At 39.4% G+C, this 72,089-nt stretch overlaps 1 protein-coding gene across 1 annotated transcript; it reads left to right on the top strand.

The window, feature by feature from the left end:
- The first annotated feature begins 17,317 nt into the window (after window positions 1-17,317).
- Window positions 17,318-50,458, top strand: ACTR2 (actin related protein 2). The gene is made up of 9 exons (XM_010979919.3): window positions 17,318-17,494; window positions 24,145-24,255; window positions 29,610-29,825; window positions 33,068-33,140; window positions 36,570-36,706; window positions 38,130-38,279; window positions 40,758-40,903; window positions 44,326-44,458; window positions 47,773-50,458. Exons 1-9 carry the CDS (start codon window positions 17,447-17,449, stop codon window positions 47,941-47,943), a joined length of 1,185 nt encoding a protein of 394 aa, XP_010978221.1. The 5' UTR covers window positions 17,318-17,446; the 3' UTR covers window positions 47,944-50,458.
- The last annotated feature ends 21,631 nt before the right edge of the window (window positions 50,459-72,089 follow it).

Raw genomic sequence — 72,089 nt, 5'->3', positions numbered from 1 at the left:
ATACATAAATTTAAATTATTATAAATTAATATAATATGAAAATGATTCTAGTTAAAAGAAATGTAATAGGTCTCCATCATTTACATCTACAGCATATCATATACAAAAGTCTAATTTTTCTCACTTCTTTTATCTCTAAGTTGGTTTCTTGATGGGATTAAGAACCCCAGACAGTCAAATGAAGTTAAGGAAATTATTTTTAAAAACCCCTTTGTGCTGTCTGAGAATTATGTATTTGTCTCCTTTGGTTAGACCTAAATTCTCTAACCAAATTATATCTTTCAAAAATTTTTCTAAACTCTCTCTTTATCATTAGCAATTGTCACAATTTCAGAGTTGTTAACAATTTGGCTATTCTTTATGTAAACCTTTTCATTTTAAGTGTATTTATATCCACTCCCCCTGGGTCTAACAACACTGGAGCATTTATGTATACTTTCTTTTATAACGTACTCTGGAAGCCAAAACTGAGACTGAGAAAAACTTATGAAGCAAATAATGTTTTCTCCCTTCAAACCTTTTGAAGTTATTATATGTCATTTCTCAGTCCCTCCCACCACTGAGGTTTAGTTCCCTGTGAGTTTGGCTGGGACATTCAAGCATCAGAAACAGCTGTGGAGTGTACAAGGAAGGAATGGAATGGAAGGAAGGCAGTGATGAAAAGAGCCTGGAAGGATGGAAAAGCATGTTCTGCTTGCTGGGCTCTGAGAGACGATTACTGAAAATGACAGAAAGGCATGCTCCCAGCACTGTAGAGTCCTGTCTCCTCACACAGGATATAAGAGGCATCCACCTGAGAGACAGGAGACATAATAAAAGAAGAAAAGCAGACCAAAAAAGAGGGGAGCCACAGAAACAGAGAAGATTAAAAACAGCAAGCAAAATGTCGAACTCGGAGGGCTACAGATGGAGGACAGAGGAGCAATGAATTGGGTGGAGATGAATGTGAACAGGATAGGGCAGCTTGGAGGAGGAGGCTGAGCCCAGACACAGACGGTGGAGGACCCCCCAGGTAGCAGGTGGAAGAGGTGGGGAGGGTGCAGAGATGAACAGGAGGGAAGGCAGGATCCATGCATCCATTTTGATATTTTCAGCAGTGAAGGCAGGTTAACTCAGCAGTTTGGGTGAAGTGGGGAAAAGCAGGTGGGAGAAAGGTTTATAGAAGGTTGTGACAAACTGAATTACTCTTTCCTAATTCTGACATTTCCTTTATTATACGATTCCCACCTCCTTTATTGCAGGAACTGGGCACAGCATAAACAAATGTGCAAGGCATCATGGGGGATAGGGCAGATGACTTTAGTTATAATGGGAGATTCATACAAGGGAATAGCTGCAGAAAAGTCTAGAAATCTGGGGCAGAGTCAGATTGTGAAAGTCCTCAGGTGTCAGGGTAAAGAACTGGGCCCCAGCCAGGGGAAAGGAAGGGTTTTCGGCAGGGAAGTAAAATAATGAGCACCGTATTTTAGAAAGATACATTTTCCAATGAAAGGCAGAATGAAGGCAGAAATCAGAGGCAAGAAAATGAACTAGAAAGCTAAGGTCCTTGTAGATCAGAGCAAGGCCCTTAAAGGTATGTGTAGAAAGCAATTCTGCTTCTGGGCATTTCCATCCTAAGGAAAGAATTATGTATACAAAGATTTAACTACTAAAGATGCTTATTGCAACATTCTTATGAAACATTTATAAAATGTTTCTAAAAACACTTTAAGGAGTGTCTTTTTGCAGCCAAACATGTGCGCACATTCTTCATTATTTTGTAAATTTCTATCTATAGATTAAAAATCTCCAACTCTGCTAATGGAAATAAATCATTATGATCTTTCTTAGATCCACAATCCCAAAATGAGTAACAAAAATATAGTTGTATAGACACACACACACACACACACACAGAGCTGTATGAGCTCCTAAAGACAGAAGTATCAGTGCATTGCTCAAATATACTGGTATTGGAATTAAGGAGGAGCTACAGTGTTCTATAGATACTGGAAGCTTCCTCCATGACCACCATCTAAATTGACATGAGAGCGGTGTGGGCAGCTCAATATCTTAAAAATGAAACTGAAGCCTAGGATAGCAGAATTCAAATGTCAGGAGAAATTGCATTTTATTGCACTAAAAGACTTTGCAGACATGACCACAGAACTGCCAACAGCAATTTGAAAAATCTTAAAGAACAAAAGAAATACCAAAAGACTAGACATATGTAGACAGTATTATAAGATGGTGGGGAATGGTGAGGGGTAGGTGGGGGAATCAACTCTTGTCAACTCATGTATCAACTTAAACTATAGACAGTGGTTCTCAACTCCTGAGTGTCAATGAGACATTTTAATTTTTTTTATTTTTAGTTTTTATATGTCCTTATTGATTTTTTTAACCCTTTAAAAATTGAATTATAGTCAATTTATAATGTGTCAATTTCTGGTGTACAGGATCATATTTCAGTCATACATACATATACATATATATATATATACACACATATATTTGTTTTCATATTCTTTTTCATTATAGGTTACTACAAGATATTGAATATAGTTCCCTGTGCTATACAGTATAAACTTGTTTATCTTTTATATATAATAGTTAATATTTGCAAATCTCAAACTCCCAATTTATCCCTTCCCACCCCCATTGCCCCTGGTAATCATGTTTGTTTACTACATTTGTGAGTCTGTTTCTGTTTTGTAGATAAGTTCATTAATGTCTTTTTTCTTTTTTTAGATTCCACATATAAGTGATATAGTATTTTTCTTTCTCTTTCTGACTTACTTCACTTAGTATGATGATCTCCAGGTCCATCCATGTTGCTGCAAATGGCAAAATTTCATTCTTTTTTTTATGGCTGAGTAGTATTCCATTGTATAAATACACCACAGCTTCTTTATCCAGTGATCTATTGATGGACATTTAGGTTGTTTCTGTGTCTTGGGTATTGTATATAGTGCTTCTATGAACATTGAGGTGCACGTATCTTTTCAAATTAGAGTTCCCTCCAGATATATGCCCAGGAGTGAGATTACTGGATCATGGTAAGTCTATTTTTTTGTTTTTTGAGGAATCTCCATACTGTTTTCCATAATGGCTGCACCAAACTACAAAATGATCCATTTTAAAACACCACAATCCTTGATGGCATAGGTGGCTGGATTGAAAGACTCAAGAGTTCCACTAACCAAGTCAGCAGTAATTACAAGGTACTAGCTTCCCAGGAGAAACATGCCTGACGTGACTTGTGCAGTGGGCAGCTGTTGCTTTGGTTTCCCAGCATCCATTCCCCATTCTTCTGAGAAAGCAGCACACAAGATCACCCCTGGAGAGCCACCTCTCCTCTGTTCTCCATGTGGTTGGAGAACTGGGGGTGCTCCCTAAGTCAATAAGCAATTCCCACCCACTTGACTGCAGTGATTGATCCAAATCTGGCCAGTAAGAATGAGGACCAGGATTTTCTTTTGGCTCTTGGAGGAAAGAAGCTCTTTGTTTTCTTCCGGACTTGAAGCAGAAATAATGTAGAAAAGAGCTGCTGCTGTTTTTAGGCATCACAGAGATGGTGAGGGGTGAGGGTGGTGGGTAGGAAGCAGTGGAGTCTGGAATTGCCTGGAGCCACCAGGTGGAGCCCAAGCACGTTGCAGAGGTAACATTGTCTGAATCATATCTAGCTATGCCGGAAAATTTATTTCTCTGGGCTTTTCAGTGATGGGAGCTCTGTTGACAATACCTTCTTATTTTCTGTATTCTTGATGCTCTCGCCTTTGGGGCCTTGATCCTGGAGAGACCGCCTCTCCCACGGCTAGCTAATTCTCAGAGATAGCAAATGACAGCACCCCCACCTCCACCCCCAGAATGTACCTTTGACATACAAACTAACAAGTCCACAGCCAACCTCTGCAATTATCTCCTTCATCAAACTCTTACACACCAAGCCAATATTTCCCCTGCCCTAAATCAACCCAGGACCAGATACCAGACAACTAGAGACCACCCCATAGCCCAGAGCCTCCTGGAAATGATCAAACTATCCAATCCTAAACTTAGTCAGTTACCTACCCTGCTTCACCCAGTCCTTCCCACGAAGACCCTTATAATGGCTCTGGGCCACGTCCAGCCCTCTCACTCCTTCCCCTCTCCCTGACCAACCCTGGTCCTTCCCCATATGGCCCTGTGTGGCATGCTGGACCTCCTGTTTCTAGGGATCTGTGAATATAAACTTCTTCCTTCATGACAATCATTTCCACGTGGGCATGTCTTACCTGATGAAAGCAAATCCTGAATACATTTTTTAACAGAAGCCTATAAATTTCTTTCTTAATTTTTACCAGGGAATTCAAGTTAGACTTTTTGTTGTTGTTACTAGTATTGACAGAAAATCAAAAAACAATCAAGCTAAGAAGAAAGAAAGGACAATTTTATTCTAGCCACATTGAGGATTATAACTCTGGAAACAGATTCTCAGAAGCTCTGAGAACCATTCCACTGGTTAGCAGTTAGATATCTAGTTTTACACATTTCTGGAGGCAAAGAGTTTATGTATCATTGACAGGTTAGCATTGTACACAAAGTTCATCAAAGATGTTTTTGGTCACTTAAGCAAATATAAAGCAAGCCTTTGGTCAATGTGACCCCTTGTATGGGAAGAAAAAGAAATATTAACCTTAAAATTACAATGCTGGTGTCTGAGGAAAGAGACCATTTTTCTCAAAGGTTGATTACATCCTCCTGCTTCGAGGTGGTCTGGTTAATGCACAATGCGGATGCACATTTCACATTGGGAAAGGCCAGACACAAAGAGAGCATGTTATTTATTTTTTCTTTCTGTCTTAGTTTGATTGTTCTGCCATAGAAAAATGTATGATTTTTCTTCATCACTGTGTCAGAAGAAATCCTAATGAATGCATGTAATTATTGCAGCGTGGTGGCCTCCTGAGGCTTTTTGGTTGTCAAGCACGCAGCCATTTCCCCTTCTTTTGGACACCTTACTCTGGTTTCCTGTTAGGGATTCTTCTGGTTCTTAGTCCATGTGCAGCAAGTGGGTACCTTCCCTCCATCAAGAGTTGAGCATATAACCCGGATCAGCCAAGTGTTGGAATTCCTTTCCCCTGGTTTTAGTGGACTGGTTAAGGGGAGGTCATTTGACCCAATTTGCCTAATCACAGTGAGTCATAGGAAGACTCTTTTCAACTGACTCTTTTCAACTTTTTAAGCCCAGAATGATTAGGATGGAGAACTGCTGATATCATCCCACCACCTCAAGATAAAAGCCTGCCTGAGATAAAGCCAGCACAGTAGAAATGTAACCAAGAGCTGGGGAAAGAGAAATTGAGTCCTGATGTGACTGAGTTCCTGATCACACCATACCTGAAGTCCACCCCTACACTTTTCAGTGACGTGAGTCAACTAATTCTGTATTATGATTAAGCCAGCTTAATTTAATTTAATTAAGCCAATCATTTGTTAGAGAAAATCCTCTTTTGAAATTTTAACTTGGTCATTCTTCAGTACTATGCCCTATTTGAGTAGAACTGTTTATTCTTCTGGCTTGTAAACCCTGGAGAAGTTTTGATGTGCAGACCTGGGCTGAGATGAACAAAATGTGCTAACAAAGGACACAGGTAGACATCACACTGATGGTGTTACTGAGTTCAAACTCGTACTGCTGGCACCATAGGCCAATTAATCAAGAGATGAGTTGTTGGGGCAAAGAATAGCAACTTTATTCAGAAAGCCAGCAGACTGAGAAGATGGTGGACTAGTATCCCAAAGAACAATCTTACCTGAGTTAGAATTCAGGCTTCTTTTATACTAAAAGGGGAAGGGATGTGGCTGGTTGTTGCAGATTTCTTGGTGCTGGAATCCTTTGTTCTTGCAGCTATCCATGTAGATCTGGTGATGATGTCCCTGCAGACCTCCAGCAAGACAAATGTTATTCTCTCTTCTGCAACATACTATCTCTATATGAATGGGAAAGTGTTAAACATTTTAAGGTCAGAGCCCTGAGAATGGGCTCTCCTGCATATTTCAGGCTACAGGCAACATTCTTTTATAAAAGGTACAGAGCCAGCATGACTAAGCACAGGAAACAGAGCACAAAGGTTAGAGCTAAAGGAACAGATCTAATATGGAGTCAGATTTGTTCTTCTCTGTAACAGTCCATCATGAATATTACATAGCTAACCTCTGAAGCTTTTCTAGAGAATCCATAAACAACTCAAATTCTTGGTAGCTGCCTCTAATTGGCACTTAGCTAAGAAGGGGAAAACAAATCTCACTATTCCCAAACTGTGTTTTATTTTCCCCCTCTTTCTCATTTTCCTAATATGAATCCTGTCCTTGTTTTCTTAGATATGATCAATTTGTCAGTTTATGTTTCTTGTATACAAATTGAAAAGCATGCTAATAATTAATTCTCTGAATTGTTCTTTGTTTTTCTGATAACCATATTCTTCCCAAAGCTAATTTATTAATATTCTAGGATACAAGCAAACTTTCTTTGGTGCTTTTCATCACATTATAAGGGAATTACTTCAAAACAAATGAGATACTGATTTGTGCTGTATCGCATCACCTTCTCAGCTCCACGTCATGGCAGACAGGTATCACCGTGACCATGTGTATACTCAGCTATGGAAAATAATAATTTTTCACATTGGTTAAAATTTTGTGTCACTCCTGTGAAGGATTCATGGAAGACCAGTTTGCTGCCAGACAGACAGGTTTGGTGTTGATCCCCAGCACAATTGTAGAATAGACTGCTATGTGGATACTTGGTAAGTTCTCCTAAGGTCAGGTGGTAGGTAATAAGAACCAGTAAAAGTTTATAAGAAAAGTTATTTTAATTTTTGATTGGCGTAATATTCTGAAATGCAGTAAAATGCCAATTCAAGTAAAGAATCCAACATGGTCTTTCATAATATTTTGATTGGTGAAATAAAGTAACAGGAGCCATTATGTGCAGCTAATTGAATAAACCCCCCAAAGTATCTGTTTTCTCATTTAATTTACATAAACATTTATTAAGTATCTAATATGTGTCAAGCATTGAGTTAGGTTTGATATACAGAAGAAGACTGCTCCTCCCTCTACAAAAAAAATGATACAGGACAAGTGCCTAATCTGATTAGAAATTTTAAGTTCAGAAGGATTTGTGAGCCCAGAGGTGAGGTAGCAAATGCAGCCCAGGGATAACCACTTAATGGACTATTTTGTCATCATTAAATATGATGCTTAAGAAAATCCATGAAAATATGAAAAATGTTTATATATATAAAGGAAAAGTGGGACACAGATTTGAATACAGATTTTCACCCTTATTTTGAAAACCTAATCAAAATTCACCCAGAAAATTATGGAAGAAAATGCACCTACATGTTAACAGTGGTTGTCTCTGATTAGTAGGTTATAAACTCTATTTTTTTCTCTTACTTTTCTAAGCTTTATCCTCCTCCTGCGATGTTTTCTATTACTTCTATAATAAAAACACTCTAAAATTTATTACAAAATTTGTTAAAATAGTAAAATGTAGATAGAAGAGTATAATGAACTGTGTATTTCCAGATTCAGTGATTACCAAGATTTTGCCCATTTGCTGAATCTGTCCTTTATTTTTCCCCCAGAGTGTTTTATAGCAAATCCCAAACATCATATCATTTCACCTTCAGATACGTTGGTAAGAGTCTCTTTTTTAAGAGGGACATTTTTTTTACATAACCACAATGCCTTCATAGCACTGATCAAAATTAACAATAATCCCTTAGTATCCTATTATACCATCTAGTAACAGAAAATCCCATTTCCTCAATTGTCTCAAAAATGTCTTTTTAAAAAGTTGGTTTATTTAAATTTGAATACAGATAAGAACTACACATTACAATTGGTTGTTGTGTCTGTTAAGTTTCTTTTAACTTAGAGAAGTCTCCATACTTAGGCACACATGTTGATTTTCTGAAGTATAGCTGATTTACAACGTTTTAGGTGTACAGCAAAGTGATTCGGTTATACATGTATGTATATAAATCTATTCTTTTTCAGATTCTTTTCCATTATAGATTATTACAAGATGTTGAATATAGTTCCTTGCGCTATACAGTAGGCCCTTGTTGGTTATCTATTTCATATATGTTAATCCCAAACTCCTAATTTATCCCTCCCCCCTTTCCTCTTTGGTAACCATAAGTTTGTTTTCTGTGTCTGTGAGACTATTTCTGTTTTGTAAATAAGTTCCTTTGTATCATTTTCTTTAGATTCCACATATAAGTGATACCATGAGATATTTGTCTATCTTTGTCTGACTTACTTCACTTAGTGTGGTACTCTCTGGGTCCATCCACATTGCTACAAATGGCATTATTTCATTCTGTTTGTGGCTGAGTAGTATTCCATTGTGTATAGGTACCACATCTTCATTATCCATTAATCTGTAGATGAGCATATAGGTTGTTTCCATGTCTTGACTACTGTAAATAGTGCTGTTACGAACACTGGGGTGAATGTATCTTTTCAAATTAGAGTTCCCTCAGAATATATGCCAGGAGTGGAATTGCTGGATCACAGGGTAAGTCTATTTTTAGTTTTTTAAGGAACCTCCATACTGTTCTCCATAGAGGCTGCACCAATTTACATTCCCATCAACAGTGTATGAGGGTTCCCTTTTCTCCACACCCTCTCCAGCATTGATTATTTGTAAACTTTTTGATGATAGCCATTCTGACTGGTGCACACACATTGATTTGTTGCAAAAACTGTGTTAATCGTCCTGCAGAATATTCTACATTATAGATGTGTCAGTTCGCTTCCCTGTATCATCTAACTATTCCTCCACTCCTATTATTTCCTCTAAATGGAAGTTAAGTCTAGAAGCCCGATTAGATTCAAGTTCAAGATTTTGGGGCAGGAATACTTCATAGGTAATGCTCTAAAAACCCTTGTGTTTGAAATAGAAATTTATCTCAACATGATGGAATTATAGTCTCAAATCAAGATAATGTAATTAACCAATCTGGATGAGAGAATTTGACACATTTTAAAAGATAATGTAATCAACCGGAATCAATTAAAAGACTCCATTTTAGGTTGAAAGATTAAATTACAAGTTATAGGTTGAGGACACCAGATAAACATTCAGGGAAGATGACCAAAATGTTTATACTGAGCACCACTGGAGGCAGAAGCACACTGCAGTGGTTAAGAACTTGGGTGTCAGAGTTGGACAGGAAGGTCTGTATTCCAGCTCTGACACTTACTGGCTGTATGATTTTTGGTAAGTTAGTTAACTTCTCAGTTTCCTCACCAATTGTAATAATATTATGGCCAGTGTTCAATATTGATAGGTAGTATATTTATTACCTATGAGTATGGTAAATACTATACTAGAAAAACTCTCACACATGTGCACAAGTCACATACAGGAATATGCATCACATCAAGCTTTGCAGTATGAAAAAACTGGAAAAAATCTAAACATTCATAAATTGGGGAACAATAAGTAAAATGTGACATATTCATATAACAGAATCCTACACAGGAGTTACAAGATCTAGATCTCTATAAATTAATCTGAGTGGATCTCAAAAATAGAATATTGAGTGAGCAATCAAGTTTGCAGAATGACACCTTCAGGATAATAGTATTTATGGAGGAAAAAATGCATACACACTAAAATCAACACTAGAAATTTTAGACAGGAATATATATGTAATGAATATGTTTTGTACTTGACTTTTTAAATTGTAAATAGCTATGGATTAACAGGAAGTTGTAAAAAATAGTATAGCCAGGCCCCTTGATCCAGTTTCCACCAATGATAACATATTACATAAGCATAGTTCCATATCAAAACCAGGAAAGTAACATTGATAACAATCCATAACCTTAATTGGGTATCACCAGTTTTATATGCACTCATTTGTGTGTATGTGTGTACTTCTATGCAATTTTATCACATATAAAGATTTGTGTTACCACCACCACAATCCAGATACAGAACTGCTCCATCATTACAAAGATCTCTCGGGCCATGCCTTTAGAGTCATGCCCATCCTGCTCCACCCACCCCATCCCCCAAACCCGGCAACTACTGATCTATTCTCTACCACTAAGATTTTGTCATTTCTAGGATGTTATTATATAAATGGAGTGAAGCAGTATATAACTCTTTTAAGATTGCTTTTTTTTTCAACGTGGCATAATTCCCTTGAGATCCATTTAAGTTGTTGTGTGTACGAATAGTTTCTTTTTATTGCAGTGTAATATTCCATAACGTGGACGTATCACACTTTGTTTAATCATTCACTCATTAAAGGATACTTGGGTTCTTTCCAGTTTTTGGCTATTACAAATAAAACTGCTATGACCATTCCTGTGTAGGTTTCTTTGTAGGTGAATGTTTTCATTTCTCTGGGGTAAATACTTAAGTGAGCCATTGCTGGGTTGTATGGTAAGTCATAGTTTTATAAAAAATTGACAGACTGATTGTATCATTTTACATTCTGACCAGCAATGTATGAGAGATCCAGTTTCTGCATCCTTACTAGCACTTAATGTTACCCCTACCTTTTATTTTAGTCATTTGATATTCTAATAGGTATCTAGCAATATCTAATTGTGGTTTTAATTTGCATTTCTGTAATGGCTAATGATTTTGAATATCTTTTCCTGTGAATCTAATGGATATATTAAAAATAATCTCTAAGGGTCCACTAAAACTTAAAGCAGTATTACCCCTGGGAAGGTGAGAGGGAACTGGGATTAATGATGGGTGTTAAAAGAAATTTACAGTGTATCTATAACGCAATATATTTTAAAAGAAGAATGAATTAATGTATTATTTGTGTAATTAACTATTAACTAAAACCAAAAAGTACAGAATAAAAAGCAGCAGTATTTTACCATGGAAAGAAATCAAACTTCAAATCAGAAGACTTGGGTTTGAATTCTTACATTCCTAGCAGATGTAAAACTTTAGGTAGTTAATTTTCGAACAATAAATAGCAGTAAGCTGCTGTTCCTACTAAGAATGTTACTGTTTGATTTATTTCAGCCTTCAATTCCTCTTAACCTCTAGTAAGTGGACTGGTGTTCATTTTCAGGCATAGTATCATGCTGTAACATGCTTAGTGACCTCATTCCATACTTACCAAATGAACAATAGGTTATGCTTTAAAGTTGTACAAACTTAACACTGGCAAATCCCTGACAAACTCTTTTCCTTGAGGTCTTTGAGATTTACAAAAATATCTATAATGCTTAACAAAGCTTTTTTCCACATCAATGTAATTGTCAGACCAAATCAACAATGCAAAGTATCCCTGTCCCATAACCTCAACCAAAGAGTAAAGAGCGATCATTTATCCTTAAGAATGCCCCAGCAGGTTTGAACGGTCTGTTTCCCTGGGGCAACCTTATGTTCCAAGATGAAATCTCATCCAGATATTCAAAAGGAAACTCAAGCTCTCTGCACTGTGTGATAAATGGAGGTGCACCAAAGTTAAGTGACAGGTTCCAATAGGAGCTAGTCCACTTTAGCACACTTAAGTTTCTCTGCCATTGGAGATGACTGGTCTCTCATCGATGACAATGTTCTTCTAGGCGCCAATATACTGCTTTTCTCATTTACAGTGGGAATTCGAGTCAAGTGTAATGTGTCAATTATCTAGATTTACCCGGACACGCATAAAGAAGTGATCACATTTCTAGAAATGGTAATACAGGTCATGGGGGGGGGGAACGTGGTGAATGAATAAGGAACAAATGTGTGAGGTGAGCCTCTCTGACCATCTTAATGCTCACCTAATGGAAAAATAAAAGGGAACATGAATTTCAATGTTGTAACTGTGATTTGTAACATAATAATACCTAATAGTAATACCTTTTATAAATTAAAAGAGTAATGCATCTATTTGGTTGAAAAACCAAACTGAATTGTGTAAAGTGAGAAAAGTTTAAAAAGTCTGGTTAGGATCAGAAAGCTAAATCTTTCTTAAAGTGAAGACTAGAACCCAGGTCTTCTGATTCACAGTCCCAGATACCTTCTACTAGATTCGTTGTTCCGTGGTATAACTATATTCATTATTCTATCATGTAACTTCTCTGTGCCTCAGTCTACTCATTTCTGAAAGAAGGGGGTGGTAACAAATCTGAAGGTCATCACGGGCATCTGAGGGCTATTTTCAATATTCTGCAAGAAAACAGCAATACTGCTATTTCATAGTAGTGATACTGATTATTTCAGGGTGTGCCATAACAATTATGGGAGCACATGTCTGACAGTCACCTGCGCATGCCCAGCATATAAAGGATGGGGTCTCCCTGGCAACGGCTCAGAGCAACAGCCAAAATGAAGCAGCAAAGTGTACTCCATGGGCTCCTTGTGCTGGAAAGGTTGGGAACCGCTGGGCTAGAATGCTAGGTGGCTTTAGCAGTGGCAGAAAGAGAGTAACTCCCTGCTCCCTCCTCCCACTGTCTACACCTTCTCGGAAAGCCAGCACCAGGAGATGAGTCAGAATTTGAAGAGCATTCACAACTTCCTCTGGCATCTGTAGGTGAAGATCTCAGCTGGACTCAGAGAGACCATAACACAGATAAAAACTGATCCCAAGAAGGTAGACGAAGCCGACCTTAGGCCTCCAGGCCAATAGAAGAGACAGAGCCTGTGCTTCATCTTATTAAGTTCTATTTTTATTTCCATAAACTCACATATTTTTATTTTAGACCTGTTTGTTAAGCTTCAAGGCCCAAACAGCTTGTGACAAAAGCTCATGCTGTTCCACACGCTGCCATTGGGAGTTTTGGCCGTGGAACATATTCCTTTCTAATCTTTTGTTAGAAATTTAAATTGAGGACCGCCCCCACAAGCCTTGTGTTTCTTCTCTTTTCAATAGCAAGTTACTAACATCGGATTTTAATCACAATATTGAGGTAACGGAATGTATTATTTAGGTTAAAGATATATAAATTCTGAATTTAATCAAATGTTATACATCTTAAATAATTCAAATGATTCTTAAATGGAAACTGCTGTGCTGAGAGTTTTCTTTTGGTGATGACAGGTCAGTTGGAGGCTCGGAGCTTATAGTTTGATCTTGGACACTGTTGTCAGGCACATTTCCCCCTCTAAATCACGTGAAAAGAGAAACTCAAACCTACTTGGTTATTTAAAAAACTATTTAGGGGTGTTGGATCCTTATTAAGAAGTCATCTATTAATAGTTAAATTCTGAGAGCAATGGCAGCCTCAGGCAACAACGTGCATGAATGAATCTCACAAACATGATATTGAGTGAAAGAAATGAAAGAATATATAGTGTAATGATTCCATTTATATTAAGTCAAAAATCGGCAAAATTAATCTATGTTGCTAGAAGTTGGTTAATGTTTTCCTTTGGGGTGGAGAAGTGGGGCAGTGATGGAGAGGAGGTGTGGGGGCATCTTCTGGGGTGCTTGTAATGTTACAAGTTTTGACCTGGATGTGGTTATATAGCTGTGTTCACTTAGTGATAATGTCTTGAGCCATAAAAGAATAATTTGTGCACTTTTCTATTTGAGGTGTAATACACATTTAAATTCTATCCATTTATTTAAATATTAATTAATTATGACACAGATTAACTTTGAAAACATTACACTAAGTAAAGCCAGTCACAGAAAGTCACATATTGTGTGATTCCACTTAAATGAAATGTCCAAAATAGGCAAATCTTTAGAGACAGAAGGTAGATTAGTGACTGTTTATGACTGGGTTCAGAGGTTGTGGGTGAGGAGCAGAGAAATGGGGAGTCACTGTTAATGGGTATGGCATTTCTTTTGGGGATAATGAAATGTTCTAATATTCCTTGTGGTGATGGTTGCAGAACTTTACAATTATAGTGGGTTTTTTTCTAGTTTTATTGAAATTGACATACGATGTTGTATATACTTTAAATAAGTGAATTATATGGCATGTGTTTATCTCAGTAAAGGGTTTTTTTTGTTGTGTTTTTTTGTTTGTTTGTTTGTTTTTTACTTTCAGGATAAAAATGAAAGCAGTTTACTCAGGGGCAAACTGCTTCACTGTTAATAGTGGACTAGAACATGATTTCTCTGATTCTATCTTACTCCTTCTAACCCAAAAGCTATTCTTCCTATCAAATATTCTTAATTCTGTGACTGCACAAAGCCCAGGTCCTAACTGCTGAGTCTTGCTTCACCAAATAAAGCTGAGATGTCTGGTACAAATAAATAAATTGAATGGATGGATGAATGAAAGGATGTTAATATTCTTTCTAAATTAGTCAAGGGGATGTTCTAACATATTAGGACTATAAGACTGAGAAGGATACACCTGGTGGCCTTTTTAGTGGTGGTATATCATAGAAGTTAAGGGCTAAGAATCCAGCATCCTAAAGACTTAGATTTAAAACCTGGTCCCCCTGCTCCTAGGCTCTCTCCTTGAGCAAACTGCTCAATCTCTTGAATGCATTTTTCTGGTCCTCACATCAGGCTGGAAATGCAGGTGTTGGTAGTTTCATTTTTTACAAATGAGGAAACTAAAGCTCAGTAAATTAACTAGTCAGGTTCACATTTCTGTAAATGGTAAAACTGCTGTTCAGACATTTGTCTGCCTACCTAGAAAGCTATTTAATCTTTTAAAGTTTCCATTTTTTCATGTGTAAAACGGGGCTATCTCTCTAGCAAGATTTTTGTGTGGAATAATACACATAGAATTTCAGCAGAGGACTAGAAATGAACCCCTCTCCCACATACAAAAAAAATCAATCACCTAAAATGTGAGATCACATTATTTGAAGGCAAATGAAATGACCATGATGAGTCTGGTGTAGAAGGCAAGAGCCAGTCACCATTAGCATTATATCTGAATTTGCATAATCAAGGCCCATAATCAAGGAGTGTTGCTACATTTTCATTAGTGTACTGAATAGATGTTTGCTGATATTCTGTATCATCTGCTTGTACTGATTTTATCATCAGAAGAAAACAACAAATGCTACCACTTGAAAAGTAAAAATTAGTAATCCATTTAACTTCTTTTGTGGGGAGGGGACGGTAATTAGGTTTTATTTATTTATTTATTTATTTATTTATTTATTTATTTATTTATTTATTTATTTATTTATTTATTTTTAATGGAGGTACCGGGGATTGAATCTGGGACCTCGTGCATGCTAAGCACACATTCTACTACTGGGCTATACCCTCCCCTGCATTTAATTTCATAAAGAGGAAAAGTAAAAGGACACAGAAATGTTTGAGTTCAATTTGCTGAGACCATTTAAATAAACTTACAGAAAAATTGCAGAATGCTAGGCACTGGGGCCACAAATGTAAGACATGTAATTTATGAACTAATGTACTGTTCAGCAGGTTGAGGTCCCTCAATGACTACTGAAGCTGATTCAGGAAAGACATATTCCCCTGAGGCCTCCTACCCATCCTAACTTCTCAAACTTCCAACAACTATGGCAGCTTTATTTTGAGCTATTTTATATGTTGGGTTTCCATATAAGATTAAATTTGAATAAAGCATTCTATATCTTTATAAAGGTTTGTAAACCACTGTCTAATAAAAGAACAAAGTGAAAACTGAGAGGCAGCCTCGTATTATAATGCTGTACTGGGGGGGTCATGATCCAAGTTTATTCTTGTCATTATATATATACAGCCATGTGAAAGGCACAATTCTAGTTCTCACCTCTCAAAAATGACGGCATTTTTTCTGGATGAATTTTAATATCATTCCTCTAATAAATATTTGTTGAGTGTAATATGCACAACAATTTGTATATCCACAGTAAACTAATAGCAAAAAAGAGAGTGAAGAGCACCTTGAAGGTTATCAGCAGTCTTCGTAGATGTAACAGCTGGGTCTTGGAGCATGAGAAGTTTCCCAATTGATTAAAAAGAAAAAAGGTAGAGGCATTATAGAGAGAACTGCATGTTTAAGAGTATGGAATTAATAAGTAGCTACCACTACTGAATGGACGCTTACTCTGTGCACAGAATTTTATCCTCACAACAACACATAGAAGTAAAAATTATCATCCCCATGCATATATAGACAAGGGTATGCCCAGGTCACAGAATTCCTGAGTAGTAGGGCCATATTTGGAACTAGGGTTGTCTGATTTGAAAGCAGAGACTTTGGGTTCAAATAGGTACTTATACTTTATGTCGTGGGCACGCAACATGATGATGGTGACACAGGTTGGTAGAAGAGTTACCAGAGACCAAGAACAGTTTAGGAAAGTTTGATAGTTACACTTCTATAGGCAACAGCAGGCCACACAGGCAAGGGGAGCCTGCGTGAGAACCGGGGGTGGCTGTTCAGGGTCTTTTATTGGGGGTAGGGACTGCAATGATCAAATCGTGCACAGGCACCCGATTGTAAGATCTGTCGGGGACCTCTCTGAACACTAGATTTTACAATTTTGGTAAAGGCAGGATGTGAGGCCTGTCTGCCCAGGGTATTGTGAGCAGAGCTATCTCTTCGGGCGGGCCCTGAGTTTTTTCAGGGTAAACACACATCAAGAGATGGGTTTTTTAATCCTACAGAAATGCAGTGGCCCTGCAATGGGGAGTGGGGGTTAAGGTGATCAATGTCTCCAGGCACAGAGACCCCAGAAGTGAGGGGCTTATGACTCAGAGAGTGCCAGCCAGCTTCACAGTTCAGAGGTGTGATGCAACATGGTGCTGCTAGAAGGGAAGTGGTGAGAAATGTCGCTCACTTGACTAAGGGCAAACTGGGCAAAGATGGGTTGGGCTGGATTTGGAGGTACCACTATAAATTCATGAGTTCATGTCTGTGTACCCATCCCATCTCTGTCCACTGAACAGGCCTATTAGCAATAACACACCAAGCCATGTTCAATGGTGGGGTTAGCACGGGTGTCTCGGTTTGCTCCCGCCCTCCCAGCAGGCTTCTCTGAACACTAGTCACATTCTACAGTCACATTCTACTGTCATCTCGTGACAGACCCGGTTCCTTCACCTGCCTGCGCCTTCTGCAGCCAAGAAAACAGCTCCCTCAACTCCTGCCACGCCTTAGGGAAGGAGAAAGCCGCGCCCACCAGCTAGGCTACCATCAACGCCCGGGAAAGAGCCGGTAACCAGAAGCCGACAGGAAGAACTTGGGTGGGCGGCGACCGCGAAGGCGGAACTGGAGAGTGAGCCTGCGCCGGCTCCGCCGGCGGGGCCTCGAGCTCCTTTGTTTCTTATTGGAGCTCACCGCTGCCAGTCTCCGCCTGCTCCCTCATGTCTCCACCTCTTCCGCTCAGCGCTCAATTAGATGGTGGGCGGGGCCGGGCGGCCACTTCCGGTTGGGGGAAGAAAGTTGGGCCGAGGGAGGGGCCGGGAAGAGGGAGGAGGAGGAAGAGGAACGGGCCGGACGGCGGCAGCTCTAGGTTGTTCGGCGGCGGCGGCAGCTCCGGCGTCTCCGGCTCTCTTCCTGGCGGACGATGGACAGCCAGGGCAGGAAGGTGGTGGTGTGCGACAACGGGACCGGGGTAAGCGCTCGGCGGGGAGGCTGCGGCGGCTACAGTTCCGGGCGGGGATGTGGGGGGGGGGGCACGCGGGCCCTAGGCGCCCAGGGCTGCACCCGTGGGCCCTCGGTCGCGGGGGCCAAGGGGCGCGGGTCAGCGCTTCCCACCTCCGCGGGTGTAGGGAACGAGCAGGCCTGGCCTGGCCTTGGTTTCCCCGAACCCGCCACCCTACAGCTCGGGGTCAGGCCGGCGGGCAAGGCCGGAGCTGGATGGGGTTCCCACCTGCTGCGGGCCGGGGCTGGCTCCCCGCTGGAGCCGCGGCAATTCGACTTAAGGACCAGAGGGCTAAAAGGCTGGATTTGTGTGTTCCAGAAGGGATCCTTTCCCCAGGGTCGCCGGTATGCAAAAAGGAGAAAGACCCAGAGGCCTTCCTCTTCCTGTATAGTGAAGATTCGGAACGGCAGGCAGGAAACGGGTTTAAAGAAAAAAGGGAAGTGCTGTCATGCAATGAACCTCAGTCCTTTCGCAGTGTCCTAGGTTTTTTTTCCCCCTTGGTTTTTGTTTTTTTGAGGGAAGGGGAGGCCACATCGGCAACGCATCATTTACTTTTAGTTCTGGATGCTGGAAGTTTGGCCCAGGCGCAACCCTGCAGAGACCAGCATGTTCCAGTGGATGATCTTGGGAGATACAGCACCCCTCAAGGCCCAAGTGTTTATTCCATTAGCCTTAGGGGAAGTTAATCAGTTGGGTACCCCTCCTTTTTCCCCCTACTTGCATAGTACAGACAATGTGAGTATTTAAGATTCTAAAATGCAAATTGTAAAAATCTGAGTAAAACACTGATTTAGAAGTTATTTGCAAGTTGTTTCTTTCAATCGCCCTCTCCCCATTTAAAAAAGAGTATTTTTCACCAGCAAAGTCAGCAGGTTAGGAGACAGAAATGTTATTTATTTTGGATGAGTTCTGTGGTGATGACTCCCCGCTACGTTACAACAATGTAATCATTTTGGAGTTGCAATATTTTGTGAATTTTATCCTCTTCCTTCCATAAATGTAACATATGAATTAGAACAGATTTAATTTGAACTTTAAAGCACTTTGGAAACTGGATTGTTGAGGGGGAAAGAGCTGATATTCACTGTCTTGGTTGAATTTGTTACAGACTTTTACAAGCAATAGTTACACTAGCTTTATCTGAACTAAGTTAAAAAACGGATGAGAGTAAGAAGGGGTTTATCATATAATGGGACATCCATGCAAAATGGAATAGTCCTTACAGAAAAGGAGGCAGATCTACCACTATGGAAACATGTTTAAGATTTACTAAGTTTTAAAAAGGTTTTACAGACATTCCATTTACGTGACTGTTCTTTATTCAAGATATTTTAAAATATCTTTATTAAAGGTAAATTTGTGTGTCCACAAGTTTGTGTATGTATGTGAAGGTTTTGGAGGGATTCATAAGAAATGTATGTTCATCATGGTTGCTATGAGACTAGGGATAAGTGACCTAAGGTGGGAAGGACTTCATGACTCTTCTGACTTATTGGGAGAATGTTCTTAGTTTAACAATACATGTTTTGTTAAAAAACAATCTTGAAGTTAGCTATAAACGTGTATTTTACAGTTAAAACTCAGTTAAATGTGCTTTTTGAAATTATTAGCCTGTTTCCACTGTACTCTCAGAATGACCTCTAGATGGATGTAAAGCTTTAAAATTTGAGTTGAAAATAGTTTGTTCTGTGAATGTCAGCTTTTCTCTGTAGAAATTAGAGTCAGTTATATTTTAATGGGTTCCTCCACTCTGAAGGATAGTGAACTCTGTTTTTGTAGTGTATTTGAGTTTTTTCATAGTGTTCAGTTAGAACAGGAATATTAACCCGAAGCTCATTTTTATGTTACTGTTTTATTAGTTTATTAGAAAACTGATTGTGTATTATTGCTTAGTCTTCCATCTAATCCATAATTTAAGGATCTTGTTCCTTAAGACAAGAGATCAGTTATTATGACAAATGGGAAAAGCATAGTTAATTCAAATAAAAGCATATTTGGTGTTTGTTTCTAGTTAGTTTAAAATCTTATCCAGGTTTTCTATAGACATAGTTGACTTCAAGGAAATAGCTCTTGTATAGTATGTAGTCAGGAATGCTATGATAGTTCTGAAAATTTAGAGGATTAGTAATCACTTAGATTTTGTATTTTTTGCCACGTATACTTCATAGTCATCTTGATTTTATTTAGGTACCCAAAGGTCTTATAATTCCTCTGTGATTAAATAAAAGAAGATATTAAAATTTGATTTCTAAAAACTTGTTGGAATAGTTACTGCTCTAAAGCAACTTGCTTCTTACATATTTCAGGTTTTAAAATTATAGGCTACTTGAGAACTTGGTAATTTTTTTAAACCCCTCTGGCAGGCCCTAAACTGAATGCTCTGAGTAGGAGAGTTCTTGTGATCACATGCTGGTCCTGCTCCTCTTCCTCACCAGCTCCCAACCAGACCAGTGTCTCATTAGGGCCTCCTAGAGGACAAAAATTCAGTGGATTCCAATGCCCTATGTGCTTCATCCTCACAACCTTTCAAACCCAAAATGTAGCCGCTGAAAGTAGCGGGATAGGTGAGAATGTGGAGATCTGCTTAGGTTCAGGTGCCTTTCAGGAGTTGGGCCCAGGCCCCTGGTGGTGTGTATTCTTTTACCAAACTTGGGTGGTTTCATCAGCATTGAGTTAGTTCACCAACAATAAAGACATCTGGAGTGCTGAATGCAACTGGTATAATTTTTAGGGTCTAGTGATACAAAGTAGCTTATAATGTTAGGATAATTATTCTTGTACATTCACATTTGTAGTTGATTATGGGGTGCTTTATCAGGCTTATACAAACTTAAATGTAGAATTTAGGAGTGTTTGAAGTAGAAACAAGTCAGAATCAAATTTGGTTTCACTTTGCAAAATGCTTTGGAATATATAGAATAAATACTTTGGTAGTCTAAGATCAGAATAATCACTGTGCAGTTAAATTAATATCTTACATTAATAAAGGAGAAATACAAATTGAATTAGCCCAAATGAGGCTTTATTAATCCCAGTTTAGTTTTTGAGGGAAGAAAGTTACTTTTAGAGCAAATGTAGATTGACTTTGTCTTCATTTTTTGCTTAAAAGAATATTATACTGTTCATGTTCTTACCATTTGATGACTCAGTGGGAAGTAAGGCAGCCTGCTTAAACCACAGTGCTGTGAAGAGGAAACTATATATGGTAAAATCTGTTTCTTAAACACAGCTGTATCACACACAACGAGAGAACTAAGTGACCAAGTCTTAAAATGATTCGAGTGGGGGAGGGATTTCAAGAATTAAAATGATGCCAAAAGAGTAGTTTAGAATATTTTCTTTGTATTTTATTACATCATGGTTTAGATCTTTTAAAAAATTAGTGACTTTTTGCAAGAAAGGAAATGCCAGATTGTCTGTTAGTTGTGTATTATTGAGAAATAGATACTTGTAATTAAATTCTTGTCATTGCAGCTATTAATGCTTTTACATTTAAAATAATGTGAAATAGTGTAGCTACTGCCATTTGACCAAACATCTAGTACCCTGTAGGAATGCCAGCACTGAATTACTGTGGCAGCATCTACTTCCAATGAACTACTGCATAAGCAGAATAAATAATTTCATTAATAAGTGATTGATATATTTAATTTGAACTAAAGGCCAAATTTCCATTTTTTGTAAAGCACAGGAATAGTAATTTCCAATTATTTTTATAGTTTCAGGAGTTATCAATTTTTGTCTTCTTACCTTAGGCCCTTGGCAAGTATCTTGTCCCTTAAAATATACTCAAACAAGAATTTTAAGATACAAACTACCCATCTGAACAGTTATAGTCAGTAAATATTGAGTGTTGTGATAATGGCTTTGCCGTGTTGCTTGTCTCCCAATATGTGGCTCAGAATGAGGGAGGAGGAATGTCAGCCTTCCCTGCCTCCTCCCTGCACCAGGACTTGACTTGTGCCCCATGCCATGTTCCTCCTCCCACCTACAACTTCTGTTATGACTTCTCACTTAAATCATTTGTTTATGTTTAGTATGCTGAAAATGCCCTTACAAAATGATAGATTCTTTTTTCATTCATTCATTGTATCATTTTCTTTAAGAACATTTATACCCACATGAGCATTTTCAGCCTGGTAAATGGACACTTTTGACCCACCCAGTGTCCTTATCTGTTTGTTACTTTAAAATAAACTTGAGAATTTAATGTCTATATAGTATTTGCTTTCTATTTTTGGAATATATGTGTATATTGTGACTAATGTGATATGAGGCTGGTGATTGTGACAAATTTTAAGTTTTATAGAAATTTGGGTATGGTTGGGATAATGAGGTTCTTTGCCCTTGTATATGATTTCAGTTCCTATCAAGTGAGCTAGCTTTTGACTTAAGGACAAAAGAGTTTGATTTTTGAAAAGAAGGATATGAGAGGTTTGTTTTTTTGTTTTGTTTTGTTTAATTTGAATGGACTAGAAAATAGTAGGTATTCTTTTCCTCCATGGCAGTTGTCTCTCCAGCTCTGTCTGGGTTACACTGGTAAATTATTTGGAAAGACTTTGTGGAAAAATGGACTAGCACTTCTGATTTCTGTTAAACACTTTTTTAGGATGGAAAGTATGTGATACTTCTTTACTGTCAACCACTGTTCAAGTGGAGAGCTAGCTAGGTAAGAGCAAGCAGGTTGTCTGTTGCACGTGCCATCATATCACACTAACTTCTGTCTTGAAAGATAATACAGTAAGAATTGCATCATAGTTTCAGAAACAGGTAGGTATACCTGAAAAACACCCTGGCCTTGGTGGCTCAGTGATAAACTGACCAGGACTAGGTTTTGTGGATTTGGAAGGCAACATCTGAAGAGTATGTTCATTATAGGTTCATTATACAGGTTCTAAGATGTAAACATGAGCTGAGAGGATAGGTGGTATTGGAAATATGAAATTTTAAAATTTTAGACAGATGTTTTTCACACTGGTAGCTTTATTCTGCTGAAGACATGACTTCAACATATTTTTAAAAGCTCTATTTATAAAAGACTTGAAATTATGCATGGCAAAATGTTCTAGGCTATTTATAATTTAAATGTGGTTGGTTCTTCAACATTTCCAACAAGGTTGTCTTTGAAATATAAAAATTTTGCATATTGAAGGGTTAGTCAGAAGTCAGTTTAAGGTTGTTGCTAACTTTTACCGCTATCAAAATAGTTCCTTGTACATAATAGCTTTCTGTCAAGGGGTGGGTTTCTGTCCATTTTTGTGTTATTACTGTCATCCGTCACATTCAGATACTGTTTTTTCTCCTCAGTTCTTCTAGGAGATCAGTATGATGGGTATCTCTTCCAGGTCAGCATGAGTAAGTGAGGAAATCTCTAAAGTAGGCAGAGTAAGAGATGACAAAGTTAATGGAGAAGATAAAAATAATCAGATTTTACAATCCCAGAATGAGGTAAAAGGTCACTTTATTTCCTCCTCTCTCAACATGTGATATTTAAAATGATTTGGTTTTCAAATTTTTAAAAGATTATTCAGTGAAATCTCAGGCAGTCTATGGTGCCTGAAGCCATGGAACAATAGACTTTGTCAATATTACACATAGTCTCTATATTCAAATAATCATTGTATCGTACTCTCAGATCAACAGCAAAACTTTTTATATTTATTGATCAGTTATTTAATATGCACTTACTATGCATCAGACGCTATTCTAGGTGCTTGAGATTCATCAATAGATACAAAAATCCTTGCAAGACGTAGCTTACGTTGAAAAAAGGCCTATTAAGGGAGAGGGTAGAGACTCCAGATTGCATTTCCTTATATAGCTTCTTCCTCCCACCCTGAAGTTTTTAATTGCCTTATCCTTGTAATGGTTGCTCTTAAAAATAAGACTAAACAGACTGTATTATTGGTATAAGAATGAAAAACCCTTGGTTCTATTTTTATTTTTACTGTTATACCTCCTAGAATATCAGTTTCGTACCCATAAAATGGAAGTAGTATCAGAATCACTGGTTTGTCCTTATTGGAGAAGTACACTACTGAATATGAAATTATGTTACCTGGTATTACTAAATACATGCGTCTAAATGTAAAAATGTAAATAGCCCAAAAAGCTTAATAAATGTTTATTTTAACATGATGCTAGTCCCACTGCCATTTGATCTTCCCATTTTGGAAAATGAGGTTGTTTAAGTGAATTGCTAGAAATGAATGAAAGCCTGCTTTGGAGTTAAAGCTTTAGTTCTGTTCATTTTCTAACATTTCTCTTTTAAAAATAGTAGAATTTGTTGAGTGAATTTGTTCCTTCCCCACCGTGTGTCAAGGCAGCAGGCTCGGCATGAACTCAGCTTGGCTCGCTACTCTCTTGAGGCTTTCCCTGTGATGGGGAGACCTAAGATACTAAAGAAGCAGCTAACCGATAGAGTGACAGGAGCTCTGGTCATAGTGCTATAAAGGAAGTAAATGAAGGATATGATAGATGGGGTGACTACTTTGGGTAATTTGAAAGCACCAAAAGTTTAAAATATTGTATAAATGCACAGCGGTGTTTTTTGGATACTGTTTTTAAATGAATATAGTACACACCTTGACACTAACCCACTTTTACTTTTCTTTTTCCAGTTTGTGAAGTGTGGCTATGCAGGCTCTAACTTTCCAGAACACATCTTCCCAGCTTTGGTTGGAAGACCTATTATCAGATCAACCACCAAAGTGGGAAACATTGAAATCAAGGTAATAATTTATTTATTGATAAATGAGGATCAAAACCTGTGAGATGTTCTTTGAATTAAGTAGTTTTAAAATGTGATGCCTTGAAAAGCAAAGGAGGAGGGCAGAACTTCTTATGCTTTTAATTTTTATCAACACTGAAGAAAGGCACAAAAACTGAAGTTAATTTCATCTGACTTTAAGTATGGCTTGATGCCATTTCTCTCTGAATGGAGTAAAATATGTAGTAAGATTTTTATGTTGATGTGAATACTATGTTAGTGACTTAAAGTCCTATTATGTAGTATAATTTTTAAAAGAAATCAGCCTGGTATTTTTATGTCTTTCAGTTCCACTATTTGTCATTCTATGTTAGTGTCTCTTTGGGACCTAAGACTTTCCCTTTCCACATTCTCATGGCCAGATCCCCCTACATTTTTATAAAGCTAGTCAGGAAAACACAGGATGTAAATCTTACTGGTTCCTTTTTTCACCAATATAACTGATTTCCATAGTGTGCAGAGGAAGCTGTGCAAGTCTTTATTTGGCCTTGTATTACTTCTCTTCCCACAAGGAGTTGGGGGAACGTTGTTATTGCCTATGCACTGTACTCAGTGTGAGAGATCGGACAGTAAGGATAATAGATTTTTCTCTTCTATTAGATCAATTGGAAATCAAGTGGGAGTTACAATATTTTTTACAAAAAAAAAAAAAAAAGCCAATCGAAAGAGCAGTCGTCACCAGTTGACTTAAATTCCTCAGGTGGCCTAGGGATCAGGTATACAAAAGGCAGTGGAATTTAGGGGCCCTTTAACAGAATTATTTGTGAACAAGTTAGCATTGTCGGTCCTATCTGGACAGTCTTTGGCAAGACTTGATTGAATTGTTAGATTATGAGTTAGGGTGTACCTCTTTGGGACATTTGTTTCAGGTGTCTAGAAAGGTAATAGGGGGTAGAGATTTGCTACTTGGTAGCTCTCTGCTCTTAGGACTAGAGACTTGGGTTACACAATGAATAAAAACACAAACTGAAAGGTTCTGTGTTAATTTTTTAAAGACCTAAAGAGTGAATGATTCTGGGCTCTGTTGTATTATAATCAGAAAGGACTTTCAGTATGAGAGTTTTTGTGTTTTGTTTTTATTTATTTATTTTTTTTAGGGTTTTTTATTCAGGATCAGGCTTTTAAAGAAGAATGGCTTTTTAATACATTTTATGGATAATAACATTTTGAGGTATTAAGATGCATCACATATAGCCATTTTTATTGTCCAGCATAGTCGCAAATAATTACATATCTTTTTCACTCCAACTTTCTTACTTTTTAAGACCAAGTGATAGAAATGAAACCAGGTGATACTCTCAAAGACATTTTTGCTAAGGAATTCCCCAGTAACATTTGCTTGTACAGTTTGTCATTCTGTGTTCAGTTGGCTTACTTCTGTTCAACCTGCTTAATCTTTTAAGTCTTTCAAGTTAATTTGTTCTTTGAGTAGAAAATGGTGAAAGAAAAGAGACCTGTGTCAAATTTAACTTGATTGCTAGAGCTTGGAAGATCAACTCTAAATACCCTTTACCTATTCAGCTAGTCCTTTTCTGCTATTTATTTTCCTTAATTAAGGTTTTTAAATTCAGTAATGAATTAAATTTGATTTTTGGAATTACTATGCCTAGTGGATTGACTTATACTTTTTGTGTTTTGTTAGCTAAAATGTGGTAGACTAAAACCTGGAAATTTAAATTGTTTAATAAGTTAATTTTCATTCAGGCATAATAACTGTCCATGTTAAGCTGGCCCTAATTATTAACTCCGTAAACTGTAGTAGTACTGCATCTGACCTCGACCTAATTTGTCTCTATTGCTTGTATGTTTAAAAATTTCAGTGAGGATTTTATTAGGCCTTTTCTGACTCTTACTTCTACCTTCTCTCTCTTCACCTTTCTTGACCTGTTGAAGTAGAATAACAAAAAGATGGTAAGTGAGGTTACACACATGCTCTCTGTTTGTTTTCCACTTTTGCTTGGTGGGACAGTAGTTGTTGTTTTGTGTCCCTGTAGTATTGGGGAGGGGGGTAATTCCATATTTTAATTTTAATTATTTTGATTTTTTAACCTTTTTCACCGCTTCAATTTGGTAGCAACTAATTAAGTCTTATACTTTCCTGATTGCATACAATGGACCAAACCAGAACTAATTACTAACATAGTTTTGAATTGTTTTTCTTGTGTTTTTTGTAGATGAATGTTGCAATTAAAATGGAATGTGGTGTGAATTATATTAGAAAACAAGTGGCTTTATTTAGGATTTGTGTGATCCAAAAAATTGGGGCGAAGGTGTTATATTTGGATAAATCGTATTGACCAACATGAAATTAGAACATTGCCTGTCATAGCCTGTATATATACTTGCATTCAGTACAGTATCATATGTGTACTTAATAAGCTGAGTAAAATTTTAATGTGCAAATGAACTGTAGATAGTAAAGGGTTAGAAAAAGAGATTGACTCATTTCCTGTATAATCCTTATCAATGAGCAGATTTTACATTATCTGAGGATAAGTAAGAAAAAGGTGAAAGTCTTCTAAGACTTTTCCATAAACAACAAATTTTCCCTCTAAATAAATACCATTTTGTGGCGCCTTTTTCTTTCAAACTAGAAGCTTACTTCATCCCAGTTGACTCTTACTGTATTTTTCTGACAGTCTAAGTACTTCTATAGTAGATATTTCCAAGTTTCTTTTTAATATTATTTGTAAAGATGAATATCAGGCATTTCTAGTGATATGTATTTTAACTAGTAACAGTAACTTTGTGAAGTTTTCTTTTGGATAAACAAAACACTTAAAAGTGGAAATTCCTATATTTATTCTAAATAAAAGATCCTGCATTTGGCTTAAAGTCCTAAGGAGATTAAGAAAAAAGTGTACTTGTAGAGAACAGTGTGGGCTTAATTTGATTTTTTTTATGAAATTTTGTTTCAGGAATTTAATTGTGGTTTTAAAGTATGTTTGCTCTATTTTCCAATTTGAGTTGACATTATTCAGAATGATTCTTGGCAAATCTCATCTACACTGCCTGCTTTTCATAAAGTGTAAATACCTTTAAAACAGCATCTCAGACAGTTACTGTAATTTTTCACTCTTCCAGGTAATAGGTGATGGTTTAGGCTTGAGGTCTGGTGATAAGGTGGGTGGTAAAAAACTAAGGCCTGATCTGGGCACTTATAATTTTCTTAGAGACGGTTACAAGTTACATAAAGCTCTTAGCATTTTGGGGTTTTGGAAGTTGAAATGTTCTAGGGAAAATTGTATGTTTTAGGAGTTTTTAAATTAAAATTTTAGATAGGGATAAATTTTTGAATTAGGTAGCTTGAGCTACTCAAGAATATTTGCACTAATCTGATAAGTTAATACTTGTTTTCTTCCACTTTAAATATCCTCTCTGTTCAGAAGGATGGCAAGAACTCAATGCCAGATGTTTCTTTAAGTTAATTCTTTATAGTATGTATGTCTTACAAGTAGAGGCTTTTATTTTGAATTGGCATTGGATCAGACATATGTAAGCCCCTATTGCCTGGAATAAAAACTGAATATTCTGATGAAATCAGACCAGTGTAAATCAACAAATTATACTGAATTTGTTGAAATATAGTTGTGAATGTATATCGATGATATAAACCATCTAATTGTCCAATCTGTTATTATCTTGTACAGCACAAAGATATAATTCTGGAAGAAATGAACAAAATTGTGTATTTAATTATATTAATGGCTAAAAGGAATATATGTACTTGGAGGTATAGTATCCTCCCCCTAACATTTTATTAGGAAGTATTTAGAATGTACAGCAAAGCTGAAGGAATTTTACAGTGAAGCCTATACATCCATCACCTAGATTCTGACATTAATATTTGCTGTACTGATATGTCACTTATCTATTCATCTATCCATCAGTCCATCAGTGTATCTTGTTTTTTGATGTATTTGAAATTATCAGTATACTTCTCCCTAAGTAATTCAACATATGCATGTCATTGACTAGAGTTCGCAAATACAAATTTTTAGTTTTGCATTTTCCTATCAGATGATTCTAAATAGTTGATAATTAAGAAATTTGAGTATTAAGTTATGGTGAATTATAAAACTTTGTAAGAAATTAGTTCCAACAGAAAAATTTTAGTGAACATTTCTAGCATCTGCTTTAACTTTGTTTTTCCTTTTTGTTGTTGCTTTCAGTGGATTTTCCAGAAATCTGTGTTTTTTTTTGTTTTTTTTTTTTAAAGTAGGGTCTTCACCCTGGTTTACTTCTTAGGTTTTTTTTTTTTTAATTGTTATTTTTAAAAGTTTTAAACTCATATATATATATTTAAACCTCTGTTTTAAAACATCTTAAGGTGTTGTAGCAAATTGTAGCTATTTCTGATACTAGGGGGTTTTTTTAATTGAATTTATCAGTATATGTAGAAGTCAGGATTATTTAATATTTTGACTAGTTGATTTCTAAAATAAGTTTAAATTCTGGGACATCATTAGCCTTATGTATATAAATTTGACTTTTCAAATATGGGCCATCTTAAGTATGCTCTCATTGAAGACAAGACTTGTGAGTATTCTGCTTCATGTGTGACAGCATAGTTTTCCAGTATTATATTTTAAGATTGAAAATGTTGCTCATGAGATAATTTTAAAGAAGAATGACTTCTCTATGTCTTAATTTTTTATATCTCTACAACTTCTCATTCATCTTGGTGAGGCATATATAGAAACTTCATTTCAGTTCTGATTAAGGCATATGTAGATAGAAGTTTGTGAAATTTACAATTTATGTGGTGCCAATATCCATTATTATAGTGTAATAAAAATCATTTTATTTTTTGCTTCTCATTATGCTTTATAGTACTTACATTTATCATTTTGATAAATAATAGTACAAAGAAATGTGCTGCATGCATTGAGCATCTTTCTACAAGTTTTTTTTTCCCTGATGTGCTATTTCACATATCACAGGCCTTATTTTTTGAACATTTGAGCAAAAGAAACAGATGAAACCTCATACAAAACCCTTCAAAATATGAAAATATGGGGTTTATTTGTGCTAATGCCCCTTCTTTTGGAAACATATGTATTAAAGGTAAGGTCAATTTATTGATTTAAACCACATTGTACATAAAAATTTATTATTCACGATTAAGCTTTACAAGGCATTGTTCATGAAAAAAATTATCTTTTTAACTTGTGGAATGAAGAGCTTTTATCTGAAAGTGCCAGAAAGATTAAAATTAATTATTCCCAAGTTTTCCGAAGTATCATGGGAGGATAATTTTCTGAAGGTATTTTATGCAAAATTTTGGTCTACAGCTTTAATATTATAATTTTCTAGGATCTTATGGTTGGTGATGAAGCAAGTGAATTACGCTCAATGTTAGAAGTTAACTACCCTATGGAAAATGGCATAGTACGAAATTGGGATGACATGAAACACCTGTGGGACTATACATTTGGACCAGAGAAGCTTAACATAGATACCAGGAATTGTAAAATCTTACTCACAGAACCTCCTATGAATCCAACCAAAAACAGAGAGAAGATAGTAGAGGTAAGTGTTTAGATGGGATGTGCATATGTGTGTCTCTGTGATGTGATGTTAAAGCTGATGTTCTTTCTTTTATCTTACCATTGTTAAGAATAAAGGGAATAAATGTTGTTTTCTTCTCCCAGATCCTATTTATTGAACACCTAGCTATGTGCTAGTCTTTATTTATAAATAGAATATGTCAGTAAACAAAACAAAATCCTGCTGCCATGGAGCTTACCCTCTAGCAGGGGAAAACTGACCCCCCCACTCCAAGAAGTGAGTTAATTGGTTTGTTAGAAGATAACAGATGCTAAAGGGGGGAAAAGAACGTAGGTTAAGGGGGACAGAATTGCAGTTTTCATAGGGTGTGGTAGTACATGTCCATGAGAAGGTGATGTTTAAACAAAGACAGAGTGGGGGAGTTAGCCAGAATATATGGGGACAGAACATTCCAGGCAAAGGGAGTAGCCAGTGCGAAGGTCTTAAAATGGGAAAAAGCCTGGCGTATTAGAGTCAGCACTGAAGCCAGTATGGGAGAGCAACAGGAGATGAGGTGGGAAAAGTAATGGGACCAGATCATCTAGGTCCTTGTACGCCCTCGTAAGGAATTAGACTTAAACTCCAAGTGACACAGGAAAGGGATGCTGATACAGGTTTCTGTGACTGCTGTGTTGAGTGTAGAACATACGGAGGCAAGGGTGGAAGGGAGACCAGTTTGGAAACTTTTTTAGTTATCTAGGCAGATAATGTTGGATTAGGGGTAATAACAGAGAAGGCAGTGAGAAGTGGCTGCGTTGTGGCTCTGTTTTGAAAGTAAGGCCAGAAAATATTGATTCCTTAGATGTGGATAATAGAGAGATAGCTACAAAGGTTTTATCTTGAGCAACTGGAGATGATGGAACGGGATTTGGGAGGAAAATGGATCAGGAGTTCAGTTTTGGACATGGTAGACCTTTTTTGACATCCAAGCAAAGATGCCAAGTAGAAGTGTGTGTGTGTGTGTGTGTGTGTGTATAAGATCAAGTGCAGGAGAAAATTCTGAGGCTGGAGATATAAACTTGGGACTCATGAGGATGTGGATAATACAGGTTGAGAAGGCTAACCCAGGGATAGGACGGCTAGGGAAAGAGGTAATGAGGTAGGCAGTTACAGAGAGGAAGAAGTCTATGTTCTTAATAGTTGAGATAGATAACTTTTCAAGGTTGTCTTTGATTTTGTGATATATGAGGTGGAAACTTTCAATTGCTTTGTATTGTAGTAGCTTTCCAGGTACTACTTAATGTAAATGTTTTCTATTACTCTGTGACTGTGTTTAGATGTTGATGGAAATTTTGGAAGAGATTTTGAAGAGATTATTGTTAGAGAATATTTTGAAAGTCTAGATTGAAGCTCAGTTTTTGTATTAAGTTTTAAAAATTTGAGATCATGGTTTTAGTTACAGAATGCATATCATTTCTTATGATCCATATTCTATTACTTCTTTCCTCCTAACCACCCCTTAAACTAGGAAAGATGGGCTTTATTGTATTAGTTCATATTGTAATTACATTTTACATTTTCTAAGTGATTTATAATCACTAATACTTTGTGATGGATAAGTAGTCATTTGTAATCGCTGTTTATTTTTAGCAGTACATTACAAAATCAGAGTGCAGAGATATTTTTGCATTAAACCAAAAGGTTGCTACACAAGGAAACCACTTTAGGAGAGTAATGCAATACCAGAGTGAAAATCAAGTTTTTTTTTCCAAATGAAAAGTTAGGGAGATGATATACCTGGGTGCCTCTTCCACTAACTAGCTATTTGGCTAGGACACATTCTTTTTAATCTGCCAAAATGACAAGAATTGGTCTTACTACACGCTAAGGTCTCATCGTTGTTTAATACTCTGTTTTAGAACTCCAGGTACTTTTTAACATTCTTATAAATAAAAACAAATTTTAGCAGACTTTCAAGTTGATAAATGCAAATACAGTTGACCTTCAGACAGTGGAGGGGTTAGGGGCACCAGTGCTCCACCCTCAGGTGAAAATTTGCCCAGGTGAAAACTACAACTTTATAGTCAGCCCTCCATCTTCGAGGTTCTGCATCCCTGGATTCAGCCAACCTTGGATGGCACAGTGGTGTAGTATGTATTTGTTGAAAAAAATCTGATTAAGAGGACCTGCTCAGTTCAAACCTCTGTTATTCAGGGGTCAGCTGTATAGCATCACTCTTCCATTTTCATCCCTGTGGGGGAGAATAAAGGATGATGGACTAGAATACTAAGTAGAATATCTAGTTGCTTAATTGATGAGTATGTGTTTCATTTAAAATTTAAATTCTATATAGGGGGGAGGGTACAGCTCAGCAGTAGAGCATGTGCTTAGCATGCACAAGGTCCTGGGTTCAATTCCCAGAATCTCCATTTTAAAATAAATGTATAAATAAGATGAATTCTATATAACTCTCATTGTGATCAGTTGTAAAATTTCTAAATATCTAGATATTCATAGTGGTAGTCAGCACTGCCAGTTAAGGAGTACTCAGTGTAGATGACAGAATCTGTATTCTGCAGGATCTAAATCCTACAGGATGTTCCCAGTCAGCCTGCACTACAGAGAATGAGCATGATTGAGCATGATTGACCGGTGAGGGCGTGAGGGAACCCCTCCCTCCAGTGTACTTCAGCTGAGGGTGGAGCCGCAGCCTTGGCTTCAGTAGGGGGGGCAGGCCCAGCAGCTGAGCAGTTTCTATGTGTGCCAGCATTCAGGAATTACTGCCTTGTTTTCTGTTTGTTTTTCTGCAGTACCCTTTTACTACTTTTTTTTTTTTTTTTTCAACTGCTGGAAGTAGAGCCACAATCTTGGCCCAGGTTGAGGGAGAGGGATGGGAGGGTCAGCAGTTAAACAATTTCTGTAGTTTGTCTTTGAATTAAAAGGTATTTGCCTTAAGGGACATCAGTTGAGAAAGGCTTGTTCAAAAGCAGGAACTTTCTTTTACTCTAATCAGCTATTAACTAAAATACTCAGAAATCTTTGCTTTTGTAGCACTTTTGAAATGCCTGGGGACTCAGTGTGTGTTCAGAAATCTGTCCCCAAAATTGGAGCTCTGTGGCAGCAAGACTTTAATAAAAGCACGAAGAACTGAAGAGAGTGGAGGACTCTTTGGGGTCCTTTTATTTTGGCAGCTAATCCACTCTGACCATCAAGAAAGCATATAAATATTTATTATGTAACTTCTAAATGCCAATTTTTTTTTCCCTTTCCTTTTGCATTTTCAGGTAATGTTTGAAACTTACCAGTTTTCTGGCGTGTATGTAGCCATCCAGGCAGTTCTGACTTTGTATGCTCAAGGTAGGTAAAGCTTAACTTTTAGAATCATCCATTCAACATTTATTAAATGTGTTTTATGTGAGAGGAATTTGATTTTTCAATAAGTTGTAAATCCCAGAAGAACATAGTATTTATATATTTTATTCAAATATTTCTATAATTTCTAAAATGTGTCAAATGAAAGATACACGTTTTTATTTTCTTTACTAAACAGTGAAGGACTTAAAAGGTAAAAATTCTCAATTTTTTTTTTTTAAAGTAGGAGATTCTCTCTTTTAGGCTATTTAAAGTGAAAAGTTTTATAAAGTGGAGAATAAACATGGAATCTGCCCTCAGAATTGGCAGAGTTAAAAAAAAAATAGCCAGTAAGCTTACTGTAAAATCATGCTTGCCAAATACATAGATTAAATACAAAAGAAAAGGCAGACATTTGGGTGTGCCTTCCTAACTTTTGAGGTGGACTTAATGGAGGAGACCTACCATGTTTTCTTGGTACTGCTTGCCATTAGTGACTGCCTCCCTGTCTACTTGGAATAAAATATTAGCCACTTGGGGAGAACTCTCTATATCCTGATAGTCTTCTTGAGAACTTAAGGGACCGTCAAATATGTGCCACAGACTCTGTTAGGCACTTAAAATGTAAAGATGCCCTCAAGGGTTGAGGGAGGGTATAGCTCAGTGGTAGAGCACATGCTAAGCATGCATGGGATGCTGGGCTCAATCCCCAGTGTCTCCATTAAAAAAGAAAAAAATGCCCTCAAGAACTTAGAGTCTGGTTGGAAAAAGATACAGATATTGATGCAGCACATCAGAAAGTTTCTGAAGGAGGTGACAGCTGAGTTAAGTCTCAGGCCCGAGTACTTAAGCAGTGCATATGACTGTGTGCCATTGACCCCTGAACAGGTTTGAACTGCATGGGTCCACTTATACACGGATATTTTTCATCAGTGAATAATACTACGGTACTACATGGTCCGTGGTTGGTTGAATCTGGGGAGGGGGAGGGCCAACTATAAGTTAAATGCAGATTAATCCCTGAGTTGTTCAAGGGTCAGCTGTCCTTAGAAAGCAAACTTTAATATTATGGTGATCCATCTGATTCTACAAATGGATGAGTAAAAATCATCTTGTCAGAATACATACTGGGTTTTTAAACTGTCTTTAGTACTACAGATAGATACTAGGAAAGTACTTGGAGGAATTAAATTTTTAAAGACGCTTCTATTCATCCACTAAGTGTGGCATGTACCTCGCGTTCTGTTCAGTGAAAGGGTGCGGCAGTGAACAGTGAACCACATGCGGTAAGCTGCATGTGGTCTCCTTGCCCTTAAGGCAATTATAGTCCACCTGTGAGTAATTAGTGCGTGTCTGCATCTAGAGGATTTTGTTTCATCTTTTTAAAATAAAATTTAGAAGTTATTTGAGAAAATACTTTGGAAAAATAGCTATTAAAATTTTTGAATCTAAGCTTTGAAATGGGTGATAATAGTTCCATTTAGGGGGTGAGGATGGGACCCTTCTGCTGAAATGAATTTTTGTTTTAATTATGTCTGAGTAAAATTGACCTTAAAAGATTTTTTAAGCAATATTCATAAATTCATTTCTGTCCAAGGAGAAGATATCTTCTCTTAATTGCTGATATTTAGCTATTTTTGTTTAACCGTTGAATTCTTAATTTTAAGAAATGATAGTCCAGTAGCATTAATCAAAAGAACTCTAAGCTGTGGAAAAATTCTCCTTCTGAACAAGGTGGCTAGTGCTACCAGTTGAATCAGAAAAAGTAAGAAGCAACATTTGGAGCCAGGGGAGTTTGTGAATAAGAGAAGTGACAGTGAGTCAGGAAGGTATGTTTGGCTACATTTTGCAAACAGAATTGAGGGGAATAACTGAAGTTACGGCATTTGGACTGGAGGTGAGAGTAGTCAGGAAGGGTATAAATGGAAAGGTAAGAACTAGATGAGCTTTAAAGAATCCTTAGGAATTGAAGTGGAAAAAATAGATAATCCAGTGACAAAAGAGGGTGGCACTGGAAATGATCAGATGTGTACAGGGAAGGGCCAGGATGTAACCTGGTGGGAATGGAAGGAAATGAGGTGAGATTGGATGGGAAGGTCTGTTTGAAAAATAAAATACGTAAATCTCTGCTTTAGTTAATATTGCTGGGAGTACTTTTGAATTAATATTGTGGATTCCTCCTTTTTGCAATGCAAAGTCTCTTGTTTAAAAGAATGCAACCTCAAAAGGCAGCGTTTGATTTTTATGAAACTTACAGCATCAGTCAAGGAAAGACGAATTATATTAGCTTCAACTTCAAGTGGTTTGAATAAATGTATTCAAAGTAAATCAGTTAGATATTTAGTATATTCAAGTTTGTATTAGAAAGAGGGAGACAGCCTATTCAGGAATGGGACAATGGTAAAATAATGCTTAAGCAAGTTATAGATAATGCATGTTCTGACTAAAAAATTTTTTGTTGAAAATATTATTAGACTATTAAAACCTATTAATGAGACTTGCAGATACTATTATATATAAAATAGATAAATAAGTTTATACTGTATAGCCCAGAGAACTATATCAAGCTGTATTCAGTATCTTGTAGTAACCTATAATGAAAAAGAATATGAAAAGGAATATATGTACGTATATGTATGACTGAAACATTATGCTGTACATCAGAAATTGATACAACAATGTAAACTGACTATACTTCAATTAAAAAAAAATTTCGTTTTGCTTTCCCTGAATTAACCCTGGCACAAAAGGTAAAACATTAATTTGTAACCATTTATACTTTTAAGTAGTACATATGGGAAACAAGACAGCTTCTTTGCTGTTCTTTTATTACAAAATTTAACTGTTGTCTTTTTGGTTTCTGGTGAATAATTGATCCTTTGGCTAGTCAAGATGAGTTATTCACAGATTTCTTGCTATCTAGTATCAACAGGAATTTTCAAAACAACAGTTTTGACTATACTCATGTATGATAAAAAGAATAATGAAGAACTAGATTATTTCTTTCACTATCAGGTTCACTATCAACTTATATAATATTTACCTTTTACAATGGTTTTCATAAATTTATGTTATCCACGATGCTTTAGAAAATTTTACTTTGAGGGAATTCAGGTATCAAGATTAAGTTGGAAAGAAAAATAAAGAACATGTTGTGTTTTATAGTCCTAGGTCTGAGGGTCTGTTTCTTGCCATGTCCTAGGGTAGCGCATGATTAGATCAAAAGTCTCACAAGGGACATATGAGAGAACACTGGCTTTAGTGTCTGGGTATTAGAAATAAGCTGCAAAATAAGCAAATAATAAAGAAATGCTGGCTTTTAGGCCACTCTGGTTGGTGAAGTTTCTAGTTCGCTTCTGTACAAATATTTGAAATTTGTTAGCTTTGATTTTTCTGAGTAGGCTTTTTATTTACAACCTCATGGTTCTTATACAGGTTTATTAACTGGAGTAGTGGTGGACTCTGGAGATGGCGTGACTCACATTTGCCCAGTGTATGAAGGCTTTTCTCTCCCTCACCTTACCAGGAGACTGGATATCGCTGGGAGAGATATTACCAGATACCTTATCAAGGTAAGCAAAAGCAAATATCATAGAATTAGATTTTGTAGTTTGTGTTTACTGACTTAACACAAAATTGAATGTATCATCTCAGGATTCTAGTGAATCTATCACTAGAGAAATGGCCCAGTTCCCTCAATATTCATATAAAAATCCATGTAAGAGTTACACACACCATCTCTGGTTTACTAATGAGAATACATCATTATATAATTGTATTTGCTGTTCCCAGGGAATGGATAGAGAGGTATTTCAAAGATGGAAGGAGACTCTAAAACTTCCTTGAACAACTTAAGCGGCCCTTCTGCCGTAAACCTTCCTTTGAACAGGTGTATGTTAAAGTTTACTTCTGAATATACTTAGTTACAATTTTCTTTAAAACATGCTGGAAAATGTATAAAAGTCCACTATTTGGAGGCATGTGCATTTTTTTAAGATATAAAAAAATAATAATAATTTAGATTACTCTGTACCAGAATTCTGTAGTGTATTCTCTCCAGGTCAGTGACTCTCAAACAGGAATGATGCTGCCCCCAGGGACATTTTGCAGTGTCTGGAGACACTTTTTGGTTGTTGCAGCTTTGCAGGAAGGCTGCTAAACTTCCTACAATGAACAGGGCAGCCTCCACAGCAAAGAATTGTAAGATCCAAAATGTCATTGGTGCTGCGGTGGAGAGACTGTTCTAGGGTGAAGTCTGTGCAATAAATTGGACTGCATTAGGTCTTCACCTTCCTTTAGTCTCATTTAGAGTAATAAGATTAAGTTAATGAGAATTATAATACTCTCATTCTGAACCAAAATTCTCTCTGAGAGTGACCACTCAAGGAATACTGAAAGGGCTTCTTTTGAACATAAATACAAAGATTAGGGGATTTATTTTTAAGTTTTTATATGAAAAGTCCTGTTTCTTTGTGATGCATATTATGGTTTTTTTTCTGTCAGCAGGTTGAATTCTCTTATCATTTATTTAACAAATGCAATTGCCTATCTTATATGTGTCAGACGTAACACTAGAAACTAGAAATCCAACATCCTAAGACCTAAGGGTATCTCATGAATGTGGCATTGATTGAGCAAATTAAGATTATGGGAATTCAGTGCTAAAATAATATTTATTAATAGACTTAATGATTATCAAAAGTATCTAAATATTAGTACTCAGTACTCATTTTTAAAAACTAGGTTGGTTTTCTTGCTCGTTTTACCTATTTATTATTCATGAAATGTTAATTCTGTTACTCTGTGTGAAACTTTTCTGTGAAACTGAAATATAAATCCTTTATGGCAAGTACTATTCCCATTTTTGAAATGTTCAGTAAGAGCTAAGGCTCTGTTGTCCATCGCGTTTGTTACTGACGTGACATATTTAGAGAGCGTTAATAGCTTTTGCGGAGTGGAACTCGTTCAGATTAATCATGCTATTTTTTGTACCAGCTGCTGCTGTTGCGAGGATATGCCTTCAACCATTCTGCTGATTTTGAAACAGTTCGCATGATTAAAGAAAAATTGTGTTATGTGGGGTATAATATTGAGCAGGAGCAGAAACTGGCCTTAGAAACCACAGTATTAGTTGAATCTTACACAGTAAGTATTTGTCGTGTGTAATATATTTGTGATTTTAAAATGGACAACCATAATTATTGGTGTGTGCTTAAGGATATTTTCTTGAATCCAGTATTTTTGTTTTGGGTTGTTAAAATATGTATGTGTATACCTTTAATATCTTTCTACATTATGGTTTATGATTTAATTATTTTAGGATACTGTGTAATGTAAAATAAGGCAGGAATCATATATTGCTTTTCTACCTTAGGGTACAATTTAGACATGAGAGGTTATTTTGCGATCTAGTATCTGGAATAGCATTTTTCAGCCTGGGTTTTACAGAGTATTATTTCTCTGAGATGTTAGTAGGTATTTCACAAAAATTAAAATGGGGGTTACATTGTCAGGTAAGTTTGGGAGAGTCGATTTTACTTCATTGAAGGACTTCTCAGAGCCTTCGATATGCTGTTATATAAATGACTACAGGATTCTTATGGGACTGAAGTATCTTAGTGGGAAGTGGTCATCTTATAGTATTGCTTTAATAATTCAGTAGATGGCCATCTTCCTGACTTAGTATTTTCTTAATGAGATATTCAGAACAAATGTTAACTTGAAATTGTAACTAGTGAGACTTAGAACCTTGTTACAGTTTACACCAGGGGAGTTGATCTTACCTGAATTTTTAATGGATTGCTATCTTTAGTCTGTCATTTTCATCTGGGTATAAAAGTACTTAATATTATGTCTTTGAAATACTAGTTACTAAAATGAAATGGAGCAATAGGCAATAAAGGCAAGTATTTTTGAACCACTTGATTCATGTAAGCTCAACACATCACAGATATGTACAAAATAGTTATTTTGAAAATAATTATAAATTCTTAGAAGTTTTAGAAGATACTGATCCAAATAGTCAATAAGCCAATACACTGAAACTTAATGACCTGCCCTGGGGATTCTTTCCTGAAGCCTTCTTGACAGTTCCCCTAAATTTATAATTTGTCATCTACCTGACTTTGGAAGAAAGTGGCACAAGGCAAAAGATGAGGCAACTAGAAATGTGAGACATATTTATTTATTTCTTCCATCCTTTCTCAAAGAATTTGAGGTAGGTTACAAAAATATGATCAACAAATAAACAGTGAATGGATGAGTAAATGAAGAGGGATGAGAGTGGATAAATAAAGGGTAGGATAAGATTTGATGCAGAGAAATAGAAAGCATACTGTTTTAACAGTTGCCAGAGGTAAGTAGTTCTGAGGGTAGGTGGCCCCCGGCTGGCCCACAGCCAGAGCTTTGAGAGGATCCATACTATCAGAGGCTGGAAGGGTGAGGTACAGAGGATTTGCAAACAGTTGTCTGCCATGTGAAGTTTTTTCGTACATCTTAGGTGATTTCATTTGGTTTTTAAAGTCAGTGGACAGCTGTGGGCTTTTTTTTAAGGGTAAATTCTTTCTAAGAAATTTGATATAATTTATAAAAATATAATTCTAGAGTTTTTGAAAGATGTTATTGGCTTTGCACATAATTGTAAACAAAGCAAACATGGAGTAAATATCTTAACTTGATTTGTGATACTTTGTCATAATGGAAACTCAGTTTTTGAGTCTAAATATAATTATTGTAATTACATTATCTTAAATATACTGTTAGAAATGTTAATGTAAAATTTATTCTAGTATGTCATACAGAAATGCATCATATGCCAGCATACACAAGCATGCTTGTTACTTAGGTCAATCCAGAGAGCTATGAGGGAGCTCTTATTTAACATTTCTCATTTAATTAAAAATAAACATGATGTAACTTAAGAGTTTTCTATGAAAGGTCATGTTGTAATGGTACCTGACCTGTTGCTTAAATCTTTTCTTAAAATTGTATTTACCGTTATCATTTAAAATTTAATAGGACCTAGGATACAACAGAATTGCTAATAAAAAGTGGTCTAGGTCAATATTGGTTAAGCTTTTTTAATCATAAAAATTTTTTGGATTAAATGATTTGACATGAGTTTCACACTAATATAAAGTGTTTTGATGGCAAAATAATAAAGTTTCCCAGAGTAATTATTTGGTGAAAGAAATGTATTAAGATTTTTCATTGAATGTGTCTATGCTACATGGTAAAAAATATCCAGAAACTCACAAATGGGCAGTGACCCCGGTAAGAATCCAGACGCAGTGGTGGGTCAGCACTGCCTGAGCACTTAGCTGCTCACACTAGCAGGACATCGTGCGCTCATGCATCGGCGGTTTCTCCAAGGAATTCCTGATACTTAAGAATATGATGTACCATTTTAAAAGCAGAACAGAGCATGATAATAATAATAACAGTTATTTTAATGTATTTTATTTTACCTTTTTTTGGTCTTTTCTTAGAAATGTATTTTAGGAGAAATATATTGTTGGCAATGATTGTGGTTATAGAGCAGGTGTGTTTATAAGTACTAGTGTCTAGAGAACATTGGGAACTTCTGAAATCTTTTGCTAATACCTGTTTCTTCTTGATTTCTAGCTCCCAGATGGCCGCATTATCAAAGTCGGGGGAGAGAGATTTGAAGCACCAGAAGCTTTATTTCAGCCCCACTTGATCAATGTGGAGGGAGTAGGTGTTGCTGAATTGCTTTTTAACACAATCCAGGCAGCTGACATCGATACCAGGTACCTTAGAAGTGGTTGTCTCAAAGTTGTTTAATAAAATTGGATGGAATATATAAATAGTTTACAGTGACCAGGTTGTCTGTTGTCTCACTCATGTTTTTGATAGGATGGCACTGGACATTGGACAGCATGTATCACTGTGTCTCAGATGCCTCTTTGAAATAAACTCATTTTGAAATAATTTAAAATTTAAAAGTTTTAAGAGTAGAACAGAGAACACCTGAACACTCTTCATCCAATTTCCCATTTTACTGATATTAATGTTCTGTGTGTTTGCTCTGTCACTCTTTTCTCTTGAGCCATGTGAGAGTAGGTTGAATGCATAAGTCCTCCTTACTCCTCAGTGCTCACCTTGTATTTCTTAAGAATGAGGATGTTCTCTTACAGCCACAGTGCAGTTACCGAGTTCCAGGGATTGATTACTGCCATACTTTTACCTACCGTCCACATTTCAGTTTCATCCACTGTCCCAATAATGTCCTTTATACAACTTTTCTTTTCTCCAGTAAAGGATCAAATCTAAGATCACACCTTCTATTTAACTGTCATGTTTCTTAGTCACCTTTTATCTGTTACGGTTCCTTAGTTTTCATGACATCGACATCTTTGCAGAGTACAGTTTGGATGTGAGTGTTTCTCGTGATTAGATTCAGGTTACACATTTTGTCTAGGACACTGCTTCAGTGATGTGTTCTCACGTTATCACATCCAGGGGGGATGTCTGGTGACTCCTAATTGGTGATACTAGTAGTAGGCTCTTCATGAGGTTTCCTGTTTGCTCCACTGTGTAGGTTTCCTTTCTTTTCCGCTTTCCTAATGTATAAGTAATTTGTGGGAAAATACTTGGAGGCTGTGTAAATCTTGTTCCTCTTCAAATTGTGCCCCTCACCCCTTTTAGCATCTATTGATGATTCTTGCCTAAGTCCATTTTCTATTGTGCTAGTGGCGAAAAGGTGATTGTTCTAATTCCATCATAACTTCTGTATTTGTTAGTTGGCATTCTAGTGTAACAGTCCTTTTCCTTCTCCCTTGTTAATGTTTGTTTATGATCGGTATGGACTCATAATTTTATTCAGTGGATTATAATTTATTACTGCCTTGTTGGTACTAAGTTGTTCCTGATTAGGTCTATGAGAGCCCCTTCAAGCGGCTCCTGTGTCTTTTGATGTGCCCTCATCTTTTTTTTTTTTTTGAGCACATTCTGTTTCATTTTGTGGCACAGGATATTCCTGGCTCACCTTTAATTTTGGTTTTTGGTTTTTGAATAGGTAGAACATTAACAGTGTAGTCAAAACTATACAAAAAGTGTACTCTGAAGTACTTCTCTCCCTGCCCCGTGTCTTCCACCCTAGTCCTCCTCCCTGTGTTCCTTATTTTCTTACACAAAACGTAGCATACCTTAAACACTCCTTTGTACTTTGGTTTTTTGACTTAATGTATCCTAAACAATCTTATACCACTTCCTGGGGGTTGTGCTTATTCTTTTTCTACAGCTGCATTCTTTTTTCCATTGTTCACATATCATGGATTATTCAGTGGATCTTGTTTACTTAGGTAGATTCCAGTATTTGTGCTGACAGATCATGCCATGGCTAATTATGTTGTGCGTGCTGTGTCTGTGTAATGTTGGGCATGTATATTCTGAAACAATATCTGGGGTGGGGGGAGTAGTTGGGTGGAAGGGTGAATGCGTGTAGTTTTGTTATTGCTCAGTTCCTGCCCCTTCTTCTTTCCCACCAGTAGTGCATGAGGTCACCTGTGTCCCCGTAGCTCGTTCAGAGTTTGTCAGCTTTGCTACTGTCGTGCCAGTCTAATGAGTGAGAAATGATATCTCAGTGTAGCTTTAATTTGCATTTCTCTTAAGAGTGAAGTTGAATGTATTTTTCTATTTCTAGGGCCATTTTTCTATCTTTTCCTGATGAATTATCTGTTCATGGCTTTTGCCTATTCTTCTATAGGATTTTTTAATTTTTTTCCCCCTCAATTTTGAAAAAAGTTCTTTTTATATGAGCTCTGTGATATCTATTGTAGATATTTTATAATTTTTCATTTATCTCTTGCTTGTGGTGTTTTTGGCCATACAAAATTTTGTTTTTATTTAGTCATATTAAAAGATTTATAAACTTTATTGCATCTAGAGTTTGAGTCATAGTTTAAGAACTCTTCTCTACACCCAAGTTACTGAGAAATTCACTCAGAAGCATTTTGTTAAGCAAGTGTTTGCTTACTTGTTTGTTTAACCCCGAATTAAATAACAGTCTAATTTTTGTGGGATGGCTGGGGAACAGGACAATAATGGAAATTAATAAAAATAGCAATTGACTTACAACAAGCTATAAATCTAATGGAAGATGGTCAAAAGTCTAATAATTACAGTAAAATCTCATAGTAGAAGTTAGGTAGATGCTTTTGTCGCTTGATTTAACGACCATTAATAGTAAAATTACATTTAAAAGTGCATGCCTGTTGGTGGTGATTAAAGTTTTGGCATTCCTGAAGTGCTGGGGTCAGGTTCAGTAACCTCTCCGCAGAGCTGGCATTGTAAAGTAGCCCAGCTCAAATGTGTTTGGTGTGTTCTGTGTGTTGAAAGCATTCTTGTAAATGCTCACGGGCACGTATCACATGTGGCTACACCTCAGTTGCTTAGCTTATGCCGCACTCATGTGCATACTTCTGCAATTAAATACAATACAAAACCTCTTCTGGAAGCTAGAATTACAATAGCCTCAGCCCTTGAGAAGCTGAAGGTAAGTAAAAGCCTGGAAGCAAGTTTGGATGAGGGCAAGATGGATGTGACTCAGCTCCTGACCTTTACTATGAGAAGGGTTCCTCAGACCCTCACTCAGATTATATTATTTTACCACACATGTGGTTATTTTAGATTTGATTATCCAGTGTCATGACTGGCAGCCTATTTAGGGAAGAAAAGAGGACTGCTCTAAGAAGCAAACCCATCAATCTGAAGAAAAATAACAGCTGACAGCCTCAAGGCAAAGGAACAAAAGGGAAAGCTACAAAAGGCAAATGGAAAAATTCAAAAGCCAGAACTAGAATCATGGTAGAATATGGTTAATTGTAGTAGACAGCCATGTCTTGGTGGCCCCCGGGAAGCACTGTGGTAGCGCAGTCCAAGTACTGCAAGTTTGTAATGGAAACTGGACGTTATTAAGAGGCTCAGTTACATTCTCAAGAACACATGTTACATTCTTTGAAAGTATTGTCATCAAAATTACAATAACTCTTCTATACATAAAGAGGGTTTGTTATCTATTAACAGTGGTAATAGCAAACATTCAGCCCTGTGGTTTACATGTTGAATTTTATTTAATTCTCCCAGCAACCACCTGAGATTGGCATTAAAGGAACTCAGATACTGTTTTCCTAATCTGAAACCCTAATGAATACCTATTATATCTTTCTAGATCTGAATTTTATAAGCACATTGTGCTTTCTGGAGGGTCTACTATGTACCCTGGGCTGCCATCACGGTTGGAACGAGAGCTTAAACAGCTTTACTTAGAACGAGTGTTGAAGGGAGATGTGGAAAAACTTTCTGTAAGTATCCATCCACCAACAATCCAACTGTTAACATAGATTTAAAAGCCTGTAAAAAGCTGTGAATCTCGACTACCACCAGAGGGAGCAAGAAGTCTTCCTAAACAAATTGCTCATGCAGTCTAGTGCAGCCTTGAAGAGGTGGGAAGTAAATGGTTCAAGATGAGCTCTGTCTCAGAATGGTCCTGGTGCCCGGTCAGCTCTACATTGAGTGGATGAAGTGACTAGGTCCAAGACCAAATGTTCTGGTTCTTCTGTAACTAACAGCCTGGAACCGAGGTGCCTGTAAGTGCGTGGGAAGAACCTGCTCTGCTGTGGAGAGAGATGTGCCACCCTCCTTGGGTTTTTGTTGTCCGACTTGTTTTTTGAATATGTGATGAGTCTTCAGTGCTCCTCTTGAACTGTCTCATGTTTCTTTCTTGTTTTTCTAAGGAGGGAAGTTGATTAGGTTTATTTATTTATTTACTTATAATGGAAGTACTGGGGATTGAACCCAGGACTGCATGCATGCTAACCACACACTCTACCACTTGAGCTGTACCCTCTCCCGTCTCATATTTCTGATTCTAAGTTATTTTCTGGATGTTTCTTGCATATGTCTCATCTTCCCAGTCAGATTGTACAGCCCCATGTGTCCAGTTATTTTTGCATCCCTGTCAACTATCATAGCTCTTGAAACAGGGTTTAACTGGTGGTTGTTGATACACGGAGTAGGAAGAAATTTTTAAACTAGTATGTAATAGTTGATGGTTACTTGGCATTGATTTTTTTTTCCTACAAACTCTGGACTCTGTGAAGTACACTATACATACTATGCACTCAACTAAGAATCACTTAATTCTGCATTAATCTATAGGGTCATCTCACCAACTTTGATCAGTTGCTATAGATAATTACATCCTACAGAGGGCTGGACGTTTTGGAGACACTGTTACATCTTTCATTTGTGACTGAAATTGCGTATGGGCTCATACATTAAACAAATTAAAAGACCAAAAAGGAGCCATGTTGTCTGAGTACTTCACTCATTTGTCTTATTTTATTGAGTTATACATATAATTTAAAATCAGCCTCAGGTGATTATTCAGCAAATATTTCTTGAATTCCTGGATGCCAAACACTTGTCTCAGTGCGGGGACAGATAAAACAGAAGTCCCCACTTTCAGTCTGTGAATAATGTATCAGCAGTGTTAAGCACTGTGAAGAAGAGTTGGACTGGGGGCTGGCAAGTGGTAGTGACTGGGGGAGGTGGTGTGCTCCTCCGTGTAGTGTGATCAGGGAAGGGCTCCCGTGAGGTAGCTTTGGAGCAAAGACCTGAAGGGAGTGACGGAGTGAGCAGCCTGACTCTCTTGGGGGGAGAATCTTCCAGACAGGAACAGCCCCGAGTTGGTGGGAGTGTGCAGATGTGGCTGGAGCAGAGTGAGCAGGGGAGAGGGCTGGGGGTCAGCTCAGAAAGGTAATCAGGATGTAGGTCTTATTCAGCCATGGTAAAGAGTTCCACTTTCCTCCTAGTGAGCTAGGAAGTCTTGGGAGGAGGATCTTGAGCAGAGAAGTAGGATCTGACTTGTTAAAAGGCTCATTAAGTCTGGCATGGTGAATAGATTGTTGAAGGAGGAAGGAAGAAAGGTGGATGTAGAAAGCTGGGTTAGGAGGCTCTGAGGAGGGAAGAGGTATATAGAACAGAGGAGGAGGTGTGCAATGGTTGGAGAGTGGAAGAGAGGAGAGCGAGGTAACGGGATTGCTGAGCAGCACTGAGGGGCTCAGTCGAGGTTAAAGCTAGATGTTGAGTTTCTCTCACACCGTATTTAGTTGCCTGAGGGCAGGGGCAGAGCAGAGAGTTGATCACTTGAGTTAGTGTTCTGCTGAATGAGAGGGAGAGGACAGGGTCACTAAGGATGACGTCAGGACACGGTGGAGAGAGCTTGCACACATGCGCAGCAGAGCGGGAATGAGAAGGAATAACGTGGGGATCTGTAGATGCCCTGGGCAAAGAGGAGTGGTGGACGGAGTAGTCTGATCGAACAGGTTTCCGAGGGGCTGTGGAGTTGCAGGGAGGAGGGAGAGAGAAGCAGCAGTGAAGAACCAGAATCTCTGTTAGCCAGGCTCCGGGGTTAGGAAGGGTGTGAGAGACAAACTGCAGCCAGCTGAGAAAGCTGCAGGAGCAGCAGTGTCCTGGGGGCCGACCAGGTTTCCCTGTGAGTGCGGGTGGCCAGACCACAGCCCTGGCCCACACCTGGCAGTTTTATGAATAAAGTTTTATTGGAACACAGTCAGGCCCATTCTTTTACACAGTGTTACCTATTGTCACATATGGCCTGTGGCTGCCTTTAGGTAGTGCCAGAGAGACCCTCAGAGCCTCGAGTGTTTACTTTCTGGTCCCTTGCAGAAGTTTGCTGACCCCTGCCTAAGAGTAAAAAAGTGACGAGAACAGTTAAAACCGTTAGGTTAGCCTCAGAATTGGTTAATAAATAAACATGTTTTTCTGTGTCATGTATTATGACAGATCCTATGGTTCTTTTATGTGATGTAAAGGCAATTTAGAGGACATAGTTATTTTGAGTCTTTTTTAAAGGATTTATGACTCTGTAAATAAAATTACTACTTGATTTTAAGGTTTCTCTCTTGGGTGTTGACTGACCATATAGATGGAGGCCTGTCCTTGTTAGACAGTTAACAGTGGCTACAGAGTATAAAACGTTTCCCACTTGTCTTTAGTTTTGGTTACTGTGTTCATTTTTTCCAACATCCCTTGGTTTATTTTGGCCATATTTGGCCTTGTTTATTTTGAGAACATTTTGTTTGAATTTGAGACAATAGAAAGTGAGCTTTGCTTATAAGAGGACTTCAGTCTTAGTCTGCTGCACAGGATTCCAGTCATAGGGCTGTTGGGCCTTGAAGAAACTGTGGAAGCCCCTTAATGAACTCTTCATCTGACAGCTGGCCAGGTGGTTTGCCCACTGGTGGGAACCCTGCCACAGTCAGGGCTCTGGTGCTTAGGCTCTCCGGAGGGTGACCATGGAATTCATTGTTCAAATCAGGACACTTCTGAGAGTGACAAGGGGTGCTGTTAATGATGGGGCCACAAGTGTAAACGGGGACCATTCTGAGCACCCTGGGATGGATGTGAGATCTGGCTGTGAGCTTTGGGCAAATGACAAGATGTCTCTGTGTACCACAGGTACCAAATCCTGCCGTCCTGCTTACATCACAGGACCTTTGTGAGAATTCAACAAGAGAATGTATGAAAAAGTTGTTTTCATAAAGCGGAGCACTACGCACGTATGATGTTTTATTATCTGCTCTTTCTCCCTTAGAAATTCAAGATCCGCATTGAGGACCCCCCCCGCAGAAAGCACATGGTATTCCTGGGGGGTGCGGTTCTAGCAGATATCATGAAAGACAAGGACAACTTCTGGATGACTCGACAGGAATACCAAGAAAAGGGTGTCCGCGTGCTGGAGAAACTCGGGGTGACTGTTCGATAAACTGCAGAGCTTGTTCCCGTCACACCCCTAATGCTTTCTTTTTTTCCTTTATTGCCAATCTTTGAACTCATTCAGCTCCAGGACATGGAAGAGGCCTCTCTCTGCCTTTTGACTGGAAAGGTCAGGTTTTATTCTGATGTCTTGGGGAAGCTTTGTTAAATTTTTGTTAATGTGGGCAAATCTGACTGTTTAATTCCACCACTTCCCTACAAACACGAGAGGGCAGGGGTCCTGACTGCTGCTCTGTTTCTTCTAAGTAGGTGTTTAGATCACTCCTGTAGGCTTCCTATTTTCACTTTACTGCTCTAATGCTGCTAGTTTTAGTCTTTAGCACACTAGGTGGTATGCCTTTATTAGCGTAAGAAAAAAAACCTTAACAGGAGCTTTTACATATTATTGGGGTGGGGGTGGTCGGGGCTGGGTGGGCGGCATCTGAACCCTTTATGGTGTTTCCTCTGTAGTGTGGAGCTTTCAGCGGTTACTGCTACAGCTTTAAGTACCTTAAAGCTTCTGGTTTTAGGAAAATGTGTTAGGCTCAGAACTAGAGTGTTTGGTGTGGGTTTTTGCGTGGAGGGAAGGGGTGGTCTTTTGATTTTAATTTTTTGATTTTTGAGCTTTTCTGCTCTGGGGTACGTAAGATGAATTTTATTTACGTAGTTTGATCTGGCAGGTTTTCTACTTTGGTCTGCCTGAAACTGTTTTCATCTGATGTAAAAAGCAAGCGTAGTGTCCCATTACCATGTGGCTTAAGGATTTATTTTTTTTTTAAATCAGCCATGTCATCTAGAGCTAGACTCCCAATCTATCAATGGAAAAGTAACATTGAAAAAATGCTTTTGGAAATTCAGATTACAGGCAAAAAGTGCTTAAGAGCTGGTATTTTCTAAGTGCTTCTGTTTATGCCAGAAGCATTAGGGTAACCCAGTGCCAAGTACCGTTCTTGCAAATTACTCTTTTATATAACTGACCAGTGCTTATTTGATTAAAAAAAAAAACCAATAGACACATAGCAGGAATTACTGGCAGTGGTTGTAAACCGTTGGGGTGAAAGTGACATGGGAGTGTGGGGCTTGTTGCCAGTAGTTCTCACTAGTTTTTTTGTTGGTATGTTTGATTTGAAACTTCGAACTGAGTAAAATTGGACTATTTAAAATGTTGGCCAAAAAAAAATCAAGACTTAAATGTGTATTTGTGCTGAAAAACGAATCATAACTTCTAAATCTCAGCCATCTTATGCTGGAAAGAAGAATTGTTGGTATTTTGTAAAAGTTAGCAGACTAACCTGTCAGAAGATCATATTTATGAATCCGTTGGTATTGATTGCTATCTGAAAAATATCGAATAGTACTCAGACTTGAATTCCTTCTAAATTTGAAAAATAAAGTAATAAATTGTATCACGTGAAGTACAAAATGCAGGTTCTGGGAAAAAATGTTTTCCTTTATTTCAAAACATTCTTTACTAATAATGATTTTGAAAGAAGAAGCTACTTTTTGGTGACTGAAATTGGAGAAATTACTGGCTTGTAGCATCTCTTTTGTGAGAAAACTTAAAAATCAGTTTACATGAAATAAGCAGCAAAAGAAGGCTGGTTTTAATTATGCAGTTTCTGTTAATATTACATATTTTTTGTCTGTTTTACCTCAATTTGAGCAAATAAAAGAAGTTTGCCTGCATGCTGGACATGCTTCAGTACACATGATAGCCTGTGAATAACGTCTATTAGATTTTAGGGACGTGTCGGAGTCACTTTGGAATTCTAAAGTGTTCCTAAATCATGTTCTTATAAATCCCCCCAGGTTTTTGAGTACAGTTGTTAAAGGACACAGATGTAGGATTGGTACCTACTAGTTGTTGATTTCAGGTAAATGGATTGACTCTCGCTTGACCTTTGGTCATTTTAAAATATGGGGGTAGAAGACAACAAAGCCTGGGATAGACTCTTAAATAAAACAGTGAAAGCATTTGTCATTTGTCCCTTGAATGTAGAATTTGGTTTTAATTTTACAATTCTGCTAGCAAACATGACAGTTAAAATGATGTATTAATATATAGCAAGAGTATAATTTTTAAATTACATTTTATAATTTTCGTATTCCAAGGTGAAGTAATGCATTGCGTAATTTTTTGGGGGGTGGGGGAAGTATTATGTTTAATTGGAGTTGTCAAGCGTGAGTCCCTCAGAAATAAAAATTTTTTCTGTTTTAAAAGAGATCTGATTTATAGCTCTTGAAAACCATTACTAATACTTAAATTTCCAATAATGATTAAAATTCTTTTCTTTTAAAATTAGAATTGCCCATGCCTTGATCTTTGAGGAGGGTTTCTTAGAAATAGATCCTACATTTAAAGTTCTTTCTTTAAAATGTGGTGTTGATGTTAACTTTCACAGTTCTGAGCACTGTCAACAATATCTGGAAAGTATTTTGAGAGATCAATGGAAAGCTAAACATTCTAAATTTAACATGAATACACTTTTTGATTCAGAAAATAAAATCAGATTTTTCAAAGTAAATCTGAATTTTGTCTTTGTTTTTCCTCTCAGTAGCTTTTCTCTTTGGTTTTATTTTCTTATTTTTATTCATATTTTCAGTTTTGTTAATGCAAGATAGATTGACAACTTTATGCTAGTTGATAGACCAAATTCAGTTCAGTGTCATTCAGTTTAACTAAAAAATAATTGATTTTTGGTGTGATCTTTATTTTTTGATGTGATTTTAAATACATAAGAAAAAAATCCTAGAAATAAGAGCAAATTACAGCTGCAGCTCTATTACGAATGTTTTTCCTCAACTAGGCTGTTTTGTTTCCAGGAAGGTTTAAGGTGGCTTTCGCAGTGCTGGGAATGCTCAAGAGACCTGTGTGGAACATGCCTCTTTCAAGAACATTTTAGCTCCTCTGCAGACTTTTAGGCATATTATTTTTTAACAAAACAACTAAAGGCAGATGAAAATTTATTAAACTGACCCTTTCTTGCTTTCCTACTAGCCTTTGAGGATGAGGGGCTGGGGAGTACATGCAAGTGTTTTTGTTTTTCCTTCTCCGTGAACTTGTGCGCTTGAACCTCATTGCTCCCTTCATGGCCAAAGTCCCCCAGGACTTTCTGAGGTTTGCCTCTCGTGTCTTTCATTTAGCCTCTGAGTCACCAGAAGAATAATGTGACTGCTGTCTTTATGTGTTACAGAGGGAGAAAATCCTGGGCCCCGCACTAGGTGCTGTTGATGGAGTGAATGTCTCAGTGCTCTTGGTATTTTTTCACCCACAAACCTTGACTGCTGTACAACTGAGTGTGGTTATTAACTGTACTAATTTTATTTATTTTTATTTTTTTATTTACTTGTTTATTTTACATTTTACTCTTACTCAATCTGTGCAGGATACTACTTTTTTTTTTTAACTGTATTAATTTTAGAACCATCAAAGAGGGTATCCAATTAAAGTGAACCAGAAACTCGAGGGTTGATTTTACTTCAATACTTAACATGCTGTCTAACTTTGGACTAATTGGCCAACTACCCACAGTACCTGGGGTATTTGTAGGTCACTTTTTTCCTCCCACTCAAATTTCTTGAGCTATTAGAAGATTGAAAATGCTACATCAGAGGTAAGTGGAGGAGGTGGGGGAAGAACCTGGGAAAGCATATTTGCACTTTGTAACGGTCAAATCACTGACTTTAGTAATTCCACTGTGTATCAGTAACCTTAGCCATAGAATAAATGTAAAGTTAGGAATATAAATAAGGCAGCTATTTTAATTGGTATCAACGGGGAATTGGTTTCAGGACACTACCCTGCCCCTTGCATCCGTGCACCAGGGTAGCAAAATCCAGGGATGCTCAGGTCCTCATATAAAATGTGGCATAGTATTTACATATAACCTACACCCATCCTCCTCTATGCTTCAAATCACCCCTAGATTACTTACAATATTTAATACAATGTAAATGCTATGCAAATAGTTGCTGGGGCATGCAGCAAATTCAAGTTTTGCTTTTTGGAGCTTTCTGAAATTTTTTTCCTGACTATTTTCAATCTGCTGTTGGTTGAATTCGCAGGTGTGGGACCTGCCATAAGGAGAGCCAACTGTATGTAAATTCCAGTGATTTTTCACATTAAGCTTAACATTTTAAAAGCATCCTAAAGCATCTTTCTCTACATTGGTTAGATAACATCTAAAGTTAGAAAGAAGCTATTAAACTATAGTTGCTTTTGTTTAAGTCATCTACACTATGGCAGTGACAAAAAAAGTGTTGTACCTATTATAAATATCTTATTTTGTGTTAAGTGCAGTTGTGAAATATCTAACTGGGCAGGGGGAATCCAAATCATCTCTCTCCTTTGGCAGAAGAGAGTTCCTGTCCTTTCTCAGCTCTCCCACCCTCTAGAGGAAAAAGGAAAGCCTGGAAAGGAGCCTGCAAATTTCCTTGAAATAGAAGAATTAGTATTTTACCTGCATTTGCATGGACCAGTTAAAGGTCTGGGGTTCAGAAGCGTGGAAGCCAATCACAAGGATAAGGTATGGTTTTGAAGTCCAAGGTAGACTCCTGAGTCAGAACAGTGCCTTTTGCCATTAACATCAGGTTGAGCTTTTGCCTGTTGAATACTATTTTTTTTCTTTTAAGATGAGTAAAAAGAAAACTAGTGAGCTGCTTTGTACTTCCTTGAAGCAGGGTTTGAAAAAGGGCCCCAACTCTTCAGAGTTAAGAATTCCATGCATAGAAGAGAGTGTTTATAAATATTTGAATGTAAAGGTATTACTATGAAATGAAGTTGACTTTTTAAGCAATTACTTCAGGAAATTCTGAAGTTAAGACCCGCCACAATATTAATTTGATCTTGTTAAATGAGTACCTTGATATGCAGGGGCTGGGATTTTTATTTTTTAGACCTTTCATATGCACATGAAAATTGCAAGGCCTGTCTTATCTTAGGGAATCAAATCTAAGAATTTCCTGAGTGAGAATTATTTCTATGAACTTCTTATGTTTCCATATTTCATGCCAACTTAGTGTTTGAAGAGTAAGAAATCTGGACCTTAACTGAGGTTCAAATGTTGAAAATAAGTTGATAATAAACATTTGACCCCTTAATTTGAAATCTTCAGTGTACCTCCAAGTGTGCATGTGTATTTGTACATTGTCCTTTCTTAGATCTACTTACCTGTGAAAGCATCTGACATTAGTTGAGTTTAAGAACTCTTGACAAGGAATGCAGGTTTGGAACCTACAACTATTGACTAGGTACAATTCAAAGGACTTACATCAATGAGGGAAACCATTTCGCCTGTTTTCACTGTGCGGTTTAGGTGGAGTTTAACATGTTAAGTATCCTATAGAAATTGATGTAGCTGGAGTGTAATTACCTAAAATTTAAAAACAATCAGATTAGGGAGAGGGTGCTAGCTCAGTGGTAGAGCGCAAACATAGCATGCACTGGGTTGGATCCCCAGTACCTCCATTAAAAAGTAAATAAATATAAATAAATAAAGCTATTAGCATTTCAAAAAAAACCAGTCAAATTGTTTGCCACTCAATGGCTTTCTCAACATGAAGACAGAATCAGATGGAGTGCTTGAGAAGTGCGGGTTCCCTGGCCCCACTCGTGGACCTACTTGACTCAGGCCCGAGGATTTGCCAGTTTTCCAGCTGCACTGACGGTTCTGTTCCCCGCCAAAGCTCTCACATCCCTGTTGGAGGATATTAACAGGGTGAGCAGGCCCCGAAGTACAAACCACTCCCCTGGGCCCACACCTGCGTGCCCTTGCCTCACTCTTCTGCAGCTTCCAGCAAATAGGCTCAGAAGTGAAGAAGCCCTGGAAACGGACTCTGAGCGGGGCTGGGCGGCCAGTGTGCTGACCTCCACCCCTCCTCCCCAAACTCAGGTGGTGATAATGTCCTTCACTCAAAATGCAAATTATTCTGGGAAGGCTAAAGCACCATCAGTCATTTACACATTTGTGTGAATTAAAAGGAAGTCCGGTTTACTCAAACTGACACCTAGTGAAGATTAGCAGCTCTTTGTGATTTAAGTGGAGGGAAGGTCTGTAAGCTTGGCCCGAGTCCACTGGAGAGAACAGGCAGACTCCGGAGGAGATGTAAAGAAGTCATGAGGGCAAGGTCACTTTTTAGGAGTGGGTGCTGGAAGTGGTGGAAAAAACCAGAGCAAACTGCTAATTTCGAAGTTGGTTTTAGAGATGTTTTCCCTTCACTTCTGACTTGCATGGTTCCCAGCTCCCTGAACTCAAGCTACTACAGCTGGTGCTACGATTCAGCAAATTGATGGATGAAAATAATTTGTCCTCTGGCCAAGCAACCCACCTACCAGATGTAGCTTTATTCCTGGAGAGGAAATGTCTGTTTCAAGTTGCATGCAACTGACATACAAGTGAACTTTTGGAAGCGATGTGGAGACCACCTATATCTAGTTGTTTCAAGTTTTGATTTATTTTAAAGTATAAGCCCAGCTGGTTCCAAAGTTTGGAATTTTGTGGGATTTAATGATTTTAGTTAATAGCCACGAGAGAGAGAGAGAGAGAGAGAGAGAGAGAGAGACAAAAGCTTACCCTTGCATTTGCTCTTTTAGGCAAGAATAATTTAAGCCAGAGATTTGAACGGAGAGGAGGAGGGAGGGGGCCATGCTGCTCCTATAGATTTAAATTGTCAACAGCTGCAGGTAAGTATATGAACGAGAAAGATTAAGTAACTAGCTGCAGGTAAGGAGGTGGTTAGTTTTCAGTGCAGGAACCCTCTCTGAGAACGAGTTTGTTGGATCCTCTGGGTGAGTAGGAAGTGACTTTTGTCTTCTGAACCTAATTCTTCTCAAGCCCATGTAAGTAAGCTTTAGCATTTTCTCTAGATGGAGAGCGTGTTTGATGCTGGTTGTATTTTCTTGATATTTGTTTGCCTACATATCTCATTCCTACTGTTTTCACCATGATCGTGTCTCTTAAAATGTTCATTTTACCCTAGAGCACACAGCAAATATCCTGCAGCTTTTTAAAAAGCACCACCTCTGATGGTAGCTAAAAATGCACATTAGATGTTTAGAAGCCTTGTTTGTTCTCAGTGTTGACCGAAATTTGTCCAAAAGTGGAAGTGTTTGTTCATTATGACCGATAGTCATTTTAATGACTGCTATAAATTTCTTATGATGTAAAAGCTACCTTTAAACCACAAGGTCCCCTAAAGCTGAATGCTCTTCATAATGTGGATTTTGGGGGTATCTGTGTTTGCTCTTCGCCTTTTCTCAAACACACAGGTGGAGGTGTTCTAGGAAAACTATCTTTTGACTTTAAACTACTATTTTAAAATAGTGTGAGAATTTCATGGTTCATTCTTTGTTTTAGCTTTGGTTAATTCTACCAATCTCAGGAAAGAGTTGGCTGATAATTATCTTTTTTCTATTTTATGTATGCAGCACCCTTTTATGCCATAAACTTTTTTTTTCTGTTTATACTGTCCAAAAGAAGCTAAAATTTTTGGTGGGAGCCAACAAAAATCTTCTCCTAGGTGCTTTAAAAACAATAAGAAAGGCTTCCTTGAGCGTTCTAAATGAAAGTTTTCTTAGTGTTGTTGCATTTGTGGGTCTTCTGAACAGCTATGTGAGGGGCAAGATTTATGTAATGAAATTCCCACATTTTAAGAGTCTAAAGAGGCTTAGATTTATGGTGTGCCCCCCCCCGCCCACCTCTGCTCTTGAATCACTGAGACGAGAAAACTTCTGAATATGACCCAGAGCACACACACAGACACAAAAACAGCCTTTGCTGTTCCCACATTCTCTGAAATGACAGGATCAAATGAAATATAAAGAGCACCGTAAACTCTTAGAACTCAAGCTTTGCTAACTGGCAAACTAGCTAAGTGGTAGTTTGCCTCACTGGCTGATTTTATACCAAAGCTGTGACTGTTCCCCACTAAATTTCAGAACAGTTTTTACTTTCAAGAATATATCCTGTTTTCTTCAGGTTCAGAACTTGTCTGCTAAAATAATTAGCTGTGAGGCAGACAAGGAAAGAATTACATCTGCAAAAGGCAGGACAAGGTTTGGAGAAGAGGCGGAGATAAAACCCTGGCTTGATTCACAGCTGCCCACCCTGCAAGGAGAGAGCGGGCCAAGAACAGCCAGGCTGATTTATGGAGGAGAGATGAGGAAACCATTTATACCCCAGATCTCTTGGATTTTTGACAATGTCGGTGTAAACTATTTCCATTCAGACCGAGAGAACGGGGAGTCTCTGGGGTATTCCGTCTCCACACCTTCACCTCTTCCTCTCCTAGCCTTTCCGGCCACATTGAGGCCGGTGGTTCTCAGACTTTGAGGTGCCTCTTGGGGAGCTGGTTATGGCGCAGATGACGGCCGCACTTCTAGAACGTGAGGCGGCACTCTCAGAAGGGCTCCTTTGCACTCAAAAAAGCATGGATCAGAAACCAGGGGAGTTTTGTACAGAATTAAGCTACAGCCTAAATGATAAAAATCTGAGTATATTTTTACCAAAAAAATAGGGAACTTTCTAATAGAATGAAGACAGAATCTCTCCCGCCTAGAACTTACTACCAGCGACTCTTGGATTCCTGGTTTCTCTTTCTCTCCCTGTCTCCGTCTCTCCCTCCCTCTCCCCATCTCTCCCCCGATCCCCCACTCTATGCCTTGAAAAAACCAGCTTCCTTTATTACCGCACCTTAATTTTACTCACAAAGGAAAGTGTTGCCAGTCTTATCTGTTTCAAAGGGCCTTTGTTTGAAGTCCCTTTTGGAAAAGGAGCACGTTTTCCTGCCTTGGTTGACTGCCTTTTAGAGAACAAGACTGCATCTTAAACAAGTGTTCATTGAACTTTTAAATTTCCTTGACTTTTCGTGAGCTGAGCCAACAGGGGACTTCAGGCCCTAGGTTCACTAAAGGAGTCACACAGGAAGTATTAGTGGCAGGAATGATGACGCGACCGAAAGCTGTAATGGTCACCATTCGAGTGCCCGCCAAGAGCCAGGTGCTGCCCCTTGAGCACTTCTACACGCTTTCTCTGGGAGTTCAGGTCAGATTTATTACCTTCACTTTAGAAGAGGAAACAGACTGCAGAGGTGAAGTAACTGGAGCAAGGGCTGGGAGCTAGGAAGCTGTAGAGGCAGAGTTGAACCTAAGCGTCACTCTGGCTGCACAACCTTCGCTTCAGCACCCTGCGATGATTCTGAGTGATGAGCATCTGAGTCTCTCTGTCTCTCTCTAAGCTTTGAGCAGCTTGGGACCCCGCCTTGACCCCACTGTCACTCAGAGGCCTTGGGAAAAGCACTCATCTCTTGTGTGCCTTAATTTAATTCAGACTGAGGAGTAGAGTGCCCCCAGCCTGGAGTGGCTGACATCCCAAGGGCCATTAGAAAGGTGCTTTGATATGAAGTGCCCCGTAAGAGCTCGCTCTCCTGTTTATTGCAAACTGTTCCTGTGAAGAAAATTAAGTGGAGGCTCTGGGAGTGAACAAGCGACTATCTGCTGGGCACACGCATGTAAATCCAGAGGGCTTGGCACACTTTTAGGATTTATCAAATTCAAACTTTTGGTAAGGGACGGGGAGGGGGGTCAGTAGGCTTAGTTTTTGCCTAGCAGGTGTTCGTTCTAGTCCAAGGCCCTGAATTTCTGTCAGAACTTGGCAAATTAGTCAGTGGAGTTTTCAAACTCTCCACTCACAACAGGAAGGCAAGAGATGGGAAGAGTGTCAGTTACGAAGGTTAGCAGTGGCCCCTGGAATCCAAATGGCCCTTGAAAAGAACACTTGGGGAGGGGAAACATTTGAGTCACTTAAATCGGCTAAGAACTTGCCCCGGGGTGGAATGTTCTAGTGCAGTGGGTGCATGAGAAAGCTCTCAGAGTGACTGTCGGTGGGGACAACCTAATGGGAGGCCGTCTGCAGAGGCTAAACCGTGTAAGGGGCGATGCCTTCTGGGAGACATTAACTCTGCTCCCATGCAGAGCAGCTGTGTGCCACTTAAGCAGCAGCTGAATTCACTTGCTATCTGAAGTCAAGGGTGTTCCCCAGATCTCTGTGCCGCGCCCTGCACAGCAGTGTTGTTTAAGATGGCCAGGAGCAGAGGGAGGAGCCTGGATCCGAGTCCCCATCACTGCTGCAGGAGGACGTGATTAGTGGTTAGCCTATCTCTCAAAGCCCTGGGGAGCCAAGGGTAGGAAGGAAGGAAGGAAGTTATGTAGGATAAACAAAACAAAGCAAAACCAAAAAAGCTGCGAGAAAGTACTTCAGATGTGCAAGAATCTGTAATTCACAAACTCATGGGACAGTTGAGGGTTAGGACCTGGATTAAATGTTTTCATATGAGATGGGAAGACCAAGAGGGTGGAGCGCCTGGCTTGGTTTGAAGAGGTCCTGGAAACAGATTCCTCTTCTGTTTCTGGATGTTTACACACATCAAGTCCTATACAAAAATTGTTTTAAAATCTATTTAGCAGGTTTTATCATAAAGCCATTTATATTACCAGTCTGCCTTCAAGTTTTTGTGATGGATAAAATACACTTTACAACTTGGTTGAAAAGCATCACTTTTTTAAAAACTGTGGTTTAAAAGAAGTGAATATCTGATGAAACGTATGAAGTGATTTCTTGAGTGTTCATCAAAACCCATTCCAAATGAAGGAGTCTCAAGCAGAAACTATTTCAGAGTTTCTGTTGCCTGGTGACCTTCACAATTCAGTGCTTTTATCATCAAAGAAGAGATTCCTTGGGACTGATGCTGTGGGACACCCCTCAGAGGTGGGGGGTTTTTCAATATCTTAATAGCCCTTTGAATAGAACCAAACGAACACCTTTAAAAAGTAGGAGTGGTGGTTGGTTGCTGGTTAACAGGTTGCTAAATTATCTCAATATAAAGTGCGCCAAGGATTACTAAGCCAAGCGGTATGTTGCAGTTGGAAGTGTCAGCCTAATGCAGCTGTCCCGGTGAGGGGCTGGAGGGTCAGCTCGCGTGGGAGCCAGAGTTTTTGCAAGTTTTGTTCATGTTTATGTGTTAAATTAATTTAAAGGTGATCTGTCAAGCTGAACTTGACAGTGAACCAGAAACCAAAACAAACAAAAAGAACCCCCAAATCAACTCATGACATTGTTCGTTTCAGTTTGTTGCAAAATCAGCACGTGTGAGAGTTCCTGTGTACTGAATTGACTTCATAGGAAACTTTTTTTCCTCCCTGGGTAACGTTTTATCCTATGTGAGTTACAGTCATTTAACGGTAAAGCTTGCATGTAAGATTAGGGGCCCCATTGTTGAATGATCTCAAACTGCGTTTCCTAAATCAAATGGTGGGGGAGGGGAACCAACTTCCCACAACATTCAAGAGAACTTGAAAGGGACTAAATGTCTGCAGGTGCTGATCCCTCCTTCCCTTTTTAAAGTAGCCCACAGAATTGGTCTGAAGCCAGTGACATTTAAACTCGAATTTGCATGAAAGTCTCTGGGTTTTGAATTTGAAGAAGTTAAGTGTTCAGCGGGGCTCTAACTCAGGTGAGAGGCAGCATGGGGTAATTTCCCCAAGAGTGTTCGGTGCAATCCAAGCCCCAGCAAGACACCTTACATCCTAAGTATTCTCTGTGGCCCTACTAGATTTAGGGAAACTGCATCAACCTCCCTTGCAGCATAGTGAAGTCTCAGGGAAGTCTTGCAGGAAGAAAATTGAGAGGACTTTATTTATTCCCTGCAAAGTCTCCCTCGTAATCACTGCCTACTTTCCTTCTTTTCCTCTCTTTGGCCACCCATCTATCAATACACTGCGGAGCACATTCTGGAAAATCCTGGTCCTGGCCAGTAGCATAGACAGTAGCTGTGGCCAAATCCCACATTTCTGGGTCCCCTTTTCCTCATCTGCAAACAACAGGTTTCAAGGTGCTTGGAATAGTTATTACTTCCAGTCTCCTCCTCACCGGGTTCACTTTAGAACAGAGATTTGAGGATTTTACAGATTTGGGTTTGCATATTCAAAATAAGCCTTGGAATGCCAGGACAACAGAGGAAGACTGAAAAAGCAAGTACAGGGGACGAGTGACTGCGAAGGAAACCTAGAAGCTGGGAGTCTCTCGGGGTTGACTGTTCCCACGTTAATGCTGTATTCCTGGATGTTGGTCACGATCCTGGTGGATCTTTGGCAGCCTCTTTCCATATTAAGGGGCTTTTCTACATTGTCAGTGCTGCTTCCTTGAGACGGAAGTCACTAACTCAGCCTCCCAGCCTTTCTTGCAGAGAGGGTCTGCCCATCAGTCTCTCCCACTTGGGAAGCAGACACCCAGAAGAATGCTTTCTTGCCCAGGGGGCAGCACAGGCCTGGGGCTTTGGGGTGTTTTCTGGGGCAGTCGCACAGGGCACCTGGTATCCAGTGCCCAGGGTCAGAGGTGTGGGCAGCAGAGGCTGCACCCAGAAGGGGAGATGGGGGGGTCCCTGCTGAAGGTCTTACTCCTGCCTGGATAAACTTCAGTTGGATCTGACCCTCATAGGGATTCTGTGAGCTCCCAAGTATCCCTTAGTAACTTTTCTTTTCTGCTTACACCATCCAGGGCATGCTATGTTGATTGCAGCTAAGCCCCTAATATAAGTACTTCCTGCCGAAGATGGTCAGGATGCAATTCTGTCTTAATGAAACTGGTACTTTGCAGTCAAGGACACTGGAGGTATTTCTGTAACATTTCGTTCAGTTAAATATAATGTGTTTATTCTCTCACATGTCTGGGACAAGAGCCCTGTAAACCACGCAGAGTAGAGGCTGGCTCAGAATTTGTCAAATTAAAGACAACTTTCTTTTTCAAGCCAGAGTCCCTACTCAGTTCCCCTGCATCTGGTGGAGTGAGCATCTGACTTAAGATTTCATAGGAATAGGAGGTCAGAAGAGCAGAGAATGTGCTCAGCTGTGTCCTGCTGAGTTTGTTTTCTTCACCCCACGAATATGTAAGAGTAGTAACATCCCAAATAAATTTCCAGGAAACGTGGTGGAATTTATAAATGATAATAAAGTGAGACAAATTCACAGTAGGGTTTCCCCCTTCCTTTGAGGAGCTGGGAGTGGAGTGGGGAGGGGGTTGGTGAAGGATCAGGATTTTATTTGTGCCTCCTCTGAAATCAAGCAGACGTGTTAGAAACCAAGAAAGCCACGTTGGAAAGTATTTTCCTTGGTGCCAGGAAACTTCGGAATTATTTAATCAAATAAAAACAAAGATTCGAAATTCACTATCTGCTATGGGCTTATCTCTCTGTTGGCTGCTATAAGGAATCCTGCAGCCACATTTATTTTTTCCGAACCATTTGAGACATCACGGCCCTTTGTCGCTTAATACCTTGATGTGTAATTCCTAAGAACGGGAAATTCTCTTACAGAGCCACTGTGCAGTTACCAAATTCAAGAAATTTCATACTGTTACAATAACTTTTTCTGTTCTACACTCCATATTCCGAGTTTGTCAGTTGGCCCAATAGGGCTGCAAAGCGTGTCCCCCACTCCAGTGTGGAATCAAATCCACCACCTGCGACATTGTTTTCTTTACTCTGGAACAGTTCCTCAGCTTTTGTCTTTTATGATGCTGGAATGTTTGAAGAACGGGGGCCAGCTATTTTATAGAAAGTTCCTCCACTTGGGTTGCTCGCAGGCTTCCTCACAATGAGGTTCAGGTTATGTAGCCTTGGCCAGAAGATGACGTAAGTGTTGGGTGATGTCCATCTGCTAACGCTCCTTCTGTTCACCTGGTCAATGCGCGGTCAAGCTTCTCCACTGCCTAGTTACCACTTTTCCTTGTCACGAATAAACAATCTCTGGGCGACAGACCTTGTCTTCCAAAGGGTGGGGACCTACCGCTGCATTAATGGCGGAGGCAGCAGAGGGCGATGATGAGAACTGGCTTAAATCCTAACTCTGCCATTCACTAGCTGTGTGACCTTGGGCAAGGCACCTCACCTCTCAGATTTACCTTTCCTCATCTGTAGAACAAATAATACTTCCCTTCCAGTGTTGCTGAGAGGATAAATATGAGAGGTGTTTGGCACACAGGAGATGTAGCACACTGGTACTCTTCTCGTTCCCTTCCTCCACATTTTTTTAAAAATCATTTTTTACTGAAGTGTATTTGATTTACAATGTTGTGTTAGTTTCTGGCGTACAGCGTAGTGATTCAGTTATACATACATTCTTTTTCATATTCTTAATTATAGGTTATTACAGATATTGAATATAATTTCCTGTGCTCTACAGTAGGACCTTGTTGTTTATCTATTTTATATATAGTAATTAGTATCTGCTAATCCCAAACTCCCAATTTATCCCTCCACCTCACCCCCTTTTCCCTCTGGTAAACATAAGTTTGTTTTCTATGACTGTGAGTCTGTTTCTGTTTTGTAAATAAGGTCATTTGTGTCATTTTTTAAGATTTCACTTATGTGATACCATGTGACATTTGTCTCTCTCTGTCTGGCTTACTTCACTTAGAATGACGTTCTCCAGGTCCATCTATGTTGCTGCAAATGGCATTATTTCATTCTTTTTATGGCTGAGTAGTATTCCATTGTGTGTGTGTGTGTGTGCACCACAACTTTCCAGTCATCTGTCGATGGACATTGAGGTTGCTTGCACGTCTTGGCTGTTGTAAATAGTTTGCTGTGAATATCAGGGTGCATGTACCTTTTCAAATTAGAGTTTACTTCAGATGTATGCCCACCTTCTTCCACCTCTTTAAAGTTACTTTGAAGGTGGTCATTTGTTGATATTACTCTTGTCTCCAGTGCTATGAAGAGACATCAGGAACAAGCAAGTCATACAATGTAACGCCTTTGGCAAGAGCCATGAAATACCAAATATGCAATAGAGGCCCAGTGGGAGATGTCTGGAGTTCTCTTTGGAAATGGCCAGGAGCTGCGGGTGGAGGTAGCAACAGAACAGCTGCCTTGAGATGTGTGGCCCTGCTCGGCTGGAGAGTCAGCTGTGAGGGAAGTGGGACTCAGATTAGGAGGCTGACTTGGGCCCCAGGACCCCAGCTCTGCAACCGCAAGCCCCAGGTCTTCGCCCCACACCCACACCAGGGTCAGTTCTGTGCCCCCGGGAAGGTCGCCAGTCTTCTCTCAGCCCCCATTTCCCTATCTGTAAAAGGAGGGGCCTTGACCAAACCTGCAGTTCTCAATCCAGGCTGGGCATTAGAACCAGTAGGGGAATTTTAAGAAAATGCCATTCCGGCCCATCCCCAGACCAATGAAATCAGAACCCAGACATCAGAAATTTTCAAAAATTCCCCAGGTGATTCCACTGTAAGCCAAATTTGAGAACCACAGGCCTAAATAATCTCAAATGTCCTTCCTAGCCTTCAGGGTCTGTGAGTCCTTGAATGGAATATTCTGAGGAACTGAGTTTTCTGGTGAGCTTGGCATTCACCACCAAAAATTCCTCCTTGTTTCTATTCCTAGTTTTGAATATGTTTCTAAAGTGAATAAGTCTAAATAATCATGAAGGTCCTTCTTACCTTGGCGTTTCTGTGACTACACTGAGAAGGATATTCTGAGCAGCTGGGGTTTTCTGGTTAATTTAGAATTCCACCAAAGATTCCTTTTCATTTTTATTCCTGTGTTTGGAAACTTTTCTGAAGTGTGCAATTTCCTGCCTAGGGAAACAGATAACAACTTCCTAACCTGGGGGCTGCTGCGTGCCCTTTCCCTAGCCAGGGCAGACGTCACTAATTGATGATGACACCTCTGACTTGCCATAACAGCCCTTCTCAACATTAGGCAGCCACAGCCAATCAATCAGCCGGCACTTGAGATGAAACCCATCTGCCATTCTGGGTCTGGTGAACTTAGCTCAATATTTCTTTCATAACACGGTATCTTCCAGGGCTTCAAAGGCAACATTCCAAATAGCCCCTTCCTCCCCTCCATCTCCAAGTGCACAGGACTGTTGAATAGGTGATGTAGGGGGCTGTGCTGAATGTACACTGTCTCCATAAACTTTGCGGCATAAACACATGCACATTTTTATAAAAGTATGCTTTGCTGCCATTTACTTCTTTTACTTAATGAATACAGAGAAGATAGTTCTGGGGAAACAGCATAGCAAATAGAGTAAGAGCCAGGGTTCAAATTCTGATTCTGCCACTCACTAGTTGGGTCACTTTGGACCAGTTACTGAAACTCTCCTGTATAAAATGTGGCTAAAGATAGTATCCACTTCATAGGGTTACTGTGAAGTTTGAACGAAGTAGCAAAGCTAGCACATCCAAGGGCTGACACACAGGGACCTCTCAACAAATATTACCTATTTCCCTTGTTGATATCATTCATCAATGGTTTCATTAAGTGAGTTATGATTAATTAGAATTGCACAGAAGTGTTACAGGCAGTAAAGATATTAGCAGTGGGGGTAATAGAAATACTTATGCTGGTGGGAGGGACATGCATATCTGTGTCCATCCGAAGTGGGTGCATGTCAGTGAGGTCTTGGGGGGCAGTGACCCAATCTGGGATGTGGTCACATAAGCCTGGGGTAATCAGCAGGAGCTGTGGTGCCTCCCACGGGGCATTTTGGAAATTGGTGGGTTTCATTTTTGGTTGACAGGCCCATTGGCATTTGGGGAGGAGGAGGAAGCTAGATGTCCTGCAGTGTTTGGGAGACTCCCTTACCACAAAGAACTGTTTTGTGTCCCACATGACTTTTGAATGTTCTCCCAGACTAACCTCACTACAACTGTAAATCAGCAATACTTAATACATGATAATTCTGAAAATAAGTTCTAAGAAGTTAAAAAGCTCGGTGATTTAGAAGACCATTCCATGGAGAGAGACTTAAATGGAGGAAGGATGTTGTCTGGCAATGATAGTGTAATTTACTCACGCTATGCAGGTTGCTGCTTCTATGCATTAAGCGTCTCTAACTACAAATTTTCCTGAAAAGGGTTTCAATGCAGCAGGGCAGTTACTGTGCAGTGAGACCAACTGAAAATATGAAACAGAGAGCTGAGATTTCTTTGACTAGATCTTGAACCAGATACAAATGAGCAGACTCATAAGATACAAGTTTCTTATTGAATTTCATTGTTCTAAAAAATACTGTTACAATTTCGCCATCTATACACACACACGCGCGCGCACACACACGTACACAAGCACGATGATAAGAAATCTAGGTTGTGAGAATCACACTTCCAAATTATTTATTTTTCAATTGGTCTGTTCTTTATCAACACTATTCTAATTCCTTCTCTGGAAGTCTTCCTACTCCTTGGTCTCTTTCAGTTCATTCTCATAGGAGACAGCCCCAGTTTCTTGTTGAGTACTTGAGATTCTGTCACTACAGTGATACCCCGATCATAAAACAGGGAACCGCCCTGACAATGTGCCTACATAAGTCCCAGCTCATTTATGATTTTGCGTCTGTAGCTGAACTTAGTAGAGTATCTCCATTTTAATTATGGTTATTTTATCCTTTCACTTATGTATAGGTAAAAGCTCAGTTATACTTAGCTTAACACTCATTTTATTCTAATGTCCATCCGTCCTGCTGCCCTTACATTTTTCTGTTCTTGTAGAAAGAGCTTCTGATCTTCTCTTTTTTTTTTTTAAATTGATTTACAATGTTGTGTTAGTTTCTGGTGTACAGCATAGTGATTCAGTCATATATATATATATGCATATTCTTTTTTCATTATAGGTTATTACAAGATATTGACTATGGTTCCCTGTGTTATACCGTAGGACTTTGTTGTTTATCTATTTTATATGGCAGTTTGTCTTCGATCCAAACCCCTTCACTGTCGGTGGGTGCAGGCAGGCGGTTGCTTCATTCCAGGACGGCTGTGCTTGAGCATTTATATTTTGAAATACATGTTACTTTATTATACATTATCATCTTCTTATTTATCCTTTATGTTAGAGAAGTGGTTCTCGACGGAGGATTTTGCCCCACAGGGAACACTTGGCAGCGTCTGGGGACCTTAGTGGTTGTCGTGACTGGGGGTGAGGTGCTGCTGGCAGTGGGTAGAGGCCTAGGGTGCTGCTAACCCCTCTACAGTGCACAGGAGTGTCACGTGTCACTAGTTCTCATGTTAAAGACTCTGTTAGAGTTAGGGTATTACATTAATATTTTTAAAATGTGCATAGATGGCTTATACAGCCCATGACTTTCATTTAGGATTTTCAAAGGCGTTTACAAAACATTTGTTACACAAACAAGCTATAAACCACTGGCATAAATCAAAATAGGAGGAAGTTGTCTAGGTTGACTTTGGATTCCCCATTTCCATCGTAGCCCTTCAACTCGTTATGTAAATAGAAGATGACTTTGAAGAAGCTTCTGTCCCCTAATCTCATGTGGAAGCCAGAGGTCAAATGTGAAACTCCCGTGCATCTAAATGGCTGAGCACCACCCCCTCGCTGTGTTCCTCAGGGGACTGTCACCAAGCATCCTTGTCTCAGGAGACAGTTTTTTGACACCTGGAGAATCTAGTCTTCCCCCCTCCCATGTTGATGATGAGTTTTTAGGGAACACTCAAGAGGGTCCAAGTCACCCATGTGATTTGGTAGAAACACTGCCCCTTCAGTCAACACCCAGCTCCGGGTCGTTATCGCAGCCCCTCTGCTAGAGGAACACAGCTGCCAGGAGGCAGTACGGGCTTCCGCCCTGTGCCACAAATATCCCGAGAAACATGTCTCGGAGTTATTTAAAGGCGTGGCCCTTAGGGTGGCTAATACATGGGAGAAGTCAGTTTGTATATAGTATCATGAGCACATTCCTTCCCAAGATGCGTGGGGAAGCCTGCACTGCAAATGGCGTTAAACAAATGGAGTGGAAAATTCCAGAGTCTGCAAAACAAAACAGGGGTGAGCAGACTTTGGGAGAGATTCTTACTCTTTTCCGGTGCAGTTAACTCAGCAGCATTTGGCCCCCAGCGCCACCATTTATCATGCTGTGTGGCCTTGGACACAGCCTTATTCATCCGGCGGATGTCCTCTCTATAAAAGGGATGTGGAATACCTAGCTGATGTCTGGCACACGAAAGATGTGCCATGTGCTGCTTTTGTTTCATAAATCCACTCAAGGCTGGAGAGTGTAGGGAAAGGATGGACTTCACCCATGTCAAAACTGGAGCTTGCTTTAAATGAGTTATGTTCACGGCAGCTCAGATAGCACCAGGGAAGGGTCCTGGGCGTTAATTAAGCCAGCCCTGATCTCTGAACCACCTAGAGGCTACTTACTCATTTAGGCCTGGCTTTGGACCCTCAGACCATCTCAAGAGGTACCACGTGGTCATTACAAGTGCTTGCTATGTGCTGGATTATATGTACATAATGTAATTTTATTCTCATGATAATCTAAAATATAGGAACTATTGTCCCTTTTAGTGGGCGGGGAAAGTGAGGCAGAGCAGTGATGTGAATTGCCCAGGCTCACAGTGGTGAGGACTGAAGGGCCAAACGAGGCAGGACTGAGCCCAGGCATGGCTCTTACCTGCTGCCTTTGCACCTGGTCAGAATATCATTCCTTCCTTCTGGGGAAATCACTGCCGAAAGCCAACTCTCACACCTCCTGGGCGGGGAGTTTTGTGAAGCCGGCCAGCCCTTCTCCGGGACTCCCAATTCACAGGGCCTCAGCCCATCACCCCAATCTTGGCTCTCGGCAACCACATCTGCTTGGTGGAGACATAGGTGGGGCCCAAAGAGCAGATTTATTGCATCTCCAGGGCCTTGGGCTCTGTCCCAGCCACACAGAATTGGAGCGATGACAAGGATTAATGTGTTTGGCTCCAGGCTCAGTCACTGAGGATTTATTTAGCACCTGCAGTAATAAAAAAAATAAAGCTGCAGCGTGCAAGGCACTGCCCGGGCACGCAGGAGGACGCAGAGAAGGCGTGACACAGAGGATGCCCGCCTGCTTTCCAGCTGCCTGCAGTCTAGTGATGGGCCAGAGATGGTTCCCGGAGAACCTCAGAGAGGGAACAAGGTGGGGCATCTCTGAGATGAGGAACCAGAGAGGCTGTGTGCTCTGAGGTCACACAGTGAGTGAGGAACAGAATGACAGCTGCAGATTCTGTGACATATGAGCTTTTTTTTTTCTTTTTAAATACATGTGGAAAAATAAAAATTAAAAATACAGCTAAGCAAAAAAGGAGTAAAAGACCCCACTACAAATCCTACTGCCTAGAGATAAGTACCGTCACTCTGGTGGAGGACACTCCCAGCTTCTTTTTCTCTCTAGATGGGTGTGAACAAGTCTGCAGCATGCGTCCTTATTCTACAAAACTGGACAACACACGTGCTGTTTAGGAACCTGCTTGTCTCTATTATTTAAGTGGCTTCCTGCGAGGGGGCTGTCCAAGGGCAGGGAAGGGGGCACCTCCGGGAAGTTCTTCTCCCCTGCAGGCAGCCTTGGGCTCTAGGAGGGAGGAAGCCCTCCCAGCAGGACCTCAGGAGGTAGATGGGAGGGAGGGAGGTGAAGGTGACACCTGGAGGGAAAAGGATGAGCCCAGTGAGATGTGTGGTAGGATTTGAGCACAGAGATGCTGAAGGGAGCCAGTTCAGGTCTAGGGGACCACGGAGGAGGCAGAATGTAGAAAGAAGTGTGCGTCAGGACTCCTCCAAGAGATGGAAGATGCTGGCGAGCCTGGTTTGGTGGCAAGGAAAAGTCCCATCTCTGGGTTTGTTAGGTAACCAAAGCAACCGACTTTCCTGCGGCTTTCCACATATCTATTCAGACGGCACTTGAGGAGGAAGAAAACACGAAACTGGCATTTTCCAAGATGTGTCCCAGGCAACACAAATCCCACAAAAAGAGTTCTCCAGAAAAGGGGTTAAACAAGTTTGAGAAATGCCATCTACAGTCACCCCACCTTGGAGAATCACAATGCACAGAAGAGAAGTGCGGAGATCAGCTTAACCCAGGGCTTCCCAAATGTGTTTTCTCAGCAGACTGCTTACCGTCCATGGGATTTCCCTCTTGCATCGAGGCCAGTGATGTTGGAGAAGACACCACAGAGCACTGGGCTGGGAGTCTCCCCTCATCAAGGCGGCTCCCTCACCATCAGCGGAAAGCCCCAGGCCTCACAGGAGTCAGGTGTCCACACCCAGCCCCGGCAGGGCCCTGGAAGGGCAGACGTCAACCATCTCAGGGTCTCCTCCAGCTCCAACATTGTTTCCGAAATTCATGCCAATCGAATCTCACTTGGAAAGAAACCCTAGGGGGTGTGGTGGCCTAGGCAGTTAAATTTGTCAGTTAAATTCACTCATTTACTCAACAAATATTTCTTTTTTTAAAAAAAATTTTTTGGTGGGGGAGGTAATTAGATTAATTTATTTATTTACTTAATGGAGGGACTGGAGATAGAATCCAGGACATCAGGCGTGCTAAGGATGTGCTCTACCACCGAACTATACCCCCCTCTCTCAACAAATATTTCTTGAGTCTCTTCTATGTGCCAGGATCTGTTCTAAGGACTGGAGATTCAGGACTGAATCAGATAAGATCTTTTCCCTTATTGCTTTCATGGGAGAAACAGATTACAAACAAATAACTGTATCCCACATATGTCGCCTAAGGGCTTTGAGGATAAATAAAATAGCGTAAGCAATGAGTGTGGGATGGGGAGACTGGGAGGAGAGGCTATGTTACAGATAAAGTGATTTGGGAAGGCTTTTCTAAAGAGGTGACGTTGAACAGAGACCTGAAAGAAGCCAAGGATGAAACCCTGCAGAGATCTCAGGGCACAGCATTTCAGGTGGCAGGAACAGCAGGTGCAAATGTCCTGAGGCAGGAGCATGTTTGAGGGACAACAAGGAGGCCAGTATGGCTTAAGGGAGTAAAAGAGGGGGAGCTCGTTAAGAGAGGAGGTCAGAGAGGTAGTAGGGGTTGATCCTGTAGAACTGTGAAGGTCACAGGAAGATCTCTGATTTTCTTCAGAGTGAGATGGGGAGCCGTTGGAGGGAAAGAGCAGGGGAGTGACAGGTGATAGAAAGGGAGAATTTCTGTTCTCTAATGGGGGCAGACAATCTTCTAAATGGTCAGAGCCCACTGCTTGGCTTTGAAAATAATAGAATTCATGAAAAGTAATTGAATTTTCATCTGACGACTGAAGATCTTGAAAGGCCTCATGGATTGATCATGCATTCGTTATACAGTTATTGAGCATCTACTACGTGCCAAGCTCTATGGTAGGTACCAGGGATACAAATGTAGTTGATATGACTTTTAGTTCCCAACTATAGATACAAAACCATCATAATTGCTTTGTCCTCTTAATTAAACAGGACTCCAAGCTCCCATCTGCCATGGTGGCAAGGAACTCCATTTCAGTCATATTTCAGGAGGCAGATTCCTCTCTTTCCTCTTTGGTTGCACATGAGTCCAGTAACTCGCAGGTGCCTGGGAAGGGAGGGCCGCTGGTCTCCAGTCTGTCACGGATGATGCCAAGATGCTCATGGTCTAAGCCCAGTAGTCTTTTCAAAAGCAAGCAAATCCATCCCTCTGTACCAACCAGGGCTTCCAAGATCCTTCCTTTGGTCCCAGGATCACGGCTCTTAAGAACACAGTCCCCCTGGGATTCCCTTCCCCACTCTCAGCGATCAGGTCATTAATGGATGCTTCATGCGTGCGTAAGGCACTGTCCCCTTCCCTGTGCCTCTTACAACCTTTGGTCCAGCAGACAAGTGAAGTGGAGTGTGGCTGGGCTCTGTTGGGGCAGCAGGATAGACTCTGGAGCTATTTTTCTTACAAAGAGTGAGCCCAAGTAGGTTCTGCAACCCATGTTCTTAAGTGGGTTTTTTTTAAGAGTGATGTTCAGTTTTTAATGTGACTAATACAAAAATTATTCATTCATTTCCAGTTTTGTGCGACAAGGGAAGGCGTACAACAGGCTGCTTCTGTTCTTGGGAAAGATGCTGAATTTCTTAGGACTGTAGGACAGAAACAGAAGTTTGTTGTTTTCTTTTTCTTGGAGGTAGAAGGACTTTCAGGGACCATCTGGATCAGATGATAGAACTGGGTTAGTCCCTTAGCCTTGTCAAGTTACTTGACCTCTCCCAGCCTCAGTTTCCTCGTCTCATGGTTTTACCCTCCAGAGGATATTTACTGTGTATCACCGTCAGTCTTTTACTAGAAACAGTAACCAGTTGGATAGAATTTCCTTTGTCTATTCATGTACGTTCTGCTTTTGTTTCATTCCCTAGTTACTCAGGGAAAATTTCTCTCTCCTTCAACTGTTTTCTTCACTGTTTGACCCTCCTTTTTGCTTTCTTTACCTCCTTTTAATTTGTTTACTGCTTTATTATAAAGGCTACAGATGAACAGCCAGATGAAGAGGTACCTAGAGCGAAGTCTGGAAGGGTCCCAAATGCAGGGGCTTCTATCCCCAGTGGAACTGGGGTCCCTACCCCACCCCCACATGTGGATGTGTTCACCAGTCAGGGAGCGCAGAGGTTGTTTTTAGGATCACTTGAAACTCTGGGTGACAGGAGCCACGCTCGGGTGATTTGTACTGGGCCCCACAACCCCACGTGGACCATCATGTCAGCCCAGGGGGACCCCCAGCACCCTTTGTTCCGGAAGCAGAGGTGCCGCCGTGACGTGCTGTGACGGAGGTTTGTCCTCTCCCGTGTGGGATGCTCTGCGTGAGGGGTCGCCGGCGGCCGGTAGCGATGCCACAGCACCAATGAGGTTTAGGAAGTGCTGAGCTGAAAAGGGCATGGATGGGGTAATTGAACTGGTGTCAGACACATAATGGCTGCGAGAGCCTTTCCTCCCTCGTTTGGGAAGAACAGCCTTCTTGTTTTCCCTCACATCCTCCATAAAAGCTCAAGGAGAAAAGGATGTCCGCCCAGCTATCTATCAACCCTGTCTGTTGAGTAGGAGTTTTGGGAAACCGTATGGAGAAGCACACTTTTAAAGAAGGTTTCGGAGACTGTTAATAGCAGTCTGGGCAGGGCACAGGAAGAGGCAGATGAGTGTTTTCCACGAGATGCTGCCAGGTGATAAAATATTAAAAACAATAGCAACACTTGCTCTTCAAGGAATGGTCTTAATGATCCTGTCAGATATCTGGGCGCTGTGGTCAAATGGACAGTGAGCTTTGGGCTTTATCAAAAACAGCTTAATGGGTGCCATGAATGGATGCCAAGAACGCTTAATGGGTGCCCGGCCCTAGGCTC

Source organism: Camelus dromedarius, chromosome 15 (genome assembly GCF_036321535.1).
Source record: "Camelus dromedarius isolate mCamDro1 chromosome 15, mCamDro1.pat, whole genome shotgun sequence".
NCBI lineage: Eukaryota > Metazoa > Chordata > Mammalia > Artiodactyla > Camelidae > Camelus > Camelus dromedarius.
The sequence above is the reverse complement of the archived record's forward strand: the minus strand, read 5'-3'. Positions and strand labels throughout refer to the sequence as shown.

Bases quoted from the DNA above. Each gene is read 5' to 3' on its own strand.
- ACTR2 (XM_010979919.3), top strand. From the start codon at position 17,447: ATGGACAGCCAGGGCAGGAAGGTGGTGGTGTGCGACAACGGGACCGGG. The intron at 17,495-24,144 runs GTAAGCGCTCGG...TTCTTTTTCCAG, and splicing joins TGTGCGACAACGGGACCGGG to TTTGTGAAGTGTGGCTATGC. The intron at 44,459-47,772 runs GTAAGTATCCAT...TTTCTCCCTTAG, and splicing joins GAGATGTGGAAAAACTTTCT to AAATTCAAGATCCGCATTGA.